The following is a 72,089-nucleotide window of genomic DNA, read 5'->3' as shown; positions in this document are numbered from 1 at the left end:
TGAGAATAATGCGCAGGCACAAGGCACTTCCGTGACGGACGCGGACAACCTGTCTGCATGCAGAGCGGGAAAGGACGCCCGGGAACTGCACGGGGACTCGTGGCACACACGCACGCGCCGGTGGCTGCAGGACAACGGGACTTGGCGGGCCACTTTCACCGGCCTCGGCAGCAGTGAAAGCGCACGCTGATCGCAGAGAAGCCGCTCGGCGGGCACGGCCATCAGCCTCTCGGGAAGACGAAGAGAGCGCGCGCCGTTTCTTTCCACGGCGGCGGAGAGCTGCGCAACCGGCCGACGTAGCCGCGTGGCCCACTTTTTTTCGGCGGACAGCTTTCGAAGGCGGGCCCTGCTAGCACGCATATTCTTTTTTTTTTTTTCTGCGGGTGGTGCGGGAGGGGGTAAACCTTCTCGGGCTGTACCTGGCGCCGCAACAAGCCTTCCTCGAAGACGACTCCAGCTACACGAGAACCGTAGCAGCACGCACACTTTCGTGCGCGCGGGCTTTGTCGTTGTTCCCCCTCCGGGCCGTCATCTCCACTATCAAGCATTGCCGCGCTCCGCCCTCTTCTCCCAGAAAAGAGTTTCACCCTTCGGTGCGCAGCCACGACTTCCACTGCCTGCCGTTCATTGCTGCGGGCCATCGGTGTTGACCTTCCTCCGAACGGGTTGCATCGCCAGACGCGCCAGGCTAGTGCGGCCTTTCCTCGGAACTTTGATAGCCACGACTACTCGAACCTGACATCGCGGCATCTCGACGACGCTGTGCCTTTTTCGGAATAGTGGCGGAGGTGGTGCTGCGTGTGACGTCACGGTGCTTCGACTTCATTGGCTACCGTGAACATTGTCAACTCTCTCTCCTAATAGCGACTTTGGGCGCAGGACGAACAAAGAGACTTGACTCCCGGCATCAAAAGCCCTCAGCTCCGGGAACGAAGTTGTCTTTCAGATGTCGAGCTTCCACAAGTTGTAGAGAAGCCCATCACCTGAAACGCACGATTTCTGCCTCTCATCCAGGACGGTGCTTCTATCTTTCTGCTTCAACAGTATTCCAAGATCCGTTAAGGCTTGGAGCCATTGCCTTGGAAGGCACAGGGTCTGGTTCACCGGTGAACGGCTGAGATCCTCGTACGATTTGAGGCAGGTTCTTGTGTGTGTGACCTCACGCCCTTGTTGGCCGCGTGTGCAGCCATGGCTTCCGGAAAGTGCCGGCTACTGTCTCCCACGCTGCGCCAAGCCATCGCGATGACCGGCGGGCCGCCCAGTGATCCGCCGCGTAGATCCGTGTGGACGTCGCCTTCAAGCCCGAGGTCGGCAGTGCCCAGCGCCCTGAGGCTGAACCATGCCATTCAGAGAGCCGAGAAGCTCACCGGACACAACACAAGCCGCATCTCGGAGAAGCTGATGAACATGGGGGAACTGCACACATTCCTGGGCACTGTTGCCAAGATGATGGGCAGCCAGCATCCCATCGTGGATACTGTCAGGTGGGTCACCTTTTGTGTGCTGTGCGTGCATGTTTTGCATGTCTGCCGTAGTTGAGGTCAGCAGTTTTGCGTTGTAGAAGGGCATTTTGATTGGGGTACGGCAAGAATTTCGGCTTGCCCAAATCATATTGAGAGCCCGTCACGGATGGCAACATACTGCGCAACTTGCTTAAACCAGATTGCTTTCGACACCAAAATCGGTATGTATTTTCCAGCAAGGCCCATTGTTTCGTGCACCGTATTGAACCGGAAGTTTTCAATCCAAGCAACCGTTCATCTGCTGCATTCGTAGCAGTACGCTTGCCCGTATTTTTAAATACGAGCGGTCATCCCGAAGAATGGGTAGGTCCACATTTTCGTTCGCTTGCAATCAACATGTATTGCTATCGATGAAATAGATAGCTAGCGCAACAACTTTCTTTCGCATTTCCCTGCCGCTACAAAACGCACTTAAACATGTCTAGAAAAGAATATGAAAACTGACTGAAACACAGGAAAGTGTCTCACACGTGCAAGATTACGATAATCGGAGATTACGATAATAACTCGCCCGGTCGAGGTCGCTTCCACCACGTGGTGCCACTAATGAGTATCTTGGAGCAACATTTCGTACTTGCCGCTAGCTATCAGTTCGCTCGAGACATTTTTGCCGGTGCGACCGCACGTGTGCGCAAACCGCGGTGGTCGCGTTCGTGTCAGCGTCCCGGAGGGAAGTCGAGGCAGGGGAAATGGCGCACTGCCGCTTCGAGTTTCCCGCGCTGCTGCTCTGGTGCACACCGAGGGACAGGCGCATGTGGGTCAGCCGGCCGAAGGGGAGGGGACAGCGCACGTCAAGGAAGAGCGACTCCCAGACGCGGGCTTCCGCGTGGTTCGCGTGCCTCGTCGTTCTTCGCAAGCGGTGCCGGAAAGCACGAGCTCCTCCGCGCGACGAAGTAGCTACGCAGATGGACGCCGGAGGGCAGGGCCTTGCTTCCGACCTTTAATGACGAGACACTTGGGGCATGATATAGAGACAGATAAACCGGGTAAAAAAAGACGCGAGACAAAACTCAGAATCAGGGAGTGATTGTTGGGGTTAGTTGTTATTGTCTAAGTTTAGAATGCGCCAGCATGCGATATGGGACAACCACTCTCGACGAAGCGCTACAAGCAGCTATTTCTTTCTCGGAAGAAATGTGGATATAGAAGCAAGCCATGACGTCCTATCATCCGCAACGAAAGGTCCGGCAGATTTGATCCATACGTACATGATCATGTAGAAGGGTGCAGGATAACGTAGACTTGAACCGCGCCTGAATGAGAATGAGTGAAGTATGCTACACACTTTGTTAAGCATTATTGGTTATATGACTTCGTGACCGTTCCTTCCGAAAAATAAGCAGTTGTTAGTAGTGCTTTGTCGTGCATGTTCTCCTTCATTGCGAGCCAGCGCTTTCTAAACCTTAAATATAAGTAAAAACCTCTAATGTCAGTCGGAGATGCTAGTTCAAAGCTTTCGTTCAGGTTTTTCTTTTTTCCATTGCTTAGTTAGAACCGGCTGGACAATAGGAACCGCTGGATCAGCCAGCAGTCTGTGTACCTTTTTTCGCGTTCGTATCCTTGCGCTGTTCCGATGGCCATCTTGTTCGCTAGGTATTATTGAAATGACTGGATGTGTATATTTATCTAGCCCAAATACAACCTGTCACGGCTTGACCAAACAACGATTACACCGCACAGACTCCATTGCAAGTACATGGTTACATTGTGCGTTGTTCCCCGAAGGCGTAGCCCGTGTTCATTTTCCTACATTGTTGTCGCCGAGGCTTATTTTTTCGTGCTGCTCGTCACGTGTTATCAAAGAGAGGAATACAGACCTTTCCATTTGTTAGGGTCTCATGCGGTAGATTTATTCTAGAACCGCAAACTTGCGTACTTTCACTGGCTTAGGCAAAGCGCATATTCAAGTGCAATTCCGATTGGCTCTTTGTTGCAAACACTGATATGGCATCGTCTCGTTAACGGCTTTGAGATTCCATTGAAACTAAGCACCCAAACTTCAATAATTAAAAGCTAATTAATGGGTTTTAGTTAATTAAATTAAAGTTACGGATGTTTTGCAGCATATTGTGTCTGCCGCGGCAGAGAGTTTGTTCCTGCAGATGGTTTTTTTTTTATTTCTTCTTAACTGAAACACCCCGCATACAAATCCGAGCTTTAACTAAGCCTACGAATGTGCCTCAGCGGCCTAGAGTCAGCGTTTTTGGCTCGGGTCACGGCAGGGTTCAATTGTCACCTCCCCTTCCATGTGAAAGGCGCTATTTGAGTTGGCATCTTCTGCTAACGTGGTCATGCTATTTATTCTGACGACGTCACACAGCCCGTTGACAAATCAGAATCAGGCGGAGAAGGGTTTTTTATCGCTATGGCGTCAAAATATTCCTTTGCGTGAGCACCTCACACATTTTCATTGACAACTTCAGCTGACCTACTCTGCATGGCGCGGTCATGTACAAAGAGCGACCGTTCGCGCCTGTTGTCACTTATATTTGACGGTCACGAATGGAAATGCGGGCAGAGATGCCTACGACAATGTGTTTTGCGGCCGTCCGGCTATCAAAGAAACAATGACAAAAATCCTACCACGTGTGTTGTGGACAGAGGCAGATGTAAAAGTTCACCGCTATCGGCCCGATTTTAGCCCTCTTTTGAGTTCCTTCCAAAGCGCGAATACATTTACAACCAAAATCCCCTGACCGCCGTTTCCATTCGGAGAGGGCAGCCTTCTTGTGCATATCACGTTCAACGTTGACGGGCCCGCATAGCGCGCTTATGAGGGTCATATTTTCCAGACGCCGCACAAGGTGCTGCCGAGCGAAGGTGCGAGCGGCCTGAGGAGGTGCGTTATAGGCCGCACGCGTTATGCGCTTGTGACACACAACCGCTTCGAGCCGGCCTCTACTCGGCACACAGATCCTGTTTCGCCTCGCGCACGATCTTTGACACTACGTGGCAACCGACCGGCATCGGCCCAGGCGCACGCATATGCGTCGCTATTTCTGGAAAAAGAATGGAGCCGGACAGAAAGGGATCGCTGGATTCGCCTCCGCAACAGCGCGTGCGTTTTCGGCTAATCTCCGCGGAGGACGCGAGCTACGCATAGAGGATGATGTGTTCCTGGGCGGGAAGAGCAGAAGAAAGGACGATCATTTCCTTTTCTTCCGAGCCGACTGTAGATCGACGGCGGCGGCGCCTTCAGGGTCGGCCGGGTTCAATGACCGGCAGGCCGCGGCGTCCGCTCGAGAGTAAAAGTGGGCCACAGTGGTAGCGTTCTCGGCTGGCCGCCGCTGTCCAGGCAGTCCCGATTCGCATCTCAGACGCGGCGGGGAAGTGCGGGCCAGCCCTCGCTCCAATGCGGAAATGGGCATCGCGTGATAGCGGTTCCTGCGCGTCGGGTTGTGGCAGGCCTGTTTTGGGCTCTCATTCACGCAGGCGCCGGCTGAGCGAGAGCGTCGCGGAAACCGCGATGCATATCTTTTTTTTTTTTTTTTTTTTTTTTTCTCACATATCTACTACGCGGGCCCCTGTCCGCGAAGCCCCGGTAACAAACTGTCCTGCGTAAAGCCCCTTATCCCTCCTGCGTCAACCGTGGGGGTACCTGCCAAGTTTTTTAGTGGAAGTTCGTCAGCGAAAGCTGTCAAACGCTTATGGCGCCTCCGTTTCATTAAGAGCATCGTGCCCAAAATAAAAGAATCGAATTAACCGCTCGCGAATCAACGGTCGTAAGAAGGAAAGTAGACTTGCTTCGTACATGTTCTTTTGGCAAAAAAACAACGCAGCGGTAAAGAACGGAGCGAGTAGGCAGTACCGGCACAACTAGCTCTACTAGCTCCGTCATTTGACGCTGCCCGCATTCTTCACGAAAAAAAAAAAAAAGGAACCTCTACTGAAGTAATCGCCTTCTGATTGGCGGGTGTAGGCCAGCGCCACGCTCTCATGGCATTGCCTCATGTGTAGCTAGTCGGCCCAGAAGTGGGGCTCACTTCGGAGCCTCTGCTGTTGCTTCCCCGACCCAGAGAAGGCTAAACGAATTCCTGTGGTTTTTGTTCAATGTGCTCATTAGAGAACCTCGTACTCTTTATGCCGGAAGGCTCCGACGTAGCTGCATTACCATTTGGATTTCGACATCAAGTTCACTCTTCCTCGGCCAATAGAAATGAAAGAAAATTCCACCAGCGTTCACCTTCAGCAACAATTAGTGGACTTATTCTCCCTCACGCTTGAAGGCCCATTGTCGGCTGCGTAGCAAATTATGCGTCATAAGGCTTTGGGCTGATGTGTATATTTAATAAATGAGCGTGTAACTGTCGCTGTCGGCCTTCAACAAGGGGCTAAATGAGGAAACTGGTGGAATCCATTCCCGTTTACGCACTTGACATTTCGCAGCATTGGTCAGCATATTTGATTAATCGGGCCGAGGTACTTCAAGAAGTGGCTAGTTTCCGCACCGCAGGCTTCGTGTGCTATAATTTATGGGCTTATGACTCATCCGTCGGCTCCAGCCGCCTAGCCAGTGCGATGTTGCATACAACTCGGCACATTATTTCAAGTCGGTCTTGCCGCGAATCCAGCAAGGAAGGCGCATGTATAACCGCATGCAGATGACTTCAGTTACTTGTTTGGTTTGTGAGGTTTAGCGTCTCAAAGCGACTGAGCCTTTGGGAGACGCCGTAGTAGAAGTCTCCGGAAATTTCCAGCCCCTGACGTCGCACAACACTCGGGCGCCTTTCTTTTCGCTTCCATCAAAAAGCGGCCGCCGCGGCCGGGATTCGATCCCGTATCCTTGGTCGCAGCAGTCGAACGCCCTAATCACTGCACCACAACGGCGGGGCTACAGTTACTTGGATCTTGAAATATAGTAGAAATCATCTACTGCGTGAAAACAGCATTTCTAGTCGCGTAAAATGACCAAGAAACAGTTTTGTGGCTTTGCTTCCCACGAGCTTCGCTTCCTATGGTAAGTGAAATTTGACTTCGTTCCGCAATTTCAGGCCGCTTTTGTCGAAAGTGAGGATCAATTTATTCATGCTGATCGTATGTCTCGAAGGAACAGTTTAACCCGTTGAAGTTAAGATATATGACGAAACCGGCAAAGCCGAAACAAAGAAAGCACTGAAGTTGGCGCAGTATCCCAACTACGAATTCACTTTAAATAGCTCAGTTCAGCCTCCTCTTGTGATTCATCTCCTCCCTTACAAACCACAAACCGAAGTCTTGATCGGCCCTGTGGTGGCGAGGGCGTTGGCGGCCGTACCATTAAACCCCGCAACATATTCTCTCGAAATGCGTAAAACAAGATTACTGTTTAACTGCATTAAAACTAGTAGTATATTTTATTTCCATGCATGAACGCCGCCCCGGCTTGCTGTTCGCTCTATTTTGTTTTTTTTTTTCCAAACATGGCTGCCTCTAAGGACCATCGCGTTATCTGTACGATGCCCACAACAATTCTGGCAGCAAAGGCGTACATATATAGGCACGCAGTCCCGTTCTGCATCCTGCATCTTTTACGCGTGGCCTGTGCGCCGAATGAAGCAGAACCAGTCCGTGGCAGCCTCAATCCGATCCTGCACCCTCGCCCTCTAGCGTGCTCCGTCTCCGGACTCCGCCGCAAGGTTGCGGCTTCTGAGGTCAAGTGCACGTACAGGTCAGCCGTGAGGGCGTTGCGCTACTCATCCCCAGCGTGGCCGGTTTCGATACCTTTGGGCCTCGCGTATCGCACCCGGATGCGATACGAAAGGCAGTACCCGGCATCTGGAATACGAGGGGCGAACGGAACTCGAATCTGAAACACGCCAGGTAATTTGAATATAAAAGCGCGCCGGGGACAGCGGGTGAAAGCCGATAATAAATTACATGCAAGTTCGTCTGAGGGTGAACAGACCTCGTTGTAGCCGTGCTGCATCTTTATTTCTTTTTCTTTTTTGCACTTTTTGATCAAATTAACTCTCCCGGTTCTCACGGGCCTGACATAGTTTGCTTGATGATCCTTCCACGCTATTATTTTGTGTGAGTGTCTCAAGTCCTTGCTGTTTGCCCTTCAAACCGCAAGACTACAAAGCTGCAGCAGTTCTATTACCAATTCGTGACGAAGCCGAGTTGACGTCACGTTTAAAATGAAAATGGGCTATTTTATGGCGGTTATGCTCATTTTTAGTAGCGCTCTATATTTCCTTCTCCTTTAACTTTGGCAGTAACCAGCGTTTCCGGGAGTCTAGATGCCAGCTGGAAATGCATAGTTCAGCTTTGATGGAATGGCATTAGACTTACCATAGCATCATCCACGGGTGTAAAATTCAATAGCATCCCACTTGCTCTACCCGAGAAAAAAAAATGAGGGGGGGGGGGGGGGGGAATCTTCCCGTCGCTGTGAGATACGAAATTGTGTTTGAGGGATTAATGACGTCATAAAGCTAGCGTGATCACGAACAACTAATCGCAGGGCCCCACATATATGAGTCAAATATAAAAGCGGTCTTCAGGTATTAGATAACACATATCGGGGCTGGTGAGTATCTTTTTCATGCCTTTTTTTTATATTTATTTAATAAATAACCATTTACTACTCCTTCGGACATCGAACACTTTTGGGCCCTCAATAACCTTGTATACATGAACTCGACAGAACGCGGGTCGAGTTGATTACTCGAAACAAAGATCTAGTTTTTAGAAGGAGACGCGGGACTGCTCCTCTGCTCTCTTTCTCTACGTTTCCCCCGTTTCCCTCTCAAAGGGGACCCGACTCGACTTTTGTAGAGCTCATGTAAATCTCCAGAATGACCAATAGGCGTCGAGTGATGTTGTGACGAATGCACTGGCGAAACATACAATGACAATGCAGTGACGATGATGCATAGCATTTCTCCGTCATCATCATCATCAACCTGACTATACCCACTGCAGGGCGAAGGCCTCTCCCATATTTCTCCAATTAACCCGGTTCTGTGCTGCATGCACTTGACACCTGCGAACTTCTTAATCTCATCCGCCCACCTAACTTTCTGCCGCCCCCTGCTACGCTTTCCTTCCCTTGGAATCCAGTTTGTTACCCTAAGCGACCATCGGTTATCCTCTCTTCGCACTACATGTCCTGCCCATGCCTATTTCTTCTTCTTAATTTCCATTAGAATGTCGGTAACTTGAGTTATTTCTCCGGCCCACTCTACACGCTTCCTATCTCGTAATGTTACCCCTACCATTTTTCGTTCCATAGCCCTCTGGGCTGTCCTCAACTTAAGTAGAGCTCTCTTGGTTAGCCTCCACGTTTCAGCCCCATAGGTGAGTACAAGTAAGATGCAACTGTTATGTACTTTCCTCTTGAGCGATACCGGTAAGCTGCTAGTCATAATCTGCGAGTGCTTGCCAAATGCGCTCCATCCCAATCTTATTCTTCTTGTTATTACCTTTTCATGGTCCGGATCTGCGGTTACTACCTGTCCTAAGTAGACATATTCGCCTACTACTTCCAGTGTTTTGCTACCTAACGTAAACTGCTGTTCCTTCTCGTAAAGCATTTCTCCGTAAATAGTCTTACTAATGTTTTCACTCGCGAACGTTTATAAAAGGCTATATTGGATGTATTGCACAAATTGCCTGGTTCAGGAAACGTGGAAAAACTCGAGAGAAAGATCGAGTTTTTAAAAGGAGACGTGTGACTGGTCTTCTACACTCTTCCTCCACGTTTTCACTGTTTCCCTCTGAAAGTCGTCTGTGCAAAACTTTTCCTTGAAATATTGAGATGGCGACCATTGTTCTCTTTTTCACTATCACTAAAAACTGAAATGATCTCACTTTCTGCAAAATCTCGCTGTATGCGTGGTAAACGTTTTGACGCGGATAAAGGCACTAAGATGCTGGGGCGCGCTGGTGAGAAGGAGGGGGAGGGGGTCACGTGCCTTACATGGATTAATCACGACCACGACTTGTGTGATTTATTCTGTATACATGAACTTCGCAAAATGCAGGTGAGGTTGATTATTCGAGAGAACGAGAAGCTTTGAAATGGAAATGTGTGACAACTCAAATCTCTACCTCGATGTTTTCACACTCTCCCTCAGCGCTCAAAATGAGAGGCGCAGAGAGCACGCTTGTCTGGCGTTTACTTTACGAGCATTTCAGCATTACCTGTTATATTTGGTGTGCTCCAAAGCAAAGTTCTTTGACACATCTAATTTCTTATCTACATCAGCTATTTAGTTGTCACCCCCGCTGGGGTGGCGCAGTGGTTGCGGCTGTCGACTACTGTTCCCAAGGATGCGGGATCAAATCCCTGCCTCGGCGGCCGCTTTTCGTTGGAGGCGAAAAGCGAGACGCCCGTGTGCTGTGCGATGCCGGTGCGCGTTAAAGAATCCTAGGTGGCCGAATTTTCCGGAGTCCTCCACTACGGCGTCCTTCACAGCCTGAGTCGCTTTGGGACGTTAAACCCCTTAAATCAAACCAAAAGCAGTTATACAGGCGCTTCCGAAAAATCTCAATGTCGGCATTGTTTCTGGTTGAACTGTTCACGTCGACTGCAAGTAAACAATTGTTAGCGAATCGGTAAGCCTACTTCTCCTAAGGAGGGATTGCGCAGTCGATGAAGCCAAAGTCAAGCTCAGCGGCCACTATTCCTGTCATTCAAATAAAAACGGAAAACCTTTTTCTGCGCAGTTCCACTGGCATTGCATGCGTCGCGGTTCTCAATTCTACTCGTGTCGTAGAATCCTTGTCACAGTTAAACCTCTGAACCTTCGAGCTCTATAATGTCGCGCAGAAATGGCATTTGGTTGTCAGTATGTTTTACAACAAACCAAATTTGTTTGGAGTACTTGCCTGACTCGATCATTAGTCGAATGTTTGCGCCGTCTGCCGCGATAGCGAAGCATAACAAGCTTCTGTCCCAGCGAGCGCCCCCTCGTTGCGTTCCGTGCTCGAGATGATTGTTACGATACACAAACAAATCTCTTCAGATTTAGTGCAGGCTGCGGCTATTCATAAAGCAGTTGATAAAGCCCTTCAAACCTTCCACAGCGCCTGCCTTCATTCACCGAATCTTTACGTGGCACTATGCTGAAAACAAAACGAGATGGCGACCAGTGTCATTACTTGCACACTAGTTGTTTTGCTTCACAGCCACCGCATACGATGCGATTATTCGACTCTTTCTAATAGAATATTAGGCCTAAAAATTCGGTATAAAAAATATTGCCAGCCAAATTTCATTTCTGTGCGAAAATAGAGCTGCAAAGGTTCAGCGGTTTAGTTGGAAGAAGCATTCTACAGCGCGCATGTAATTGCGCAACACGCGTGAGGGAAACAGCAGCTTTCAACAAAATACCACCCCGAAACTTTGCCACAAATTTGTGACAAGAAAATTGCCTGAATCGTTGTGTCCGTGCTTCGATATACAGAGCGCTGAAGCTAATAATCATCCGATGAGACGCAACGTAACGTCTTGTATATGTAACTACCCTTGTTAGAGAAGAAAGAATAATTGTGTAATAGTTGAAAAAACACTTGCCTTGAAAGCCACATCAAATCACTGCAGTGGCGGTGCCAGTAAAATGGCTTAGTTTTAGCCCTGCTAGACCTAGTTAGGTGAATCGAAAGCCTGGTTTTGCTTGGTTTTACTTAGGCTTAAGTTTAGGCTTATGCAGACGTGATTTTGCAACGATTAAATTAGTCGAGGATACCGTCAACTAAAACAAAGAACAAGTGGCGTTGCATCTGCCATCGAACGTTGCTAGCAGCGGTGGCGAGACGCTCGACTACTCAATCGGAGTAGCCGGGTTCGAACCCGACCGTCGATGGCTGCGTTTCGATGGAGGCGAAACGTGTGCTGTGCGATGTCAGTGCACGTTAAAGATCCTTAGGTGGTCGAAATTACTCCGGAGCTCTCCGCTACGGCACCTATTTCTTTCTTTCCGCTTTCACTACCACCTTCCTCCCTTCCCTTGCGGCGCAGTTTAGCTGTCCACGGGTAAAGAGTGACATACACTTCTGTGTTTATCCTTTCCTATAAACCAACTTACAATTTATTACTAAGGTCAAAGATGAAGTGGTGGCACACCATAGGAGGCACCGTGTTTAAGCTATGCGGCCACACTGTTACCTTTGGCTCGTTCAAGGTCAAGCGGCCAAACAAGCTCACCTTGGCTGATACGTTGAGCTTACGCTTCAAAAAATTGGGGAAAACGCCAGGATACTGCAACCCCGTTGGCGGGAGCAGAAAATAAATATTATTTTTACCTTGCGGGTAAATTCCTGTAACGTTACATGTCACAACGCTAAGCTTTTTTAACATCAAACTTGCAAATATTGTTACGTGTTCTATCACAAAAATTGCAAGCGCCAACAGATGACACCCACATATACATGCGTTTGTGAGGAGCATCGGAAAACGCCTCTGTGGTTACCCGCCGAAGCTGACGCTTTCCGAGAAACCAAAGGCACAATAGCAACGTGACTTGGCGTGCCGGAGCTTCTTTTGGACATTGACGAAGTCGGCTGCCCCGGAGACCCGACGAAGGGAATTCAGGCGACGATGTACAGCCCGCTCAACAGTCTCAACTTCAAGTGCTGGCCAGTAGCGCTTATAGTTTCAGGAACTGGAACTTATCTAGTCCTCGCAATCTGTTTATGAAGTCTGCTGTGAAATCTTCCGTGTTAAAGCATACTACGCTATAAGCAGGTCTCTAATGTCATGTCAAGTTCTGCGGAACTAACATGGTGTCCTTACTGCGCATGATTTGCTGTTGCGTAGAGGAACGTGGCCTGCGCCTACAACCAGGCAGAAAACTGCAGTCTAGTCGCATCGTTGTATCGGCGTACGTTGGCCATGAAACAAAGCCATATCAAGACGTGAGCATAATCGTCAATTATATATTTCATATATCATCACATTTCTTGTTCAAAAACTACATGTTGACTAGCTCGACTTTCAACGGTAGTATCAAAATCTCCAATAGCCTTTTCGAGGCAATATAGCAAAATGAAGACGAAACATGAACGCCAGAGATCTGGGCAAACGGCTATTTGAGATCCCCCCCATTCAATTCATCGACGCACATGTATGAACTGAAACATTTTCACAGGAAGACTACGATGGCAAGCACAACCTGCGATTTTTCTCGGTATGAATACATCCACGCTTTTTCTAATATGTACAGTACTCACGGATTGAAATAGGACACTCGGAGCGCGTGGCCGTCGCTGCATGCAAGGCAGTGTGGTAAACAACAGGCCGGCTTATTGGCGAACGGAAGGATCAGTTCTGCTTTTTAGATGTTCTCCCCCTCGCGCTATACCACAATGCAGCACCTTGGTTCCATGAGCATCCACGGGCGGCGCTGGATGCAGCGACGGTCACGCGCTCCGAGTGTCCTATTTCAATCCGTGAGTACTGTACATCGTGTACTCCTGCCATATTAAAAATATTTCGTAGAGATAGGGCAATCTGGGAGTGCGTGTGCAATAGAATGAATTCATTCTTCAATCTCGCTTCAAATCTACAAGAGATAAAGTACAGAGATGCTCCTAAACTAAGTGTTTTAAACATTGCAACCAGCACACAAAACCACCGTCAACCGAAACATGAGGTCCCTCTTCTACATTATTTCGCTGGTATATTCCCGTGACAAAGTACACCGCCATTTCTTGCACTTATTGCCGCCTCGTTTTCGTTCCTTCAACGTTTTTTCTTACTTTTCATTGTTTACGCACTAAGGAAAAAAGGTTAAGGTATATTTAAAGAGACTATGAGCTGGCATTGTAGATGGCGTAATGAGTTCAATGCGCAGAACGAATAATAATAATAATAATAATAATAATTATTATTATTATTATTATTATTATTATTATTATTATTATTATTATTATTATTATTATTATTATTATTATTATTATCTTTAACGTGCACTGACCTCGCACATCACCCGGACGCCTCCTCGTTTCACCCCCATCGAAACGCAGCCGCCGGCGGCCGGGATCGAACCCGGGTACTCTGGCACGCACAGTAGTCGGGCATCTTAACCACTGCACCACCGCGGCGGGGACCGCCCTGCGTCAAAATGCGGAAATCACTGTCGGGATGCGACCCGCAACCTTCCCAGTATGACGTTTATACTTGGACTTAGTAGAGAATCCCAAGTGCAAGCTGGCGGACTAATATGAAGTGCGAACGGTGTCGCAGCTCAAGTCTTAGCTCTCTTCAATTAGTTTGCCGTCAGTCGCTAAGCTCACAAGTGCTCCGAATACACGCAGTTTGCTTTTCTTTAACACACGGGCTGAACAGTACGATGCCGCAGTTTCACGCGTGCTGTTTAGTTGACAACGCTCAACGTACTGCCCGAGAATACGGGGGAGTAACAGCATCCTAGCTTTTGTAGTTAACAAATCGTGTCGAAAGAAATAGGGCCGCCGCGAGTGTTTGCAAGCGCCCGTTAGGTAAGTAGGCTCAGCAGAGTTCTGTCGAGGCAGTAAAGTGATTTAGGTAGGTTAGGTGAAAAACGTGTAAGAAGTGCAGATTAGATCAGAGAATAATCTAAACGCACTAAGTGCATTGTTAATAACACTATAGTGTAGGACTGCTGGAACTATTTGACCTGCGGAGCATACCTACTCCACAAGCAGTTTGCTGCGCTGTTATATTCGTGTCACAAGGGGTACGATGCAAGCAAGAAAGGAGAAGGCACGTGGCGAAGCAGTAACATGAAACTGCAACGGCGCGAACAAGATGTGATTACACATCGGGAACGCCCCTGACCTGTAATCACGATATGTAATCACATCTAGTGGCAGTTTCATGTTACAGCTTCGGCGTCGCGTGCCTTTTTGGGACTACATATTTCTGTTCTGTCATTTTCATGCCATGTCGATATCGCCAAAAAACGGCGCTCTTAGCAGCGTCATATATATATATATATATATATATATATATATAATCAACGCATTTTTCTGATTCATAGTGCATGTACAAATCCCATTACTAACTTTCTAGAATTCTCAGTCCTGCTTTTACATAATAGACTTTGAAACGTGGTATCAAGAGGAGCTGTCCTCATTAATAATTTTGATGCATTTTGTGCTGTTACATCTTCTGTATAGACCTGCCATTTTATCGTCTACGATCCCTGTAAGTGTAGTCATGCTACTCCCCCCTCCTTTTATATGACAGTTTCGTAGTTCTTATAAGAAATTTCCATCTCCCAGTTTCCCCATCCCATCCCCCAAGCTCACCCGATGTCGTACCAGATCGCTTCCTCTTCCCTCTCAGGAACAGCACACAGCGCGGGAAAGATTTGCGGCAAGGCGAAGAATTATTTTCTTATATGCAGATCATTCTGAACAATCACAAGTATATGCAAGTCTACGTCAACGGTCTGCACCAGCTCGTCCACTGGCGGCGAGTGTGCATGCGCTTGGGAGGAGAATGTGCACATGAAATGTAAACTCGCACTCAAGTCTCATTTCTTTATCTGTGTTCACTCATGGCAATAACGCGAACCTTATGAACGTCCCTCGTAAATGACGTCGGGGCGCAAGATTTTTTTTTTCTTTAAGATCACATACAGTTCGAATTAGGTGTCGTGCTCATAGCAAACCAACACATCATCAGCGGACGTGTCGTTTCTCTCGAGCATCCCGAGCATCTAACGCGCTTAGTTACCGCTTTTGTGGCGCAAAAAAAAAAAAAAAAAAAAGCGCCATATTTTACTTTGCTGCAGGGATTTAGAATAAGTTTTTCTTCGCTTCAAAACTGACTTTGCATCGCCTTCTCCCTGTCTTCGAACTGCTCATTGGTACTAAACGCCCAACTGAGATAAGTATACGGTTAACTGACTTTCAGTTAACTGCTTATGTAATTAGACGATCTTGTGTAGTTAATCGTGCCAGAGAGGGAGAGAGAGAACTTTTATTTGTCCAACAGAGTGACTATCCCGCTCTTCGGGGGTTAGGCCCGGAAGGTGGGACAGTCGCCTTAGTTTGAGGCCGGTCAGGAACGAATCATCACTACTGAATCACGCCTGTAGTGACTGAGTTCGTTCCTGATTTTTTTTTTTTCGATTCCGAACTGTCTAATCAGCATTTTTGAAACCGTTCATTGAAACAGGCTGCATATAGCAAGTGCGCGATCACAGGCATGTGCACATTGAGTTAAAGTGAGAGAGAGATAAGTCGTTCGTTGTTTTTTTTTTTATTTTTTTTTATTTTTTTTTTGCGTGCGTACAGATAACTGCAAGGAATGTGCTCAGAGGGTGCAGTGCTTATAATTTACGCAGCTTAGAAATGAATTAATTGCACGGGCATCACATGATCAACCGAGAACAAAAAAAGGCCTCAGCTGAGCGACTGGCTTCTCATTATATTCGGCCAATCAGTAGGCAACAAGTCAATTAATTTCGTGCTTCAACCCAACAATCAGCAGCGAACATACACGCTTGATGTCGCACAGCATACTCGTATATTTGCCACCCACCAATTCACTGCGAGAGGTGTAACAGCGCCTGACCTGACGGCGTCAGCGTTCCGGCAACCACAAAAAGTGACTCAATATGGCGTAGCCCATATTTTAGATTCCTAAAGTGCGAGAAGTCCACAAGAATGATAGTGTTCGGGTGGCAACTCAGCAACATTCGCTGCCCGGCTTTCGCCGCCATGAGCCGACAACCGAGGAAACAAGCAAGTGCGGGGGTGCGGGCAGCGCTCAGAAACACGAGCAGAGCACGTCGGCAATCCACAGCGACCCGGATGAAATTTCGTCCGGTCGGAAGGCAGCGACAGATGTTCGCCAGCGGGCGTGGCGGCTGCTCGCGGACCGTATCGCGGCCACACCTCCGTCACTGCCGGGAGCGTATAATGCGGACGCTATGTTATGTAGACATCAGTTCAGCGCCTCAAAAGGCGATAAACGTCCAGGGCATATGCACAAGCGCGCGCTTAATTCTACGCTCCGTTGCTGACGCAGTGCAAACGTTTTTTGTTCCCTCGTCAGGTTTGCGGCACGTTGGCTTATACTACTCAGTGTTTCTGAGTTAGCATATATATAGAGTTGCAACTGGGCGTACGTCTTAAGCATTCCAGAATCCACACTAGATGCAGAAAATCGGCAGCCCAGTCACTGACTTGCGAAGTTCCCATAGAGGTTCAGCCTTGAATTGCGTCAGTGAAATAGCCAGCTACCATTTTCCTCACCATGGATAACGCAGAGATTTTTGTGTGCTTAGCGAAGGCTGAAGCAGCGACAAATGGCGCGCACAAAGAGCGGGTGCGTGTTCTTTTCTGTGCCCCCTTCTTATGTATGCCGCTTCTTGCTGCGCGTCTTCCGTAGGCGTAAATTACAACGGTGGGTTCGAAAGCAAATCCAACCTAGGCCAAAATAAACAGCCTGAAAACGAAGCATTTACTGTTGGTAGTGAGATTCTCAAATTAATAAGGGCTGAATGCTTAGTATGTATCGAGATTATAAGCATAAAGGTGGTTGATAAGTGTCCCGGGTTAATGTGCCCACAGTTGGGATCAGAAGCTTGCAAATGTTTCCCGAACAAATGTGCACCCTTTCTCAAAAGTTCACAGCTAAAGGTTTTGACTTAATCTGTGTAGCAGGCATCCCTTAGTATTTCTGAAAGTCCCCGATATCATATGTGGGAATTTCATAATACCATATCATATTTGGGACCATATGATATGATAAAGAGTGGGACCGAAATCTTAAGAACATTTACAGCACCGTGGGTGCAGTATACTATCCACACAGTGTGGCCCAGAAGAAAACCGTATTGGGCTGCAAACTTCACAAATTGTGCATGTTACTGGCGCCCTAAACACAAGCCGCTACACACACTATACTGAAAGATGAAACAAGCGGCAGGGCAAGGCGCTGAATTATGCATTGGAGACCCACCACAACAAATTGCAGATATGCCGAATGAACAGTAGATAAAAAACACAATGAGACAAAATGTCTGTGGAAAGGCTGGTTTATTCATGAAACTGATATAAAAACAATGTCTGCCATTGGCAACAGCCGTATATAGGCGGTAAGCTCAGACACTGCGCATCTGATCTGGCAATTTATGTAGCCTATCGATTTCTGCTTCTCAAATTGCACGATTAGCAACAACAATGCAAATACCGTTAGCAACAACAACGTTCTGGGATAACTGGGAGGTGATACCAAAGACTGTTTTGTTCAATTTCTTTTCGTACTTACATTGTTGCAGTCTGCATACATGGCAAAATTATTTTTGAAAAGGAATGAAATTGCATTCCTAATTACTGTTTCCAAAAAATAATGACATTAAATTGGCTTCTTCTGCAGAGTAATTCAGTTACTCTTAAACTACTTTCTAGTATCTATGCATACAAAAACTAAGTAAACCTAGTAAACAAAACAGCAACAATGACCTCTCTCCAGAATTCCATCCCAGATCATTTATTTTTCCGCTTTTTCCAACAATACGTGATGTTTCGAAGATAAGACAACAGAAACAAAATAACAAAAACAGAAGCATGCTCGAACTCCCATCACTTTCGTTACGCTCACAACAGAAACGAGACGCGAACCCGGTCGCCTGGCTAGCTCGAGTCTCCATCGTCTGAAGCCCAAAAAGCAGGTTATTTATTGCTTCCGTGGCCCCAGGAATCGAACACCGCGCCTTACGCTCAGTAATGCTTACGGCATGGACATTTCCGGCTGCCTCAATTTCGCCCCGAGTCGGTGTGTGTAACCAGACATATACTATGCCCAGGCCGACGCATTAGAGAATGTCACTGCGCTCTTTCAGCTAGTTTTGAAATCTCCCGCCTTGCACCATCTGTCCCTTCTGCTTGGGAATTAGTTGCGGCTACGCAGAGGCCTCACACGTACAGTTCTACTCTTTTTGCCGATCCATACGCTGGCTCAAGTTTTCTAGGCGTCCTTCGAGGCACCGTATGAAGTGCACTAGTGCCCCCAAAATAAAACGGAGCACACGAACAAAGAAAAATTTGTTTCGCGGCGCGTCCTGCGAGCGGATGCGCACGTGTATAACTTGGGTGCGTATGGGACATCCGGACGTTTTGGTGTTCGCCTCATCAGCAGCCCAAACGGAGGAGAAAACTTCTAGCACAGGTCCCTGCTCCATTTTATTTTGAGGGCACCAGTACGTATATTGTCTATCAAAAGAGCAGGGCTGCAATTTAGTCAGAGCAATTTCAAAAAGAAATGATTAATTTTGCGCCGAAATTGCTGCCCTGATATAATTAATTACATTTCTATACTACCGGATCAGAAAACTAATTCATTAATTTACAGTTTGCTGCAAAAGTAATTAAAAATTAGTTGTGGCTTAGCTCTGGTTCACCCTAGTTGAATCGCGAAAGCAACGGCGGAAGCTTCCTTTGCCTGACACATTATTCCCCTATCATGCCCTATCAGTGTAAAGTGCTACACTATTGGGGGTATGACGCGAGAGCGTAAGCTACCAGCCCACATATAAAGTCACGGTTCAAACAAGCCGTATGGACGTGCCTCTTGCGTGTCGTAGGGCATAGAGTTTCCTTACACTACCTAGAGGGAAAGCTGAGGGCGCTGCCCTTCAGCCACCATGGGCGCGCTAAGAATTGTGGGCCGGTGTGCTACTTGTTGCGGGGCAGTCGGTTTTTCTCGGGTACGTGGAGTGGCGTTCCTGCGATGTTTCTTTTTCGTCATCATCATCATTTGAAGGCGCGTACATAGACTACGAAAGCCATAGTAGCGAAGGCGCAAAAGCAGACGTCGCCAATAAATGGTTTCTGTTTCCCGAAGTGCCACTAAAAACTTCCTTAAGTGATTGCACAACCATAAATATTTTCATAACGTTTTTTTTATTTCAAACTTTGCTTATTAAGTGCGAAGTATTGGTATTTGTGCTGCTCAAAACTAAGCCAACAGGAGAAAGAGCCCTCGCTTATATTGGATAAATATCACACTGGCATGCTGTTTCTCTCTCTTTTTGCAATTTATAGTCACAATATTCAATCTTAGGACATTATTTACGGTAGAACAACGTTTATCTTTGCATCAGTTTTGGCCAAAAGTTGTAGTTCTGCACTCGGTAGCTCACCGGCCCATGATGCTTTGAGCGCCCATGGTGGCTGAACTGGCCGTCTGGTAACTCCATGTAAACTCCCATAGACGGCAGCACAGCTTTCCCTCTAGGTAAGAGTAACAAACTCTATGTCGTAGGGGTAACGAGAATGCAAACGGTTCTGGCAGGCTGATTCTGATATCACCCTCCCGTAGGAAAGGAGCGACCCGAGTTGACAGCTCCTGCCCGTGGGTAGTGGTAACGTGAATTCAAATGTCATGGCAGGCTGATTTTTTTTATGAGGAGACCGTAGATACGCCTTTTCACGTCTCTTCACGGCGTAGCTGCGACCACCCGGGGTCTCGCTTTGGCTGTCATAGTATTGCTTCCGCAATAAAACAGTAATTTCATTACAGTAACTTAATTACTGCCACATCTGCAAGTTTCAGTCGTTCCGCAGATTCCCAAAACACACCTTTGCAATTCATGTAAACTTTGCTCTCAAGAACTTTTTTTTTTCTTTTTCGGAAGCACCATTCGAATTCATTTTAAAAAATGCCGCATCCAACTCTTAAGAATTTTCGTATATCATTTGTTCTGGCTTTGATGAATACGAGTTTCCTTGTGTTCTTTCAGATGACAATAATGCTTTCAACTGCGTCTGGCGCGATCTGTACTAAAGAGCAACTCCGGAGGTTTTTCGACATTGGCGTATTCTCGTGAAATTTTGACTGCAGATTTTCCTCTCCACCGTGACGCATTCTACCACATTTGGGTGCCGTTCGATGATTCATTCACGCGCAACTCGATTTCAAAATCTGTGGTTCTCGTGGCCTCAGTTCAGAGGATTACTGCTGGCAGCACTGTGTTTGTGACGTCACAAACAGTACCCTGGCGCCAAGGAAAACATAAATAGTAGAGAAGCCTGGGAACTGCTACTGCGGAGCGAGTCCCCCGCCAACCAGCAGCAAGCTATCCGCCTGGCGGCTGAAGCCGCGAAGAAACACTGTCGCTTCGCCTGTCTTTAGTCGCGGAGGCCCCGGCCTCCGTCTCATAGGCCTGCGTGCCGGGGGCGGGGAGTAGGGGGCCTCCTAAATCGGTGGAAAAATAGTTAATAACAACAACAACAACAACAACAACCTATGTTACTGCCCGCTCCCCGGGTGATCATGAAATGTTTAGGCATATATTATGACATCATAGGGATTTTATGTACTGCTCCATGATTTCCTGACTTCCTTTTCGCCATTCAATGTGCGTGTGTGTTTTTTTCCAATACTGTATTTGACATCACCGCTTGTCACGAAATCGGCGCACATTTTTATCAAGCAGGCACGGCGCGAGGCCCGCGCCGTGCCAGCTTGATAAAAATGTGCGCCGATTTCGTGACACCGCTTCATCAAGAAAAACGTCGTTTCTGGCCTTGAAGCCAGTTTCGGTTTCGATTTGCGGTTGTTACACTTTTAAAATATTTCTACTTGGAATTTCGAAAAAAAGATGCGGCCGATTTCCATAGTTAATCAAACGCGAAGTAGGTGCGCAGCACTCCTTTTCCCTGCTACACCTATCCATGCTTGCAGGAATAAGCATGGAAAGGTACCTTTCCATGCTTGCTGCCCGTGTGCTGTGCGATGTCAGTGCACGTTAAAGAACCCCAGGTGGTCGAAATTTCCGGAGTCCTCCACTACGGCGTCTCTCATAGCCTGAGTCGCTTTGAGACGTTAAACCCCACAAACCAAACCAAACCTTTCCATGCTTGCAGTCGCGCAACCCATTATCCTGGAGTTTCTACCAAACGTTTGTTCCTGTTCGCTTCGGTATCCGTTTCACGACGATTCTCAGTGTCTTGAGCAGTTTCCTGAGCACGCTCGGTACGTTTCCTGTGTATTTGTGCTAGATTCTTGCGCCATTTAGGGGCAATATCAGAATAAGCAGACTGACAATCCCGCTGCCTTCGTAACCGTATCCTTCGTAGCCTTCGTTCCAGCTTGTTGAGGAAGGTTAAATCTGGAAGTTTTATGAGGCCGCTGGCTGATTATAGAACAAGCTGAAAAGTGAATCAGTTTTTTAATCATTGTTAGCTCCCAAATAGACATACCCCGTCATCGCAGCGCAGGCATACGGGGTCGTATTCTCCTTTAGTTATCAGATACAGTCGAGAAGGACTGAGAATGGGACGGTATCCCATCCCGCTCTGCGAAGGTCGGGAGCCGGGTATACGCGCCTCAGCTCGCGGTAAACGTTTGTGATTCAACATACTAGGCGGGCGATTCCGCGGTTGCTTAAGCCTCGGGTTATTGTTCGAAGTCCTCGTTTCCGGAGTGTCGTGCGTGGCCTGGATCCTCGCAATGCTGGCGGCATGTTCGAGAGTGCGATCTCGCAGTATGCGTGCGGCAGCTGGGCGCCCAGAATTTTTTTCGGAAAATTTGGACGGAGTTATTCGTCTCTTAGGGCTGTTTTAGTACGAGGGTCCATGGTGGCTACTACAATGACCAGCACTTTGGCCTTGGTTGAGGTGTTTGTACGGACGGTTGCCGGTTTATGAGGTTTGATGCTGGTTTAACCATGTGTTGTGAGTGCGTTTTATAGCGCCCACGTACACTGCGTATGCGTCAGCCGAGGGTTACGGCAATTAGTCACTGACAGAGTCGTGTCCGCCGGGAAGCATATGTTCTTGGCAAACAGTTTTACAACTGGTTGGCTAGTAACACCGGCCGGGTCAGCGGTCGTTGTACGGTTTGTTTAGCAACGTTTGTTCCTGGTCTAGTTGGTTAATGTTTTCAAGGCTGAATCTCTTTTAGCGCAGCACGTAAGGGACCAAAAGCCGCTAACTCACAACTGTTTATTCAGAAAGAACGTGCGCACATATATACATTTCAGAAATCTTTCGGTCATACACACATCTCGTCATATCACAAGTCATCATCTCACACACGTGTGGCCAAGGAAAGTTCTTTTTGCTTCAGGCACTTAGTAGCGTCACTGATACACATATCAGCTTTTTTTTTTCTGATGTAAAAGATTTCCAGCAGTTCGCGTACCCGAGTGTAGCGATGTCTGCCTAATACCGTTGACCGGTTGACATTTGCAAGTTTTACAGTGTTGTGGCAGATGTAGACCGGGATTGTTTGTTTATTGATGCTGCCGTTACACATTTGCTCGTTTGCCAAATGTGCACTTTGCCACATGAAAGAGGCAGTTCGTATACGCAACCCCGCTGGCATACTTCACATACGGGTTGGCATGGCGCTTCCTGCATCCAAAATTTGTTTCTTTTGCATTCAATAAGCACAGTTTAGCAAGTTTCAGGTGTGGCTGAGAAAACAACCGGAACTTTATGCTTGTTCGCCCCTTTATTCGGGATGTCTGACATTCGTTGTCACTTCATTTATCTTTTGATGTGTTCTCTTCCGCCTTTTTACTTTCTGCAGAAAGGTCTCACTATACGCTATAACTTGCTCCAGATATATCTCAATCTGCTTAGAGAAGCTATCTTCCATCTTGTGGTTCCAGGACTTGTTTAGGACCTAAAAGGACACAGGTTTCCTATTGCCCTCTTGATGGTTTGGAGTGGGATAAGTCGTACTGCAGCAGTTCTTTTTTGGACCGCGGGTTGTACATCCAGCAGGTGCATTTTTTTTTAAATATTAGTATAACGTCTAAAAACTGTATACTATTGTCAAACGGGAGCTCATGAGTAAAACCCAGGCTTTTCCTATGCTGTCAGAAGATGTTTAAAGCAAAGTTCCACCTTGTTGAGGAAGGTCAAACCTGGTTGTTCTTTAGTAGCACCAGGTAATCGTCTGCATACCTAAAATTCTCAGATGCCAGTAACGATGAGTGTCATCTCCTACAATTACATGGCAAGACCTTTTTCACACGCAAATAATCAGATCTATTGGCTTGACCATTAAACAAAACAGAACGAAAGGGCTAGAAGAATGGTACTAAAAGAAAAGAAAATGTTGCGACGAAGGCAAGGAATTCTTAATAACAATACCGCGTGAACAGGTTACACGGCGCCGGGCTGCAGAACTTCCTTGATCATGAAGCAAAACAGTATGTGCAGTGAGCGGTTGTTACTCGAATAGGCTGAGTGGTCGCCGAGATGTCCATGCGGCCAATTTCCTGCGCGTTTATAACACTGATGAATAATATCGCGGGATGGGGCAAGACGCGGACGTCATTTTGTACTCTTGCATATCCTAAAATGCGTTTCAGCATGGTCGATCTTTTCATGTCTGGTAGACATGATGAAATAGATCGGTAATATATGCTTCTTGATATATTTCGATACTACAAAGTGAGCGATAATTTGCACATGTTGTGTCGCGTTTAGCCTCATAACTCTTGCTCCACAAAGCAAAAACCCCGTGTGGAACTGTGTTCCGGTATAATAGGCATTCGAAGCGCGAATAGCAAATTCAAAGAACAAATGCACTCGGAACAAAGATTACAGCCTTACACCACCATGCCAAGGCATGGAACTAAAGTCACTGGAACTCTTATGGAACCGATGAGCAGCGCCCTCTACAGACCCTAGCGCCACCTTCTGGGCGGTGCATGCACTCACAAAAAGCATCGAGATCACCTACTTAAAAGGGGAATTTGTACAATTGCGCAACGCGGTATAAGTATGCGTGCTATATATGCGAGGCACTCCGACAAACAAGCTTTGCGCCAGTGAACACGCGCAGGAGCGGGAAGGAGCGGCTATGACCTTTTGCGAGCGTCATCATGCAGTGGCGCGACCAAGGAGGTTTAAAACCTCCTTGGGCGCGACAAACGGTTGCAAGGGACTGACAAATGTTCCCATTGTGGTGCTTCAAAGGAAGTTTGTGATGTGAAACATTTGTTTCGGACTTGTCCAGCTACCCCTTCTGTGATACAGCGTGATTCCTAAGCAAGAAGGCATGCAGTGGGACCATGAATGCGTCTATTGCATGTGAACTGGGAACATTTGTCGGCAACTTTTGCGAATTCTTAAGCGTTGCCAGTCTACACTTCTTCTTCCAACCTTCTCACACATCTCCCCTCCTTTTCTCCCTATACCCAGTGGCAAACATGTGGAATAAAAAAAAAACAGTATGAAAATGATGGCGACACAGCGGTGCAACAACCGCATTCTAAACTTATGTTTTGAAAGCACGTATGGAAAACGAAGCACCCTAAAGCGCCTTTCATAAACCTAAGCTCATTTCGGGCGATCTTTGATGTTTTCCTTTATTCCTCGTCTTGGCGCAGGCAGCTGCTGTTCCAGCAGAGCGCCAACATCCAGACGCGTGGCCTGCTGGTGTCGCTGTTCATCAAGGCGTGCGGCATGGCCGAGCGCAACGCCGACCCGCTGGACGTGGTGCTGCGTCGGCAGCAGCTGGTGGTGAACGCCACCGAGGAGTTCCACGCGGCGCAGACCATCCACGCGTCGGCGCGCAACGTGACCGTCACCGAAAGGGACCGCCTGGACCCGCTCGTGCTGGACGACGTCCAGACCGGAAACAAGATGACCGTGCTCGCCGGCGACTTCTTCTTCGCCAAGGCGTTCCAGACCACCACGGACATTGGCATTCCCGTGGTGCGCAGACCGTGTGCGGAATCCACATAGTTGCTGTTTGCATATTTCCTGCCTCTTTGTCACAGCTTTAACGCAGTGTCGACGCGGCTTCTCAGCGCCACCTTTGAGTGCCCACTAAATTATGTAGGGGCTCTGTACAAGATCTCCTTATGAGTGAAGTCTGTTGACTGAGTGCGGCCTGAGTTCTCAGTTACTTGGTTTTCGGGCACGTTTTTTTTTTTTTTTCTCATTATTTTTCCAGCAAATATTTGCCACCAATGCTGGTGAAATGCACTTATGAGGTGAATTTGCCTTTTAGGGTGACTGAAAGCCGAAACCAACAGTCAACCTATAGTCAACACTGCGGCAGAGCTGTTTATTAGTGCTGGTGTCACGAAGGGAGCTTGTATTTCAATTTCGAGCGCTACTTTATTATTCAGTGTTGCAATGGGGCGAAGTGCTTGCAAATGAGCTATTTTCCTCACCAGAATGCGCTGGAATTAAGGCTTTCACCTGTCCCTGTGTAATCAGCGAGGGCCGAGCTGCGCGTTTTCTTCCTTTATCCTGGAAATATTTTCGAAAGGCACTTTCCTAATGCGATATGCTACACATAATCAGAATAACGTGGTTGCTGCAAGAATTTGAAACATTTTTTTCTGGTTTTTTTGCAGGCGCAGGTAGCATTTCAGCATTACCAGGGCAATAAGTGTAGTGCTTCTTTCAAGGATGAATGCATACGAGCCGAAAAAACTAGGCGATAAACCTTGAGATCGAAGAAGCCTAGGGAACCTGGTTTGGTTTGTGGGGTTTAATGTCCCAAAGCGACTCAGGCTATCAGAGACGCCGTAATGGAGGACTCCGAAAATTTCGACCACCTGGGGTTCTTTAACGTGCATTGACATCCCACAGCACACGGGCGCCTAGCTTTTCGCCTCCATCTAAAAGTGGCCGCCTAGGCCGGGATTCGATCCCGCGTCATTGGGAACAGTAGTCGAGCGCCGTAATCCCTGCGCCACCCCGGCGGGGATCCTAGGGAACTTGAGCTGCGATTGCCGCAGGTATTCAACACGGATGAAGAAAAGCAATGCAGATGTTTTAGCGTTGCTGAAAATAATATATCGCGAGAAAGCACTATACAGTAACGATTAATACTTTCGTGAGGGCCAGTCGGTGAGGCGTCATGCAGAGGAGCAGCGCAAGAAACGAGGATACAAGAACGCAGTGAAAAACAGGGCTAGCGCTAGTCCTGTTTTTCAGTGTGTTCTTGTGACCTTGTTTCTTGCGCTGCTCCTCTGCATGATTATTATACAGTAGTGGCACAGTTTATTGTGGTAGATGGTGGGCGAAGATGACGTGTTCGCTGTTGTTTCGCCATCCAGAGGCACTGTCATGAGCAGGACTATGGTGTATATTGGTTTGGATTGGTTTGGTTTGGTTTTGGGGGTTTAACGTCCTAAAAGTGACTCAGACTATGAGAGACGCCGTAGTGGAGGACTCCGGAAATTTCGACCACCTGGGGTTATTTAATGTGCACTGACGTCGCACAGCACACGGGGCCCTTTTTTTCGCCTCTATCGAAAAGAAGCCGGGATATTACGAAAGTTGAAAAAAAAAAAGCATTCACGGCTTTAATGACGTTGTGAATGAGCCTGTATGGTCTATTGACGGCGTTTCTAAATGGGGGTCCAAGGCACCTAGAAAGTTGGATTCCGATCATCCCTTCTTAATGATGAAGCCCCAATAGTTAGCGGTACCCGTGAAATTACGCTTTCGAACTAAAAACCGCAAGACTTTTCCCAGTCGAATTTTTATGAATCACATTATCCGTCGCAGACATTCAACAGCGATAAAAACAACTGCGACATGCCCAGAGCCCTGCGGAGCGTGACTAAAATGCATCCTTATCTCTTTCTCCTTTTTACCAGATGAAATCTCCTGATCAGTGATGCTTGCCAACTTGTTCTCGAGCATTACTTATTTCTTCATTACCTTCTCACTTCACTGAGCTCTCATCCACCTTGAGCAGGTAGTGACTACGCATCCGCACAGCGAGGGTTGAATAGGTGTGAAATCCATGTAGGTAAGGGAACAAAACCGATCGAGTTAAGCGAGTTAATGGTGTCCTAGCTGAAAGCAAGAAGAAAATTGTATAGAGAGTATGAACGGCATACTTTGCGAATCACCTAACGGATGCTTTCTTTTTTTTTTTTTTTTTTTTTAGTCTATGCTGAGATGTCAAGGGACGGAAAGCGTAGGAGATATTGTAGCTACCACATAGAAGAGATGGTGGTGAAAGATTTTGGTATGAGATTGGAAGCTTCAGAGATAACGTGGCCGGTGCTGGAAAAGGAAACGGGGGTGATCGACGGCGGTTGTGCATGTCCTGCAGTGGGTATAGTGGGGCTTCTGATGAACCAGTAGTGTCCCTTCAACCAACGTAACCCTTCAACCAATGGTGTCGACCTATTCACATGACGTTTAAGGCGCTCGACTACTGTTTCCAAGGACGCGGGATCAAATCCCGGCCTCGGCGGCTGCTTTTCAATGGAGGCGAAAAGCGAGGCGCCCGTGTGCTGTGCGATGTCAGTGCACGTTAAAGAACCCCAGGTGACTACGGCGTCTCTCATAGCCTGAGTCGCTTTGGGACGTTAAACCCCCCAAACCAAACCAAACCAAACCAAACTAATTTATCTTATTATGCCTTGCACGTGCCACGCTCGTGCGAAGTCATGACATCATGAAGTTGTGACCACGAAGTCATGACAACGGGTCGACACCATTAGATGAAGAGCAAAGCTACTACATCACCAAAGTCGCTCTCATTCTATATTTTATACTCTATAGTTTTATAGTTTAATTTTTGTTATTTCTCTGTCGTGCTTCCTGACTTTAGGAGCTTTTTTTGGCGTCTAAATTTTGTCCCCTAACCTTAAAATGCATCTCGCATGCTTTCCAGCATATGACCAATTCTACTGAGGATTTCGCTTTCATGATTAAGAGGGAACGGTTTCAGTATTTATACATGCACTTGTATCGATGTGGCTCTTTTGGCTTTGAAAACAAAAAGAGTAGTCGCAGAAGCTCGCCAACAGCAAGAAGAAGCAGGTTAGGTTAGTGCAGTCTAGGGCAGTGAGAACAGTACAACCTACATCATATTCTGAGCTCGGTTTAGTTGATGCACTTTTTTAGCGTGCTATTTCTTTGCGATGACTCGCATCACATACGCCATCTCGCGCAACCATGTTGGCTGCGATGATAAGGAGACACACCAGCTTAGAAAATAATTGGGCCCCATAGCAGAAAAACATGTGCTTTACTCGCAAATACGCAATAGCATTAAAGGACCCATTCAACAGAACCTCAGTGTACTTCTGTCTTTTTCTAGTCATTGTACAAACTCCGCCAAGAACTTATGTTGCCAAGCGTGCGACGTTCCGGGTCAGAAGAGAGGAAATGACGTGACGCTTGTATATTGCAGATGCTGGACGTGTTCGGTAAGGCCGTCGAGGACTACGTGCGGTCGTACTTTGAGAGTGACTTGAGCGATGTTTCCCTTGTGGACGCCATGTGGTGGGAGGCCAAGACTCACCTGAAGACGTGCAGCCTGCTGGCCTCTGCGTACAGGGCGGCGGCCATGGTCGCTGGACACCAGAAGGATCTCCAGGACCAGGTCTACCAGCTGGGCAAACACGTCGCCCTCGCCTTTCAGGTGAGGATATAGCCCCACACGTGCGTGCACTGTTGCTGTTGCCAGCTTTGGTAGCAAATAACTGGAAGCATTACGAGAGGAATCTTCGAAATGCACGCAGCAAATGTCAGTGAGTACACTCAGGTATTTTGGACAATTTTTAATTATTAATCTTTGTTATAAGATTTCGCAAACCTGGCAGATGGATTCTAACGTAATTGCGTTAAAGCTTCTGTCATTCAGGAAATCCGCCGATAGCCTCGGCGTTATGAGTGACAAATCACGGACATGGGGCTGTCAGCTGGGATGGCGGCTGGCATGGTCAGGCATTGATTATTGAACGGTTTGTGTGACTTAATGATACCACTTGATATCAGAAAGTTTGGAGGAGCTGCCTACTCGGGGTTGCTATTTGGAATAGAAAGAAGAATTAACTTCCCAGTGCTCTTGCGGGCAGGCGCCTTACGTCCTGGCTGCACAGGCACATTTATGCGGCTTGGTTAAAGCGGTGCTTTATATGTCGGCTGGTTGCTTACGCTATCGCGTCATGCCCTAAAAAGCGAAGCTTAAGTGTCCCCGTGATTCTTTCTTTAATACCTCCTATAGTTCTAATCTAAAAAAGCAAAATTAGGTATTTTCACACTCCGCTCTGCACAGACTAGTCCAAGGTCTTGTATATCGTCACGCAATGGTGACAATGTCATTGTCAACAGATGAGGAGGCTTGATATTCAGTGGAATCAACTCTTTATTGGGCTGGACTGCGCCCACAAAAGACCTAAGCAATCGGTGGCGGTGATAGCGACAGTCGTGCTCGCTGGTCGTCGAATTACGAATGCCCGTCGCACGCACCAACGCTCAATTAAAAGGCGGCGAAGAAACATCTAGATAAAACCGCAAACGGTGGCTAGCACAACCTCGAATAATGCAGAAACACACGAGAGTGGCCGGAATCTTCGAGGCATACCTCGGCGCATCTTTCGCGACAAAGGAACTGATAAAGATGCGTCTCGCGACAACGAGCATGAGCAAACAAAGAATACAGAATGTATTCGCGTGCCAGAATCAGAGTGATAAGGCTGTATGCCGGCTGCTGTCGAAAAAAGAACGAATGAAGATTTGAATGGTTTGCGGCAGTATGAAAATGATCGACGTATGTAGTACGGATTTTTAAAAAATTTGCATGAGCTTCAAAGAGAACAGAAAGGCAAGGCCATTTATTGGCGGTTAAATGTGACATTCTTATTTTAATGTTCTGTACTGGTAGTGTATACAGTACACGAACATGAATATTCATTAAAAACATTCTACATAAGGACACTAGTGTTTATGCGCATTTTTATGCACATGCCTCTCCTGCAGGATTATTTAAGAACAACTTGAAACATGTTAACATGGAAGCAGATGCCTGAATAATTTAGACGGCATTTCTGAGGAATGCGAAGTGCCTCCATAGAGTGTTGACGATACTAAATTGTTTCTTTCGTTAAAAAATATTGTAAACTTGGAGAACAGGAAGCTTCGGACGCCTCTATTTCAGAAAGAAAAAAAAAGAGTATAAATGGTAGCTAGTTTTCTCTGCGTTCAATGCAGTTTATTCTGCTGAAATATACTAAATCCAATGAATACATTTTACGGGTAAAGAACTATATACAAAATTGTTGTCTGTTACGATGTTCGTCAATGTAGAATTGAGCGCCACCATTGAGGCATGGGAACAATAGACAATCGCATACGGACCAAGTGCCTGCTGACGGCAGGTTTTACCTCGGCTTCCTTTCGATGCGGCCTTCGCTGCGAAGCCGCTACTTTCGCCTCGAGAAGCTGAAACTTATCCAATGACTACTCTCGCCCTATTTACCATCATCCTTCCCACATTTTTTAACTTGCCTCTTTCCGCTCTCGCCTAGCTTCGCCGTAGCATCCTCTACCGCTCTCGCCTAACTTCGCCGTATCGTCCTCTACCACTCTCCTCATCGCGGTTTTGTTGCAACCCTCTTTCTTGAGTCACTAGTGGGTCTATGTATTCCTCTTCCTTGTCGTACTTGTGCTCTATCCGCTACGGGCCCTTTCGTAAGTGTTAAGTCGCCTTCACCTCTATGTTGCATTCCCCACTAATGGCGGGGCAGCAATTTTTTGAAGCTTTTCTTTATGGCCATAACTCGTTTGATTTGTGTCGCAGGAGATGCTCGCACAGTCCCCTCATCAGCACTAAATGCATCTGTGAAGAAGTAACATGCGATTTAAGCAGTTTATCCCTGATTTCTTGGCTGCAGGTGACGTCATGTTTGAGGCACTGCGCAAAGGGGAAAGCCAACTTAACGAATTATTATGAAAGGGGTACCCATTGTACTTTCATCCTCCGCTGCGCTCCGCGTCCGCTCTCTTTCATCATCTGCTATGCTCCCCGTTCGTTCCGCCGGTTGAGCCACCGCCGAGACCGACGCAGCTCAATCCACGAACGGGCGCCTTAGAGATTAGCTCTAAAACACCCGCTGCTCATAGCAGTAAAATATTCCGGTCTGTATGTACGTGAACATACGTTTTAACGCGATAGCGATTGGAAACCCTCCTCGAAAAAAACTGGCATCGGCGCTGTGAGCGAAAAATCACTAGCATGGCTCTGACAGGTGGTAACTGGCAGCTGACATGGCTTGGCTATAGTCGTAGGTTTGTAGGACGTCACGCGACCACGTGACATGAGTCACATGACCGAGGTGTCTCGCGCTACTAACGCGAGCTTCACCTTGATATGGGAGGGTGAGATCGGAATTCAGCCTTCCGTGCTAAGACACGCTGTGCCTACAGGGCACGGAAACACTTTAGTTCGTTTTAATTAAGCGAGGTTTGATGTTATGCCAGGTGTTCTCTCATATAGTGTGATAGCTTACAACTGTACACTTAAGGATATGTGTAAGATACTATCAGTTCAGTTCAGTCGTTCAGTCGTGTCCGACTCTTCGTGACCCTATGGACCATATCACGCCACGCTTTCCGGTCTGTCACTATCTTCCTAACATCACATAACTTCATCTGCAGCGCCTCGAGGATGCCATATAACCATCGTGTTCGCGGCCTACCCCTTCTCCGGTAACCCTCAACCTTTCCCAACATCAAAGCTTTCTCCAGCGACTCCTCTCTTCTCATCAGATGACCAAAGTAGCTAAGCTTTAACTTTAGAATTTGACCCTCCAATGAGCAGTCAGGGTTTATGATCGACTATATCGACTGATTTAATCTTCTGGCAGTCCAAGGCACTCTCAAGAGTCTCCGCCAACACCGCAATTCAACCGCGTCAATTTCTCGGCGGTGAGCCTTCTTCACAGTCCAACTCTCGCATCCATACATCACAACTGGAAAGACCATAGCACGAGCTATAGGTATCTTGGTTGGCAGTCTGAGGTCTCTGCTCTTTACTGGTGGTCAAGGCTAGCCATGGCTCTCTTTTCCAAAAGCAGGCGTCTCCTAATTTCATGGCTGCAGTCACCTTCCGGGGTAATCTTGGAGCCCAAGAAGAGAAAATCTGTCACGGCTTCCACTACTGGTCCCTTGATGCTCCAGTACTTGATAGGGCAAGACGCCATGATCTTTGTCTTTTTAGTGTTCAGTTTAAGCCCAAACTTCTCACTCTCTTCTTGTAGGCGCATCTAAAGTCCCTTTAGTTCCACTTCACTTTCTGCCATTAAAGTTTTATCATCCGCATATCTAATGTTGTTGATACGTTTTCTAGCAATCTTCACTCCAGCTGAAGAGTCGTCCAGACCGGCCTTCCTCATGGTGCGCTAAGCATATAGGTTAAATAGGCAGGGCGACAGTATGCAGCCTTGTCTCACTCCTTTCTCAATCGGAAACCAATCAGTAAGACCATGCCCAGTTCTGACTGTGGCCTCTTGCCCTTCATACATGTTCCTGAGGAGACAGATGAGGTGAATTGGAACTCCCATCTCTTGGAGAGCTTGCCACAATCTGCTGTGATCTACGCAGTCAAACGCTTTTGCATAATCAATACAGCAGAAGTACATGGGTTTCTGGAACTCTCTTGCTTTTTCCATGATCCAGCGAAGGTTGGCAATCTGGTCTCTAGTTCCTCTGCCCTTGCGAAACCCAGCTTGCACATCCGGAAGCTCCGGATCCACATACTGCTGCAGCCTACCTTGAAGGATTTTCAACATCACCTTGCTAGTATGCGAAATAAGCGCAATCGTGCGGTAGTTGGAACAATCTTTGGCACTGCCTTTCTTTGGGATGGGGATGTAAAATGACCTCCTCCTATCCTGTGGCCACTGCAGGGTTGTCCAAATTTGCTGACATAATGTATACATAACGTTAACAGCGTCGTCATGGTTGAGGTTTTGAAGCAACTGAGCTGGAATGCCATCAGTTCCGTTAGCTTTGTTCTTAGCAAGGCTGGCTAAGGCCCATTCAACTTCACTTTTCAGGACGCCCGGCTCCAGATCAGTAATCACAACCATCTTATGTTGGGTTTGCACATCCGGGTCCTTCTTGTACAGTTCTTCTGTGTATTCCTGCCACCTCTTCTTTATATCTGAGGCTTCAGTGAGATCCCTGCCTCGTTGGTCCTTTATTACGCCCATCTTAGCACATAAGCTTCCTTTGATATCTTTCATTGTCTTATACAGAGCTCTTGTGTTCCTCAATTGGCTGTTGTCCTCAACAGTTTGGCCCTGTATGTTCAGGAAGGCATTCTTATTTCTTCTTGCTATGTTCTGAAAATCCGCATTGAGAACCTTGTATCTTTCTCTTTACCACATAACTTTTGCCATCCTCCTTTCCTCAGCTATTTGCAAAGCCTCTTCAGATAACCAGTTTGCTTTCTTGCATTTATTTTGCTTTGGAACTACCTTAGTAGCAACTTCTTGTATTATATCACGAACATCAACATCTCTTCAGGCTCTCTGTCTTCTAGATCTAATTCTTGGAATAGATTCCTCACCTCCACAGCATATTCTGATGGAATTTGATCCAGATAATACCTGAAAGGCCTCCTAGTTTTCTGCGTTTTCCTCAATCGAAGCTTAAATTTGGCAACAAGAACCTGATGATCGGTGCCACAATCGGCCCCAGGCCTTGTTTTTACTGATTGTATAGCGCTTCTTCATCTCTGCCAGCAAAGGATATAATCAATATGATTCCTGTACAGACCGTTCGGTGTAATCCATGTGTACAGGCGCCTCTTGTGCTGTTGAAAATGAGTATTCGCTATGGCCAGGTTGTTTTCTTGACAAAACTCTACTAGCCTCTGCCCAGCTTCATTTGACTCGCCAGGACCGAACTTGCCTCTAATTCCGGATTTTACTTCACTGCCTACCTTAGCATTCCAGTCTCCTATGAGAAAAAGGACGCCTGATGATGAAGTGCGGTCTAAAAGGCATTGCAGGTCAGCATAAAATCTCTCAACATCAGATTCTTCAGCAGTAGTGGTTGGTGCATAGACTTGGATAACTGTAATGTTGAAAGGGTGACCTTGGATCCGAAGTGAAATCATTCGGTCGTTTTTGGGGTTGTACCCTAGCACTGTTTTGCCCATTCTTCTGTTTACTATGAGAGCGACCCCATTCCTTCTCCTGGATTCGTGCCCACAATAAAAGACATAATGGTTGCCGGAATTGAATTCTCCCATTCCAGTCCACTTGAGTTCGCTGATACCCAAGATATCAATGTTCAATCTGTCCATTTCTCGCTTGACGACATCCAGTTTACCTTGCGTCGTAGATCTTGCATTCCATGTTGCTATATGATATATCTCCTTGCAACATCGGACTTTCCGGTCGCTTCCCGACACATCCACAACTGAGCGTCCTTTTGGCTTTAGCCCAGCCGCTTCATTCGTCCTGGAGCTACTAGGAATCGCCCTTTGTTCATCCCCAGTAACATGTAGGACGCCTTCCAACCTGGGGGGCTCATCTTCCGGCGCCATATCATTAATGCTATTGTGACTGGCCATAGGGTTTTCTTGGCAGAAAATACTGGAGTGGGTTGCCATTACCTTCTCCAGTGGATCACATTTTGTCAGAACTCTCTGCCGTGACCTGTCGGTCTTGGGTAGCCCTACACAGCAGAGCTCACGACTTCATCGCGTTTCGCAATCCCCTCCGTCACGACAAGGCAGTGATCCATGAAGGGGATACTGTAAGATACTATAGAGGACCAAATTAAGGTATTAGCAATAAAGTCAGTTGCTAACTGGAGTTACGCGTTTCGTCATCCTCAAGGTCTAATCCTGGCCGCGGCGGCCGCTTTTCGAAGGAGGCGATAAGCAAGGCGCCCTTGTGCTGTGCGATGTCATTGCGGGTTGAGGACCCCTGGTTGGCGAAATTTTTGTAGTCCTCCACTACGGCGTCGTTCATATCCTGAGTCGCTTTGGGACGTTGAACCCCATAAATCAAACCATTCTTTGCACTAACATTTGTATAATGCTGGATTCTTGTCGTTTTAGGGCAATTGAGTATATCGGGGACAGCACTGTCCACAGGTCTTTTATGTTATCCAAAACCAAAGCGTATCTCGAACAATGTTCCAAAATAATTTGTCGCGCTTTGTTTGGCACATGTCGACACATGTTTTAAATCTTATGAATATGTATGTAATGAAGAATACTCGGACATAATCCAAAGAACCTACAAAATGTTTTAATTACCGTGTACGACCACTGTGCTGTGCTTTCTTGAATACTGATTAATTAAACTTCCTTATCGGTCAAAGGAATAGTCTCAAGGAATTTCATATACCTTGGCAGATATGAATGCTAAGCATGTAGGGTAAGTGGTTATAGTTGCGTGTTCTTTCTTCTCTAAAGTAAAGGAAATACGCGCGCCAAGATTTGCTAAATTAAATAAGGCTAGAAACGAAAGAATACCACAAAAGCGCCATCCCCGCTTTTTTTCGTTCATATATGAATCTACGTGTTTTCTCGTCGCAATTTACGCTTGCCTTCTTGTGCTGCATGCGCAGACCTACCACGAAACAAGGCAGTTCCTGGATACGCCTTACTCCTCTGGATTCAACTACGACGTCACTAGTCTTCCAGTAGTTTTGCATATGGAGACGCACCCGCAACTGCTTGCCCGCCTGAAGGAGCCTGGAATGAAGAACCTTCAATTTTCAAAGGTTGGTGCGCGGAAAGAGTTGAACCTCCATCAGCATTGTTTCATAGTCATCAACTTTCACGAACAGCGCAACCGGATACAAGCTTCGTCGTAAACAAGCTTATACTCACGAACGTAGACAACTTAAGAGGTCCTAAGGCTCATTTATCTACCATGCAGGGCCGGACTACAGCCCGGAAATTTCTCTGTTCTCGTATTTACTGATGGCGACGTAGTAACAGTACACCATTCTGAGCGCAATCAATCCTATCTCACACGGAATAAAGAAATAGAAAAAATATGCATTTTCATGAAAGACCGTAGCAGCGATCGCTGCCGGCCTATATATTCCGTACCTCCTAGTTTTCTTCAGCCAACTTGTGAATAGGCATGGAGTGTGCTCCGTTGGCTTTTGGCCGCAATGGTGCTCCTTGAGACAGGCGCTCCATGATGGTACGCTGTGGGTTCGGAGCAGAGAGCTGGTCCTCGACTTGTTCAGAGACACGAGCTCGCCTTCCTCCTCGTCACTAGTCCTCGGGCGTCAACACTCCCTGTCAGCGGTCACGTGGTAACTGCCCAAGACTCAATAAGCTTTAAATGTTTTTCAGAATTATACCGTAGACACGCATGCTATTATCTGTAAGAAAAAAAAAGGTAAAAAAATGCCAGTGGCTCAATTTTCCGAAAATCCTCGGTGAGTACCATTCTTAGTTTCTTGAGCACCTAACCAGGTTAAGTTTTATTTATTTATTTATTTATTTATTTATTTATTTATTTATTTATTTATTTATTTATTTATTTATTTATTTATTTATTTATTTATTTATTTATTTATTTCACATGCTTTCCAGACCCGAAGGTATTACAAAAATTAGTGGCAATTGCTTGATGCAAAACAATACAGGAATAAGTAATACATTCACAGGACGGCAGAAGATACGGTTTGCTTGAACATTTCAATGTCTACGATGGCGAGAGGAAGGGTGCTCCAGTCGGTGCTAATTTTAGAAATGAAAGATTCATTGTACATTTTAGTTCTGGAGAATTGCGCACTAACTTTAAAGTTATGATCGCAACGAGATTAAATATATGATGGGCGAGAAAAAATAGGGTTTTTAGTAAAGCATTATGGATAAATTTTATAGAAAAGACACAAACAAAAACATTTGTGGCGAAAAGAAAATTCTGGTTAGATAAGAGTGTTTTTCATAGAAGTTACACTGGCGTGACGGGAATAGTTATATAAGATAAAACGCGCTGCTCGATTTACACTGCTAGCAACACTTCTTTTAATACTGCTAGCAATGCTGCAGAGGAAAAAGGCCGCACCGATATAGTACCTCGTTACACTGGTACAGCAGGAAGAATCTTATCGTACGGTGCCCACTACAGGATCGGCGGACATGAACAGCGCAGGCGAGTGCTTGGCTGTCAGTCACCGACACATGCGCTCCGCTGCATATTCAGCAATATAAACCGGCGAGGTAAATCCGCACTACGGCTGTAGTCACAGTTATGGGCCGCATACCACCAGCTACGTGACTCTGCATTGTCAAATCACGCGGCTCGCTCGCACGAACCAGTAGAGGGCACAGTACATATGCAGCCTAAGGCACCGCGTGGTTTGTCCACGTGTCGTCTTTCTTAAACCGGAATGCGCGTATCTTGGAAAGACTAGTTCAGGCTGATCTCGTTTCAAACAGATTGTATCATCGTAAATATTCCTTATTCTCGCGGTCGCCATCACTAATTGACTGTGTTCGATTGTGTTTAGCGCAAAAGCGTGATATTCTTGTTGTAATGCTATTCGATGCTTGCAGAAATATGCCCACCTGCTTGGTTTCATTGAGACTGCAATATGTAGAAAATAAATTAAACAATTGTATAGGTTTGACAAACGGTATGTCCCTTGTTAAACACTCGGCGTCAAAATAGGAGCCGCACATTTTCTCGATGATGCCTGTTAGTTATTTTGTATCCTCACTCGGAGCTGTCAGTGCTCATTAGTTTTCATCGTAGCTAAAATAAAGATATATAGTGGTTCGCACGTGCCAATAAGAGGTCGTAAGTCGGCCCCTACCTGTAAATTGTAGTTTTCTCCTTTCTTTGGGATAAATTAAAATTACGTGACATCTAAATCAATAATAAACCTAAACTTTCATTTCCTTGCACAATTAAAAAAAATATATCATAGTTCCTACTGGTGCTTTGCCGTACCTTTGCCTCAGACCAAGACCGATAAAGGCTTTGCCGTATAGCCTTGTTTAGCTTCATTCCTAAGCTCTCGGTGACGTAAAGGATCAGTCAAGGGGAGAAAAAAAGCTGAACTTATTCCTTTATTCCCGTGGAGGCGTCCTTTCGTACGTTATCATACCAATCAGCAATCTCCCCCCCCCCCCCCCCTCCCCGTTACTCCATCTTTTCGCCACGTAAATGTCCAGCTGAAACTACAACAACAACAAAACTTTAACCATCTTTCTCTCTTTCTTTCTTTTTCATCCTTCCCGGACGTGGCGCAATCATCGCTCTCAGCTCCAGTCCGAAGTGCTGTCCGGCGACGCACTAGAACGGGCGCAAGTCATGCTGGGATACTACATCCAGGAGGCCCGGCTGCTGGCGCGGAGCCTAGGGCCCTCGGACGCCGCCAAGTCGCTCGTCGCTATCGTCAGCAGCCTCAAGGAACTGTGACACCGCCACTTTCGTGCCCCGATTCTCTAGACAGAGCCACCCTGTCGCGAGCCACAGCGACTCTTCTGAGCTCCGTTTGTTTCTCGGCATCAGCTCATGTTGGGCCGATTGTAAAGCACGCAAGGTTGTCGACCAGGCTTCCGAAATGCTTGCCCGAGGACAAACGTATTTTCTGGTAACGGTCATCGATGGGATGCATTCAACACAGTTTGTATTGCCGCAGTTGAAGACACGTAGTACCTATTACCAGTTGGGAGACCTAACTGCTCATTTACCCCGTCAGACGCTGCAGTCAGGTGTGATGTGCGACCCTCTCTTGTCTACAAACGAGACACAACACACGTCACCTCTATGCAGTCGGGAGGATGAGCGAAGATATGATGCCATCAATGGGACATCCGTTCAATCACAACTCGCTTTTTTTTTTTTTTGTCAGATCAAGGTGTTATGAAAGAAGACTGGGCTCAGTGCGCGTACTATTACTTGTGACCGACCCATGATTTGAACATTATACTGCGGAGCGGCTCCATCCACTGAACGTGGCACTCATTACGTCCTGGTTTTATATACTTGCACTGTGGTAAATGGGCCGGAAACGTGTCAAGCTTCCCACGCCGACTTTTAACCATTGCAGTGCTCTTTTACAACTCTTATAAAAGTGATCACGCAATCATGTATTTAAGAAATTTCTATCTCTTTTTATCGTATCCACACACAAAGCTAAGGCAGGACGCAAGTAACGATCGCGTTTCTGATCGTATGATTTTATAGAACAATAAATACATTTCGTAATCTTGCAACTGCGGCTTTTGTTTGTCCCTGCAAACACAAGGATCATTGCATTATCTGCTGCATTTCCTTTGCCGGCATCACCGAAAAGTATCAGAAACACGAGTTAATGTCTAAAAGTCGTTGCAGTCTGAATTATCGTTTCGTGCCTGTAGATGTTCAAAAATGCCGTCATTTTAGTGCCGCACACGTTCGAAGTGTCGAATCGTTCCACGCAAGAAAGCTCTTTTTCCAACCATGGAGTCACGGTTCGGTTGGGTCATATTGACCTCGAGATCGAAAAGAGTCGCCACCTAGCGGCATAGCAGCGAAGACTACCCAGTGTGCACGCGTGTTCGCGTCAAAGCACGGCCGCTCAATTACGCTCAATGGAGGCGCAAGTGCACCTCCATTGAGCGGCCGTGGTCAAGGTCGCGTGCAAGCCCGCAGTGACCTGCGGCGTGTACAAGAGTGCTTTTTGTTTATTTCGCGGTTTCTGTGCGCTTTCGCTTGCCTATCTGCCTCTTGCAAAAGAAATATGAACAAGCTATTACCCCACGCTCCGTTATTATATATATATATATATATATATATATATATATATATATATATATATATTGTTACGGAGCACAGTATATCGAGACGACGACGACGTGCTGATGTGAAGTAGTGAAGAAGACGACGCTCAAGCCTAGCTAACTTTGTTCTGTGGTGTGCGGTGTGTGGTGTGCGTCTAAGAGTGAACTAGCGTTTACCGCTGTGTTCTTTCCTTAACAATATCATCATGTTCTCTTAGAGCACTAACTCTGGTGCGAGAAGTGTTAACCTCGCATACACTATTACATGATATATTGTTAAGAAAAGAACACAGTGGTAAACGCTAGTTCACTCTTAGACGCACAGCACACACCGCACACCACAGAACGAAGTTAGCTAGGCTTGAGCGTCGTCTTCTTCACTACTTCACATCAGCACGTCGTCGTCGTCTCGATATACTGTGCTCCGTAACAATATATATACTTGTCCACATCGAGTATGTCACGCTGGAAAGGATATCGTAAATCGCGGTTTTCGGCGCTTGAGATTCTTTGACAAGCGATGTCTCAAACGAAGCGCTGCTGTCGTTAGGCGCAGTGTCAAAGGAAAACAGGTTGCTGCTGTCAATACAACCTAATGGCAACGCTCAAAAATCGTATATCCTGTTTCTTTTTGGAATACCGCAACTACTGAACATGCGACCGCAGACTGCTGCATAGCAAAATCCAATTTCAACACGTGACTCTGTACCTTCTGTATCCACGATAGAGTTGTCTAAGTTTTTTTTTTTTTTTTAAACCTTTGTCGCGGTGTCTCAGTGGTAGGACGCCCGACTGCTGATTTCGAGAATGGGGGGTTCGATCCCGGCCGTTTCGAAAGGCGCTTCTCGGCTGTGGGATTCGACTTCACATTAAACAATCTCACGTGGTCGACGACACCGAGGGCCACCTCCACATTATCCGTCATATAGCCGATGTCGCATGGCCCGTAAACCCACATATGCATTTCATTTCTTCTTTTTTTTTTTTTTCTGTTGAACGATTCTGGGCATCCGTAACAGTGGTAATGAACACATTTCGCTTTAGAGAAATGCACGAACGCTTGAGAAACAAATCTTCGCAGCACCAGTTACTCTAAATATTGCATAATACACTTAGATCAATGTACACTGGTAGCCCATTAGAATCATTAGAACCCTTTTTCGTATGTGCTGTCTTTCGACAAAGTGGTTGTATCTGACAAGGGGAGTAAAATAGCTTCATACAACCTAATGGCCTGCTGTCAATACAACCTAATGGCAACGCTCAAAAATCGTATATCCTGTTTCTTTTTGGAATACCGCAACTACTGAACATGCGACCGCAGACTGCTGCTTAGCAAAATCCAATTTCAACACGTGACTCTGTACCTTCTGTATCCACGATAGAGTTGTCTAAGTTTTTTTTTTTTTTTTAAACCTTTGTCGCGGTGTCTCAGTGGTAGGACGCCCGACTGCTGATTTCGAGAATGGGGGGTTCGATCCCGGCCGTTTCGAAAGGCGCTTCTCGGCTGTGGGATTCGACTTCACATTAAACAATCTCACGTGGTCGACGACACCGAGGGCCACCTCCACATTATCCGTCATATAGCCGATGTCGCATGGCCCGTAAACCCACATATGCATTTCATTTCTTCTTTTTTTTTTTTTTTTCTGTTGAACGATTCTGGGCATCCGTAACAGTGGTAATGAACACATTTCGCTTTAGAGAAATGCACGAACGCTTGAGAAACAAATCTTCGCAGCACCAGTTACTCTAAATATTGCATAATACACTTAGATCAATGTACACTGGTAGCCCATTAGAATCATTAGAACCCTTTTTCGTATGTGCTGTCTTTCGACAAAGTGGTTGTATCTGACAAGGGGAGTAAAATAGCTTCATACGGGCTTAACCATCGGTGTTTAGTTCGGAAATAAATACATCTTAATAGTCACATGATAAGAGAACTCCATCTCTTCCAGGATAGTTTTATATCCAGCACCTGTTTTTTGGAAGTAAACGACAGAACTGCCCCAAGTAACTGCTCAACATTAATTAAAATGATTAAGAAATCTTCAGCCTTCAAAATTCCTTGCCAGAACATGACAGCGACCAAAAGAAGTTTTTACGATGTCTTCGCAGCTATTGATTCGTAGCTTGTGCTTTAACGTTACTGAAAATTGATCGCTGATAGTCCTAAATTTTGTCAAGCGTGTAAAAGTTCTCACACATGGTGAAATTCATTGACATTGGAAAAACAATTACACTACTAATTTACCATTTATAAGCATTACACTCATCAGAAATTCCTTATACTTCCCTCGGTTTCAGGAAATCATTTAGAGTCATTTCGCAGTTCAACACTAGATTATCTGCGGTAAGAAGCATCCGCCTTGTGAGCTCGGCAAACTCACTCCACTTACCGCTCTACTCGTGAGCAGTCAGCTTTCAGTCAGCTTTCGTGTGTGGCGAGGTTTCCCGTACAGTGTCGGCGTAATCTCATTTTTGAGGAATACTTGTGCCTGGTTGTCTAGCCAGAGTTGATGCCCACTCAGTCTACGGCAACCCGCCGGGCAGTACGCTGGTGCTACATTTAACCTTCTTAATATTCGAGTCAAATTCGATATAATGAACCACGCTGCCTCGATTCATTGTAAAATGTTGCAGGTCAGAGCACGAACCTTGTATCTCCGTGGGCTTGATACTCAATTTGTCCGTCTCACTCGTATAAGAGATGCGCACGCTGTTGAAAAGGCGATATGTCATGTTCAGGTCCAAGTATTAGGCCTGTGAGCGCCGTACAACGCAAAAAGTCTGCAAAGCGAAGCCAGTAAATCTAAAAGACGTGTGGTTGCGTGCCTTTCCGAGCTTTCCGAGCTTTTCTGCTGCCCATAATCATGTCAGCACTGCTTGTAGCCATGGGGGAGAGGAGAAGACTGTGTTGGAGGAGAAGCCATGGCGTGGACAAAACAAACTCCGCGTGCAACGAGTGTTCCCTCTTACAAGGAAAAAAAAAGAAAAGAAAAGAAAAGACTCCGCGCGATACGCGTACGTGACGTGTAGGCTACGTCACCCATATATCACGTGATTGCGCATCGACGATCTGCAAAACATTCTCCCGGGAAGCGCGGGCGCTCGTCACACTAGCCAGTATATTCACTAAAGGACTATAGTACCACCGTCTAAGCTGGATTAATGAATGCTTAGTTTGTGGGTAAGTAACATCTTCTTCACTGAAGCGAAATGATGAAGGAGGTCAGTTGTTCCGACAAGTAAATACTAGTGCTGCATAGCCGCTACTGATTCATTCATAGCGGATGAAGTCATGAGCGATGCATGAAGCGATGCATGCTGGGTAATCTGCCATGATGTTGTCGCTTGCATCAGACGACACAGCACGGCACTGTCATACAGCCTCGTCTGCATGGCCGCGTAGTGCATGCAGACAATGCTGACGCGATCGGACAGGCCGACTGCAGGTTCTTCACAATTCCAAAAATACGTCTGCACGAGGTCGAGAAGGCAAGGGATTTCTCTTGCAACGCCGATACGAATGGCTCGCAGGTGCCAACATACGCAAGATCGAATCCAATCCGGGGAAATATCAAACTACTTGCCAGAACTAGAAATCATGAATGTCGGCGATGTCGATGGGCGGCATGTCCAGACAAATAATGCAGTTAGTCGTTCTCGCGTAGCTTGAATAGGTCCGCATCGCACGCTTTGCATTTCTTCATAGCGCGCCCGATTTTTCGGGCACGGCGTCGACGCGTATATATTCCTCAGGAATCTGCCGGCAATTGCACCCACGTTAAGGCAGCGCACAAAAAGCCGCGTATTTGCTTGGTGGACCGTCGAAACGACAAGGCACTAGCTCAAATCAGCTTGGCTGCGCTGCCTGCCGTCTGCTGCCAGCGAAAACATCATGGCGGATTACCCAGCATGCCTCGCTTCATGCAAGCTCCCTATACGTGCTAACGTGCCGGTCTATACATCGGGGGCCCTATTTTCGACAATTCGCTATTTTGTTCAAATTGTGACGTACGCGTGACGTGCGCAGTAGGACGGTGCCATGTTACGTAAGCACACAATCGGATTAAGTATTCTGAAGAAAAAGAGAAAAGAAAGTGATAGAAAAAAGCGCGATCGTCTGCTACTATATTGTCACGGACAACAGGGCTAGACGTGACGATGTGACTAACACGACGGGACGAAGCTGAACCAGCAGGCAAAGTTCCGCGCACAGCACGCGAGGCAACTTCGGCGTCCTTTTCTTCCAGGCGCCACATAAGAACATCAGGGATACCAGGTGGCATTACTCCCCCTCCTAAAAAAAAACGAAAGCACAGACTGGGTGCGAGCGATGGGCGATGCAAGTCAGAATAGAAAACGAATATAAAACGGAGGCGGTGCCCTACACAACTAAACGAGTGCATAGTACACTGCACACTACCGCGGGAAATACGGTCTCATGCGGACAACGTGCACCACCTCGGAGCGTGGTTGTCGACGTGAGTGCTGCACAGTACCCACTGGAAGAACTTCGTATGTTACTTCCGTGACTCGGCGCAGATCCTTGTAAGGTCCAAAGTAACGCGGCATCAGTTTTTCAGACAAGCCGGGCCGGCGCACCTGTGTCCACACCAAATTTGGTGTGTGACGTGTCGATGACGGAGGTTGTAGCGACGCGTATCCTTTCCCTGCTGTTGCTGAATGTGGATGCGGGCAAGTTGACGGGCTTCCCCGGCGCGCTGAGCAAACTGTTCAGCGTCTGGGATGAGAGGATTATCCGTGCAGCACGGAAGCATGGCATCTAACATCGTCTGAACGTCGCGTCCAAAGAGCAGGCGAAATGGCGTAAAACGCGTAGTCTCTTGGATGGCAGTGTTGTAGGCATATGTGACGTACGGGAGAATCTCGTCCCAGGTCTTGTGCTGGGAGTCTATGTACATTGCAATCATGTCGGCGATCGTTTTATTGAGTCTCTCCGTGAGGCCATTCGTCTATGGGTGATAAGCAGTGGTTTTGCGATGGCTCGTGTGACTCAGCTCAAATACGTCGTGCATAAGTTGTGCCGTAAATGCCGTGCCTCGATCGGTGATTGCTTGGGACGGTGCGCCATAGCGCAACACGATTTGCTGCATAAAAAACTGGGCGATCTCAGATGACGTGCCACGCTTCACCGCCTTGGTTTCAGCACACCGTGTGAGATAGTCGGTCGTGACTATAATCCATTTGTTACCGACCGATGTCAGCGGAAATGGGCCCAGAAGGTCATGCCGATTTGGTCAAACGGTGTTCGGGGAGGCGCAGTAAGTTGGAGCAAACCCATTGGCTTGAGAGGTGGCGCCGTTCGACGTTGGCACTCACGACAGCCTCTGACGTAGCGATGAACGGCGTCAGCAAGTTTAAACCAATAATAGGCTTGACGAACTCGGGCGAGTGTGCGTGCAAAGCCCAAGTGGCCAGAGGTGGGCTCATCATGGCAAGCAAAAAGGATATCGGCACGGAGGTCGGCTGGCACTACGAGGAGGAACGCTCGGTCAACAGTGCTAGAGTTCTGTTTGTATAGAACGCCTTTCCGGACACAGAAAGCAGACAGGTTCCGAGCAAATTGCCGAGGGATATCAGCAGCGCGATCCTGCAGGTGGTCAATGACAGGCCGAAGGTCCGGGCCAGCTCGCTGTCGGGTCATTATGTCTGAAGCACTCACCAGTCCAAGAAAACCCGCTCTCATCGTCCATGCTCTCATCGACTAAACCGACGGGCGCGCGCGACAGCAAGTCAGCATCTTCGTGCTTGTGGCCAGATTTATACACAATGGTGTACTCAAATTCTTGGAGGCGAAGACTCCATCGTGCTAGGCGCCCCGATGGGTCGCGGAGGTTAGCCAGCCAGCACAAGGAATGATGATCGGTGACAACTTTAAACTGGCGGCCATAGAGGTTAAGGCCTAAATTTCATGGTTGCCCACACAACCGCAAAGCATTCCTTTTCCGTAGTGGAGTAGTTTGTCTCGGCGCGGGAGAGCGTGCGGCTGGCATACGCTATTACCTTTTCGACGCCAGCTTGGTGTTGAACGAGTACAGCGCCAAGGCCGATATTGCTGGCGTCGGTGTGGACTTCGGTGTCAGCGCCTTCATGAAAGTGCGCAAGAACAGGGCTTGTTTGCAGTCGGCTGCTCAGCTCCGCAAAAGCCTCTTGTTGCTCGGCGCCCCACACGAACTGTGTATCATTGCGCGTGAGGCGAGTCAGGGGGGCGGCAACTTTCGAAAAACGACGATGAAGCGGCGGTAGTACGTGCAGAGACCCAGGAAGCGTTTCAAACTTCTCTTGTTTGCAGAAACGGGAAATTTGGCGACAGCAGAAGTCTTGTCGGGGTCTGGCCTAACGCCTGCGGCACTCACAAGGAGACCAAGAAACTTCAACTCTCTGTAGCCAAAGTGGCACTTCTCGGGCTTGAGCGTCAAGTCAGCTGACCGGAGGGCATCTAATACTGCGCGCAGACGTTCGAGGTGTTCTTCAAAGGTTTCAGAGAATACGACAACGTCGCCGAGATAGACTAAGCAGATTTGCCATTTGAGGCCGGCAAGGACGGTGTCCATCATGCGCTGAAAAGTAGCCGGCCAAAAGGCAGCACTCGTACAGTCCATCTGGGGTGACAAAAGCTGTTTTTTTTTCGCGGTCCCGCTCATCGACCTCAATCTGCCAGTACCCGCTCTTCAAGTCAATGGAGGAGAAGTACTGGGCGCGACGAAGCTTGCCGAGCGAATCGTCGATACGGGGCAGCGGGTAGACGTCTTTTTTAGTGATGGCATTCAACTTTCGATAATCGACACAGAAGCGAAGGGTCCCATCTTTTTTCTTTACCAGCACGACAGGGGATGACCACGGGATGTTGGATGGTTGTATGACACCATCATAAAGCATCTCCTGAACTTGTGTCGGAATCGCTTCGCGTTCCATCGTTGAGATGTACGGTACGGCTGCTGGCGAATAGGGCGGGCGTCGTCAGGAGTAATGATGCGGTGCTTCACGAGAGGCGTTTGCCGTACTTTCGATGAGGACGGAAAACAAATGCTGAACTCTGGTAGGAGGGCACGAACCTCACGATTCTATGTGTCCGAGAGATCCGGACTAATATCAAGACGGTCAAGTGGGGGCTGCACAGTGCTAACAGCCCCAAAAACATTCGGAGACATCCGCTAAGGAGTCAGCAAACGCGATGGCAGTAGCACGAATAAGATTCCGGGGTTCGTTGGTGAAGTTAGTCACCAGGAGCTCAGACCGGCCGTCGCAGAGGTGGATGAGGCTGCGCGCTGTACAGATGCCGTGGGTGAGCAAAAGTGACTGGTTGCCTTCCGCGACCGCATGCCCGTCACGCAGTTCGTCGCAAGTGACAGTCACAAAAAACACTAGCGCGTGGCGGAATCGAAACGCTCTCGGCGGAAATTCGAAGGGCGGCGCGGCTTTGGCGATTTTTGGTGTCAGTATCAGCAGCTTACTCGGTTGAAAATGTCACTGTGCGCTTCCTGAGATCGATAATAGCTCCATACTCCCGGAGAAAATCAACCCCAAGGGTAAAGTCACGGGAGCTGTCAGGTATAACGAGGCAGCTTACAATAAACGTGCAGCTGCGAATTTGAACTCGTACCATGCACAGGCCACTAGAAGTTACGAGATGCCCGCCAGCGGTGCGAATCTGCGTGCCCGACCATGGTGTCATTACTTTTTTAAGAAGCGCTGCTAGCTTCCCGCTTATAATCGAAAAATCCGCGCAGTGTCCACCAATGTGCTAGGTAACCTTATGACCGTCGAGAAGCACGGGTATGTCCAGCGACAGTCGATGTTCATGCGTAGGAACTGTCGTCGGTGCCGATCCCCGATCCCGATCCCCGATCGGGATCCCGATCGCTCACAGGTCTCGTTGTCAGTGAGTCTTCGTCACGTCGATTACAAGCGGCCTCACCCCCGGAGGTCGCTGTCTTTAGTTTTCCCGGTGGGGACTTGGCGAGCGTCGCTGTGCCGTCCAGGATGACCTGGGCTGCGGCGATGGTCGGCGTGGGGACGTGGATCGTGACTGCCGCTGAGAAGTTGGCGCCATGCGCTGCTGCGCTAAGTAGTCTTCAATCTCTCGGAGTCGTTGGCCTATTGGAGGGCGACGCATGTCGATGGGAAATCGGTGAAGTCCCAGGTGTCGATAGGGGCATTGGCGATAGATATGACCTGGCTCCCCGCAATGGAAGCACAGGCACTGGCGATTTGGGGCGCGCCACAGGTCCGCCTTCCGCTGGGGTGGTCGTCGGTTGTCGACAAACGGCTCAGTGTGTGCGGAATACAGTGAGCCTTGATCGGGTGACGGTAATGGCGCCGAAGCAGGGGCAGGGCATCGCGCCGTATCTGCATAAGTTGGACGCAGGTACTCCGTGGGGAAAGGTTGTGGATCAGCGGACGCTACCGAAGGCTTCAACGCTTGAAGCTCTTCGCGGACAATGCTAGCTGCAGAGCCGACCATCGGCTGTGGAGCACCGAAAAGCGTCTGGAACTCTTCGCGTACAACTGAGCGGATGATGTCGCGTAGGTTCGGGGTAGCCCCGAAAGCCGAAAACGGCTCCACAACCGAAGCGGCGACCACCGGCCTGTCGTAAGTGGTAGACCGCTGCTGGAGCATCCTCTCTATTGTGACAGCTTCCGAAAGAAACTCGGCAACCGTTCTTGGTGGATTACGCACGAGGCCAGCGAACAGTTGCTCTTTAATACCGTGCATAAGGTGGCGCACCTTTTTGTTCTCAATGTAAGTAAAATCCACTAGTAAGTAGTAACAAGGACGGAGAAATAAAGAGCATTAAGCAACAGGTGAAAAACACAGAAGATAAAAATTGGATAAATTCGATGGAAAAAAAAACAGAGTGTGGAATTATACCGAAAGTGGAAAATGCAGATCAGGAAGGAAGATTTCCTTGATAACTCAAGAGGCAGTGTCCTACTTTTTGAAGCTAGATCAGGGTGCCTTGGATAACGCAGCTACAAAAAGAAGTTTAACAATGGAGATGACGCATGTGCTGTATGTGGAAACTCCAGTGAAACAATTGACCATATTATACTCGAATGCAATGGTATCCATCCGGAAGTTGATGCAGGTGCAATCACTGTTCCTGAAGCTCTGGGGTTTAGAGATAACAGTGGCCGGTTGAATAAACCGGCGGTGGAAACTAGCAAAAAACGGCTGGAAGATTGGTGGCTTAAAAGCAGAGAAGTGACATAATGTTAGTATTGTAGGAGCAAAAATTTAATAAATAGAATGGTGGTTTAGTTAACCATTCGAAATCAATAATTATGATATAGGGAGAAAAATGAGCATGATAGCTACTGCTACCATCCCGTTTCAAAGGGGACGCTCCTATATTCCATCCATCCCACCCATCCATCCATCCATCCAATATATTGGCGCAATATATTGGCGCCAAGTATGAAAAACGACGATGCTCCAGGAACCGAGCCGCTGCGGTGCATTCCGCGATTCGGACGCCTCGTGTTGCAGGGAGGGCGAGTAAAATATTGTGTGCCGTTGCGGTCTCAGTGTCTCATGACATACTTGCGGTCGGACATTCAGCAGCAGCTACGTACGGAGAGGCTGCGCCAGTTTCAGCTGTAAAGCAATAACGGCAACGGAATGGTGCAAAATGGGAGCGGAAAGTAGCACTGCTCCTCATAAACGCCCATGACATCTTACGTTCGCTTATCAGAGGCTTTTAAAATGCAGGAACTAAAATGTTTAACTACTTTTTGTAAACAGAAACAGAATGAATCGACAGATTTCCGAAGTAGCTCCAGCACTAAGGAAGAGAGGCCCGCGCAGCCGGCATGGTCCATGTCCAAGGACAACGCTACTGGCTATGCTGCCCACCTTTTCCGAACAGCCGCGTTATGATCAGCTACCGTCAAGTCAGCAAGTCTGCTTAAGTTTCTAACTTGCGTCAGCTTGAATTGTGTAGAGCGCGGAAATCAGCGCAGAGAAAGGGGGAGAGAGAGAATGCCACACACACACACACACACACACACACACACACACACACACACACACACACACACACACACACACACACACACACACACACACACACACACACACACACACACACACACACACACACACACACACACACACACACACACACACACACACACACACACACACACACACACACACGCACACGCGCACACGCACACGCACACGCACCCGACGAAGTGTAAGGCACACACTGGGCCTTACTCCTAGTTGGTTAAATTTTCATTTACTGGCGTGCAAAAGGCTCCTGCGAAACGCGAAACATATCTGAGAAAGAAAGACAGAGGAACAGAAGCACGGAATAGCAAGAAAGTTACCTAGACGATATCCAGGTTACCGTACACGTGCTGGTGGAGATAAGAGGGGATAAGGAAAGAAAACGAAAGATGACTGAAGAAATTGTGGTATAAAGCTAGAGCGGCCCCGCGCCCGCGTATTCCTTACTGTCGAAACGGTTAGATGTAAATCAATAAAGGAAGATAATTTTCTGGTTGTATAAAAAGCAAGCAACGCAAAATGTCAGTTAGCAACATCAAATGATTACAGCGTATCGTCATAACTTCCTCCGGAGTACTTAATGTTTTTCTAAAATATAGGCAAATGGTGAGCCTGCGTGCATATCAAAACGACACTTTACGACCCCCATGCAGCATTCGACAAACCGCTTAGCAAGTTTTTTCTCACAACCGCTCGGTTTTCCAACACGCGAAATGCGTGAGCAAAGCTCCGCCATCTTCTTCGGAGCGGAGAACACCACCGGCACGCCATGTCTGTACGCCACTTTCTTCACGTGGTGCGCAACCTTATGGTGAGAAATACGGCTAAACCTGTTGTGGTACCGTATATGCATAAGGTTGCGCACCACGTGAAGAAAGTGGAGATGGCGGAGCTTTGCTCACGCATTTCGCGTGTTGGAAAACCGAGCGGTTGTGAGAAAAAACATGCTAAGCGGTTTGTCGAATGCTGCATGGGGGTCGTATATGAGATCCCGCTGACCTGTGGGAAGGCCTACATTGGCCAGACCGGGCGCTGTGTTAATGATCGAGCAGGGGATCATTTGCGGGCTTTAAGGAGTGGATGGACAAATTTGGCAGCGCATTGCGCGAACTGCACTGCGTGCGAGCCGCGACTGGCTGACATTAAGATTCTGGACAGAGGCCGTCATAAGACAGCGCGTGAGCTTTTGGAGGCATTCCATATCGGAAAAAGGGGAGATAGGTGTGTCAGCGATATGTCGGTGCGGCTCTGGAAGGCAGAGATCAGTTTTCTTGATCGAGTTTTGTGATTTTCCTTGATCATGTTTTGTAATATTCCTTATATTTTTTCTCTGTCTTTATGTGATTGTTATGTGCTGCGCATGACCCCTTTTCAGCATATATTTGCTGTTATTGCTGCAAATAAACCAGATGTGAGTTAGCGCGTGTCCTGTGTCTTCTTCTCTTGTGTGTGTCTTCCCGTGCGCTTTATCGTCAGTCAAGTTACAATGCACCATCTAGCCCAACTTCAAATTTTGTTAAACTACCTTTCAAGCAATGAGGGATATTTTATATGTGGTTCTTCTAATTCTCCGTCACAAGTCAACATGTGTGTTTCCTTCATTGCCGTCTTAACCTGCCGTGCAAGATTCATTGGTTTCTGCCTTCGGAAGGGTCTGTTGCCGATGGACGTGAGTGCCTTTCTGGGTTTTCTGAGACCGCCTGGATACTTTTTGAAGAGTTTTTTTAAATTGTTGAGGTCCGAGCTGTGGCGACAAGTGCGAAGATGTCAAGACCATTTGCGGGCCCTGTGTTATGCGTTAGACCCTGGTTGGTTAGCCGAGATCAAGCTACGTGCCATTAGACGCCATGCGGCTAATCTGACGGAATTCCTCTGGGCCCAGACCTTGAACCAAGCCTTGCATTCGACTGAGGGCAGGCAGAGCTGTGATCGTCGGGCTACTGATGTGGCAGTGGCTGGTGTTGCGGTGTTGCCGGGGACATTTCCAATATTTTAAGCAAGGGTCCCAAATTCTGTCAGGAACCAAGTGTACCGGGCCATGAATTGCTAGCGCTTAATCGGCAAATAGCTGGGAAGGCTGCAGGAGAAGACCAAGAAAGATGCCTACTTGATGGTGTGGACGCGCTGATGAAAACAGCCAGGACCTCCGCCGGCCGTTCCAAGGATGGGTGGGGGAAGGTTGTATCCTTCTTCCAGCACAATAAGTTACGACTGCTTCAGTCGGACAAGGAAGGAGGCTTCGTGGTGTTGACTGAAGAGGAATACCACAAGAGAGCGCAAGATGCGATCGCCAAGAATTTCGAGGAAGTAAAGTCCAGCGCCACCATAGAGTGAAGGGTAAAGCGGCTGCCTTGTGCAAAGACTTGGTTCTCGACAGGTTAGCGAATGATATTGTTAGTACTAGGTGCAATGCCCTCTCAGTGTTTTTTACGGCTAAAACACATAAGCTGAATGTGCCTTTTAGGTCTGTTGTTAGTGAAAATGGTACTTGGCAGCATGTATTAAGCAAATACCTTCAGAAGCATTTAAATTCACTGCAGTTTCAAGACCCCTTTTTAACGAAGAATTCGAATGAAATGGTGAGCTTTCTCGAGGATAATACGTCGATTGGCTATGTATTCTCTGTAGACGTGGAAGATTTATATTATTCGGTGCCTCATGCTGCCCTGCTCGTTGCTGTGAGAGATGCTATTGAAGAAAGTGGGGTTGTGCAATTTCAGAACTCTAGTGGTCTAACAGTGGATAATTTTATACGTGTGCTTGAGTTTTATATTGGTGTTACGTTTATCTCTTTTGAGAACAGATTTTATCTCCAGAAACAAGGGATATGCATTGGTTCTTGTGTTGCCCCGGTTCTTTGTAATGTGTTTTTAGGTCTTGTTGATCGCGCCCTTGAGCAGAGCTTTAATGGGAAAGGTGTGCTAAAGGTATTTCGGTACGTGGATGATTTTCTGATTGTTCTTAACAAGCTACCAAACTCGACGTATACTGACGCGGTGGGTGGGATGTTGGACAACTTTCGGCAGAATGGGAGAGGTCTGGTTTTCACTCATGAACTTCCTTCACAGGGTTCATTGCAGTTTTTAGATATTAACATTACTTTAGGGAATGGTCATGTTTGTTGATTGTACGCTCCGCGGGCACAGAAACAACTTTTGCCCTACTCTTCGGCACATTCTAAAACTGTTAAAAGAGCTATCGCTAGCCAATGCTTAGGGTCTGCTCTCACGAAGTCGTGCCCGCATGCTGTGCAGTCGAGCTTTAATAGGCAAATACAGCGGTTGCTGTCTGCTGGTTACCCCTGCGCGGTCATTATGTCGGTGACGGAAGCCCTGCTCCGGAAAACCAAGCGAGCCATGTTTGGGAAGAAAACTGCTCCGGTGAGAAATACGGCTAAACCTGTTGTGGTACCGTATATGCATAAGGTTGCGCACCACATGAAGACAGTGGCAAACAGACATGGCGTGCCGGTGGTGTTCTCCGCTCCGAAGAAGATGGCGGAGCTTTGCTCACGCATTTCGCGTGTTGGAAAACCGAGCGGTTGTGAGAAAAAACATGCTAAGCGGTTTGTCGACTGCTGCATGGGGGTCGTATATGAGATCCCGCTGACCTGTGGGAAGGCCTACATTGGCCAGACCGGGCGCTGTATTAATGATCCAGCAGGGGATCATTTGCGGGCTTTAAGGAGTGGAGGGACAAATTCGGCAGCGCATTGCGCGAACTGCACTGCGTGCAAGCCGCGACTGGCTGACATTAAGATTCTGGGCAGAGGCCGTGATAAGACAGCGCGTGAGCTTTTGGAGGCATTCCATATTGGGAAAAGGAGAGATAGGTGTATCAGCGATACGTCGGTGCGGCTCTGGAAGGCAGAGATCAGTTTTCTTGATCGGGTTTTGTGATTTTCCTTGATTATGTTTTGTAATATTCCTTATATTTTTTCTCTGTATTTATGTGATTGTTATGTACTGCGTATGACCCCTTTTCAGCATATATTTGCTGTTATTGCTGCAAATAAACCAGATGTGAGTTAGCGCGTGTCTTGTGTCTTCTTCTCTTGTGTGTGTCTTCCCCTGCGCTTTACCTTCAGTCAAGTTACAACAAGATGTCTCAACTTACTTCACCACCCACCAAACTGTCTATAAACTGCGGTGAGCTAAAAGCAGCCTATACTCCAAGTCGAATTCGTCATGTTTTTCAAGCCCAACTTTGGTCATTTAAAGCAACGGCAGCACAATGAAACGTCATTTTGACATCATCATATAATGTTTATGCATTGCGTATTTCCCGCCACACAACGTCAGCCAGCCAGATTTCAGGAGGCGGCTCCAAGGAGGTTATAAAAAAAGTGCTGGAGTAGAAGTCGCCTATACCGGCCAATGGGCTGGGGTGAAGCCTGCGGCGGCCATATTCAGGGGGGCAAGAAGCGGCCTGCCAAGCGCTTGGGAATGCTATTCGCCGGCGTTGCCAGTGTGTTTCAAGTGTTTAAAGTATTTTTAAGTTCTGGTGCAATGCTGGGGGTTATCAGGTGAGCCATACTGGACGTCTCTGATTTGTTCTGACCTATCTCGATTTTTTAATGATTTCGACGATATCCGAGTAAGCGGGCATTTTTAGTTCTACTCAGAGCAAAACCCACAGCTCAACCTGAATGCCAATTAAACCTGTGAGACAAGTGGTAGCAACGCTAGTATTGCGTACTTGCGTAGATTATGTGAAGTATAATAGTATTGAATTAAATGCGGGTCATAATTAAATATAGTGAATTAATTACTGCTATTCTCTTCGGGCTTTATGCGACAACAAGTCATATGCCATCAAATAGCTTATGTCGAGTACATTTGCTATAGGCTAATTTAATGTCTTAATTAATTGCTGCTTATGAGCTAATTGTGAATAAAACTAAAATTTATGCTGTCAATGGATAGCTTATGCCGAGTATAATTGTAATGGGTTAACTGCACCTCGTATTTAATTAGCGCTAATTAGGTAATTGTGATTGCAAATTGAAATGCATGCCGTACTTTCAAGTCATATATCGTAGCGAAGCTTATATCGAGTATGGTTGCACTAAACTGATGTCATTGCACTGCTCATAGCAAAGTAAATAAATAATAAAAAATTAAGAATTACTGCTTTTCTGAACTGTAAACACGGCATCGTTTCCTCTTCTAGTACATTATTCACCAATCTTTCTATGGTTTAGAGGAAGCCGTACATTGCAATGCGACATCATCGTTACAGACATCCCTTTTTAATTACGAACAGTGATTCTATAGTCGCTGGTAACACCATGATCCTGATGCTGCGTAATGATCTTTCATTGGTTATTAAATAAAGTAAGCCTTGAACGAACGGAGTTTGCAGAGCGCAATAACTTACGAATCATGAATACCTTCTTCAGCAAATGGAAGAACCGGAAATGGACATGAAAAAGTCCTAACGGGGAGATTAAATATGAAATCGACTTCATAATGTGTTCAACCCCCGCCATTATACAAGATGTAGAGGTAATCGGGAAAGTGCGATGCAGTGACCACAGGATGGTGAGGTCCGGAATTAGCCTAAATCTGAAGAAGGAACGCAACAGATTAGTAAGAAGAAACCCATCAACGAATTAGCGGTGAGGGGGAGGGCAGAAGAGTTCAGGATCTCGCTACAGAATAGGTATTCAGCTCTAACTGAGGATGGCGACACTACCCTAGAAGCAAGGAACAATAATTTCAGAGATATCATTACTGAGTGCGCGGTAGAAGTAGGCGGTAGGATAGTTAGAGAGGATACCGGTAAGCTGTCTAAGGAGACGAAAGATTTGATTAAGAAATGCCAGAGTATGAAAGCTTCTAATCCAACAGACCGGATCGAATTGGCCGAGATATCAAAGCTGATCAATAAACGCAAGGTGGCCGATATAAGGAAGTATAACATGGAGAAAATTGAGCATGCTGTAAAGAACGGGGGAGGCCTTAAAGCGGTAAAGAAGAAATTGGGCACAGGCAAAAACCAGGTGTATGCGATAAGGGACAAGGCGGGCAACGTCATCACGAATATGGACAAGATAGTCAAAGTAGCCGAGGAGTTAATTCTATACAGATCTCTACAGTCAGACGTTCCACCAGTGACGAAGGACGAGGTCAAGAAAGCACTAGAAACTATGAAAAGGGGGACATCAGCTGGAGAGGATCAGATAACTACAGATTTGCTGAAGGACGGGGGGGATATCGTGCTAGAAAAACTGGCCACCCTGTATACGCAGTGCCTGGTGTCATCGACGGTACCGTAACCATGGAAGAATGCAAACATTATTCTCATTAATAAGAAAGGGGACTCTAAGGGCCTTAAAAATTACAGACCAATCAGCTTACTCTCTGTTACGTATAAGGTATTTACTAAGGTAATCGCTAATAGAATCAGGACAACCTTAGACTGCAATCAAGCAAAGGATCAAGCAGGTTTTCGGAAACGGTACTCTACTATCGATCATATCCACACCATAAATCAGGTTATAGAAAAATGCTCGGAATATAACCAGCCCTTATACATAGCATTAATTGATGACGAAAAAGCATTTGACTCAGTTGAAACATCGGCGGTGATGCAGACATTGCGAAATCAGGTGGTAGACGAGCCGTACGTGAAAGTGCTGGAAGATATATATAGTGGCTGCACAGCAACCATAGTTCTGCATAAAGAAAGTAAAAAAATTCCCATAAAGAAAGGTGTTAGGCAAGGAGACACAATCTCCCCAGTACTATTCACAGCTTGCTTAGAGGAAGTATTTAGAGACTTGGAATGGGAGCAGTTAGGGATAAGGGTAGATGGAGAATACCTCAGTAATCTGCGATTTGCTGATGACATTGCCTTGCTAAGCAACTCGGGGGATGAACTGCAAATAATGATTGATGACCTAGACAGGAAAAGTAGAAAGGTAGGCTTAAAAATCAATATGCAGAAGACTAAGGTAATGTTCAACAGCCTCGGGAAGGAACAGCAGTTTACATTAGGTAGCGAAGTACTGGAAGTTGTAGGCGAATATGTCTACTTAGGACAGGTAGTAACCGCAGATTGGAAAGCAAACTAGCGCACTTCAAAACACAGACACAGGAAGGGAACGACAACACAGCGCTGACTTCAACTGGTTTTTTATTAGAGAGTGACACAATATATATGTACGAAAAGTGGGCGGGAAAGAATTGATAACAACTGCTGAGTTTGCACGTGGCGTAAAACACCGAACGCAAAAGTTAAAAGGCGCACGATAACAATATAGGTCAAAGCAAGGCAGAACGGCAGGGCTATGAAAAATAAAGGACCGAAAAGGGGGAGGCCAATAGGTAAAAACAGTTAAAGATGGCACGATCCGAAGATACGTAAACTAAAATCGAAAAAAAAAAGCCAGAAGAGGCATTAAGAGCGATAAAAGTCAAAGGGGGCATTAAGAGCGATAAAAAACACAAAAGGGGCATTAAGAGCGAAAAAACACAAAAGGGGCATTAAGAGCGATAAAAGAACCAAAAGGACAATTAAGAGCAGTACAAGACCAAAAGGGCATTAAAAACAGAATACCTAAAACAACCAAGGCCAGTCCGCTAGAGGCTGAGGAGTGTACCCGGAATCTAAACTTTAAAACTACTGTGCGTCTGGTTCAAATATTTTAACTCGCGTTTAGTCAGGGCTATTGAGGGTGTGCTAACACAATTTTGACCTAGCTTTAGAATGCGAGCGGCTTCTATGATTTCGCGTGTGAACTGATGTGCATTTCTCGCAATGACAGTGCATTTATGAAAAGATGGCTCACAGGGCTGAGAGGGACATTTTAGGCAGTGAACACCTAGGTTTCTTTTTGTAGTATTGTAAACACTGTTTGAGTGTTCCATAAGTCGTTCGTTTAGGCAACGCCCGGTTTGCCCCACGTAGGCCCTGCCACAGCTCAGGGCAATCTTATAGACGACACCAACTTGGCAGGGAATGAAAGGTGCCTGGTGCCTAACAGGGCAGGCTGGCTTTCGCACAGCCGGGGCATTGACTCTGCGACAAAGCTTGGAAAGCTTGTCAGGCGCCGAGAACACAACAGGGACGCCTGCCTTTTGCCCAATTCGTTTGAGCCTGTGAGAAATACTATGAAGGTAAGGCACCACAGCAACCTTGTGTTGATGCTCAGGAGCAGCTCTCACTTGACCCCCTTTAAGCTTTGCAAGAGGGAGCCTGCTACTGAGGTCAGCAAATGCTCAGGGTAGCCAGCATTTATCAGCCGCTGAGTTTGCTTTTCGATGCTCCGGCCCATAGAGTGTACACAGGACTTCGTTAGGGCATTTGTGAAATAAAGGTTCACAATACCCCTCTTAACAATCCTAGAATGGGCTGAACTGTAGGGCAACAAGGACTTGTCCCCTCTCGGCTGGTACCACCAGCACAGGTGGTCATCTGCCCTGGATAGCCTTAAATCAAGAAAGCGTAAAGCTCCCTTATCCGGTACCTCATGGGTCAAAACAAGGGGAGAGAGGCACTGTTCAAAGCGAGAAAGCACTTCTGAAACTGAGCTTTGAAAAGTACATTCGTTACTAGCCAAAAGGATTAAGTAATAATCGACGAATCTGAAAATCTTCACAGCAGCTGACGAAGATAGCTGCTGTTCTAACAGTCTGTCATGATGGGCGAGATATATATCACTTAATATTGGAGCAATGCAGGAGCCAATGCACACTCCGCTCTTTTGGATAAAAATGCTTTCATCCCATGAAACGAAAGTTGAGCTAAGGTAAACTGTCAAAAGTTCCAAGAAAGTTGGCTTTTATCGCTCTTAATGCCCTTTCTGGCTTTTTTTCGATTTTAGTTTACGTATCTTCGGATCATGCCATATTAAGCTGTTTTTACCTACTGGCCTCCCCCTTTTTCGCTTCTTCTTTACTTTTCATAGCCCTGCCGTTCTGCCTTGTTTTGACCTATATTGTTATCGTGCGCCTTTTAACTTTGCGTTCGGTGTTTTACGCCACGTGCAAACTCAGCAGTTGTTATCAATTCTTTCGCACCCACTTCTCGTACATATATATTGTGTCACTCTCTAATAAAAAACCAGTTGAAGTCAGCGCTGTGTTGTCGTTCCCTTCCTGTGTCCGTGTTTTGAAGTGCGCTAGTTTGCTTTCCAAGATGATTTACCAACTAGTCCGTTCTTCCACCCTTGCTAGTAACCGCAGATCCGGACCACGAAAAGGAAATAAGAAGAATAAGATTGGGATGGAGCGCATTTGGCAAGCACTCGCAGATTATGACTAGCAGCTTACCGGTATCGCTCAAGAGGAAAGTATACAACAGTTGCATCTTGCCTGTACTCACCTATGGGGCTGAAACGTGGAGGCTAACCAAGAGAGTTCTACTTAAGTTGAGGACAACTCAGAGGGCTATGGAACGAAAAAAGCGTGCAGAGTGGGTCAGAGAAATAACTGAAGTTACCGACATTCTAGTGGAAATTAAGAAGAAATGGACATGGGCAGGACATGTAGTGCGAAGAGAGGATAACCGATGGTCGCTGAAGGTAACAAACTGGATTCCAAGGGAAGGAAAGCGTAGCAGGGGGCGGCAGAAAGTTAGGTGGGCGGATGAGATTAAGAAGTTCGCAGGGGTCAAGTGGATGCAGCTAGCACAGAACCGGGTTAAGTGGAGAAATATGGGAGAGGCCTTCGCCCTGCAGTGGGTATAGTCAGGCTGATGATGATGATGATGATGATGACGATGATGATGATGATGACGATGATGAACGGACGGGCCTAGGTTTGTTATTCGTACTAAACATGTTACACCCTTTGTTATGGGATTAATCCTGCTAAGCTCCGCTGCATCTTCGCAAAGCTTTTAGGTATGCTTGCCCAACGATCGTAGTTTGAGATGCTAATTGAGCTGAGAAAACATATTTCTCTCCGCCACATGCTCAGAGCTTGTTGCACTAGGTACCTTATTTTAAAAGGAATTGTCTGAATAATTTCAAGTTCTGCTTGCAACCTAAGTGGCCCCTTCTCTGTTCACTTAATTACCAATTGCTTAATTTTCCCATTAATGTAGATGGACACTACTTATGTGCCATGATTGCGAAATCTATTCTTCATTAATATAACTTATACTAACATATGCCAAATTATTCACCTTCATTCTAACCTAATCCACATCACTTCAGTGTGATTACCCTTAATCCAGCCTAGTCATTTTAATCAAAACTAATCATCTCTAATCAAGCATAATCCGTCATAATGTAAGTGAATCTAAAGCAATCATCCTTAATACCCCTTAAACTGCCATATTCCCGCTTAAACCGCCCTAATCTAACTTAATCCGCCCTAATCGTCCCTTATACTAACTCACCATTAGTATTACTTAATTAATCCAAGGCATACCCGCTCGAACTTCTAAGTGCTGTGCAAAGTACAGACAAGGACATTCAACTATTGGCTGTCCAGCAGGCCCGGGGTGCGCTCGAAAAGCACAAGCCTCACGGCCCACCACAAACGGGCCAAAATGAGGTAATGCAGAGTAGGGCATAACACCGGGTCGACGCTTGGTCAGCGTCACGGCGCATTAAACCGTCGGTTGCCTGCATCTCAATAAAGTTATACATACATACATACATACATACATACATACATACATACATACATACATACATACATACATACATACATACATACATACATACATACATACATACATACATACATACATACATACATACATACATACATACATACATACATACATACATACATACATACATACATACATACATACATACATACATACATACATACATACATACATACGCCCCGCCGGGGTGGCGCAGTGGTTACGGCGCTCGACTACTGTTCCCAAGGACGCGGGATCGAATCCCGGCCTCGGCGGCAGCTTTTCGATGGAGGCGAAAAGCAAAGCGCCCGTGTGCTGTGCGATGTCAGTGCACGTTAAAGAACCCCAGGTGGTCGAAATTACCGGAGTCCTCCACTACGGCGTCTCTCATAGCCTGAGTTGCTTTGGGACGTTAAACTCCACAAACTCCACAAACCAACCAAACCAACCAACATACATACATACATACATACATACATACATACATACATACATACATACATACATACATACATACATACATACAAAAATTAATTCAACCTTAATTAAACTTTCACCGCTAATCCTTCTTATTCAACCTATAATCCAACTTTGTCCTCACATTATCAGACTTAGCCCGTCACTCCTGTGCACGACATATGACTGCATTGCCTCACAAGTTGCGACGGTTGCTGTGTCAGGTGTTGTTGTGCCTAAATACGCACATATGAAAATTTCTCTAATTGGAAGAGTCTAAAACGTAATAAATGTTCGTCCGCGAGTAAATTTCAAACGAGCCACAAGCAATTAGTGGGAATTGATTGCGAAAAAATATTCAGTGCCCTTGACCTTCTCGCAGCCTTTTGAATCTTATAAGTGGCGAGAGAAGCGGGAGTGCGAGCGAAACAGTCACCACAGGTTGCCTCGAGGAGCATGTCTCGCCACGAAGAACTGCACGAGTTGTTCTGAAAAGCATAATTGAAGAGATGTGGTGGTGAGAGTGTTGGAAGGTCATGTAAGGCCTATAGCCAACGTGTTGAAATTCAGGAAGCTCCGGCGTCGCTCAAGCGGAAACATGTGAGCCAATGGCAGTGGTGTAAAGAATCGCTTTTAGGGGAGTCTACCTCTGAGTGCCATCTGTCGTCCCTGAAGGCGTTAAGTGCCCAGGAATTTATCAGCGCACAAATATGATCAAAAAGGATATGCGCGCGATACGGAGCTGAAACGTGCTGCTGATTGACGGGAACTTCAAACTATAGTTGTGGTACTTGAGCGCACCAAAGTGGTAGACTCCACTTTTGAACCTATAGTAAAAATATGTAACAGCTTTTAGTCAAACTTGCTGCTCAATTATAAATTATTGGAGCAAGCATTCCGCTTGTTGTTAATCTGTTCCGAATTATTTCTCAGGTCAGCAGTATTATTTTAAGCACCTGAGCATATTTGGGTGTTTGTCTTATCTTACCAGAGACGCATGTGTAGTCAGCAAAGCACTGAACACTGAATAAGCAGGAATCTAAATGGTTATTGTTGTACGTCGGGAATAGGCTCTCAGTGTTAAAAGCATTTGACCTTAAAAAAATGCTCCTAAACATAATTTGAATGCAACAAAATTAGTTTTATTTATTTATTTATTTATTTATTTATTTATTTATTTATTTATTTATTTATTTATTTATTTATTTATTTATTTATTTATTTATTTATTTATTTATTTGATCATACTGCAGACCAAGTGAAGGGTCCTGGCAGGAGGGGCAACAATTCCAAAAGAAAACAAAAAATCATAAAGTGTAAAAACATGAATATAAAATTTACACAAGTACAAGCACGATGTAGAAAAACAGCAAATCAATTCACGGCATGTTCTAAAGAATCGAAGTTCTGAAGTGATGATAATGGCAGGTTATTCCATTCGGTTATGGTGCGCGGGAAAAAAGAAAATTTTAAGATGTTAGTTCTGGCAAAGTAAGGTGTTCGTGATTCGGTTTGCGTATTTCTTGTTGCCCTAGACGATGGCAAGCATTAGGGTAGATGGTGAGTCAGTGCTGCGATATTTAGAAAATATAAACCGAACAGCCTTGCGTTCAATTCTTTCGAGAACATTAATGTTTGGTTTTGTGTGTGGATCGCAAACAGCGCACGTGTACTCAAGTTTAGGTCTGATCATGGTGTTATATGCTAGTTGTTTGACGTCGGAAGGAGCTTGTTTTAACTTATGTCTAAGAAAACAAAGGTTACGGAAGGAAGACGAGCATACAGTGTCAATATGTTTGTTTCAGCTAAGGTTATTCGTTAGTGTTACACCGAGGTATTTGTAATCTTCGACTTCTGAAAGGTTCCGGGTGGGAAGACTGTATGAAAAAGAATGGCGGTTCTTTTTGTTCGTAATCCGCATAAATACTGTCTTGTCAGCATTTAATTCCATTCCCCATTTATTACACCATTCGATAATACTATATAAGTTAGAATTAAGTAAAATCTCGTTGCCTGGAACATTACTTTCATTATACAGAACACAATCATCGGCAAGCAATCTAATTTGAACGGGGTGAGCAGTGACGTCGGTAATATCATTAATATAGATAAGAAAGAGTAGTGGTCCAAGGACACTGCCCTGCGGGACACCGGAGGTTACTGGAAGTTGGCTGGAACAGCGACCATCGATACTGACATATTGAAATCGGTCGGATAAATAAGCTGAAACCCAGTTAATAATAAATGAAGGGAGACCAATGGTTTCTAGTTTATGGATAAGTTTTCTATGCGGAACTAAATCAAAGGCTTTCTTAAAATCTAGAAATATGACATCTACTTGGTCGGAATGGTCAGGAACCTGAGCAAAATTGTAAACGATGGATGTGAGCTGGGTGACTGTGGAAAAGCCTTTCCGAAATCCATGCTGGAATGGCAATAATATGTTGTTGTCGTCAAGAAAGGTTTTCATGTAATTAACTATAATATGTTAAAGAAGTTTGCAGCATGATGAGGTCAACGATATGGGACGATAATTATTAAACAATGCTGCTCCAAAGCTGCTTCAAAATGGCCCATGAACTTCTTCCTGAGCTACTCCAAAATTCTCGAGCCTGCTTTCACCCCTGCTATAATTAATAAATAACTATGGTGAAGAGTGAGACGACAGAGGCACAAATTGAGGGATTCGTGAATAAACGATTTGCAAAAGATCCGTACATAAAATATGGTCGATGAATACGATACTCTATAATGAGAAATTTTAGCAGAACCCTCTAAATATTGAGGTTTCAGAATATGCCGAGGTAAATTTGAAGAACCTTTTTAATACTGGTTGTCCCATTTCACTTGAGCCCAGGTTTTCAATATGACAGGCATTTCGGGCGCCAGTGGAATCAGATGCCTATCGTTGGCGCTATAGTCTAGAGTTATTCAACTTATCTTTAACGACTAACGGAATAATTACATTTAATTAGTCAACTTTTGAATGAATGGCTGTAATGCCAAACCTCTCAATAAGTTACTTTCTACACGATATATCTCAGGTGGTCACTATTTCCTTGTTCCAAAGAAGGCCCGCGAAATTTGAATTAATGCCACGGGATGGAGCGCTTGCGCACTGCTCTTGTGCTGCTTTCAAACCTGCCATGAAAGAGCAAGGTCGGCTGTAGTGTGACTGTGGCCACGGAAAAGCAAGATGATTTTAATTCAAGTGCCTTGGCCGTTTCTTCGCAAATGAAGGCTGATGGACGAGAGTTCATTTCCTTCGAGCAGACTAAATAAGCTGTTGTCTTCCTTTCTGTCGCAGTCTTGGACGCTTTATTGCTTTCGTGACGCTCGGCCAGCCGCACGCATTTGTGTTGTCATGCGATATCAAGCGGAGACCCAAATCTCCACAACTGGCAGAATGGCCAATCCCTTCCTCGTGACCTGTCATATGTACTGCAGCCGATCTTGTTCGTCCCTTTCACATTTCAGAGTCGCATAATAGCGGTGCGCAACTATATTAGCGGGTGCATGTGCAATGTATTCGAGCGGTATATAACACCGCCTTGCTCTCTATAGCGCTTACATTGAGAATGTTTAGTGTAACGGCTGATGTTCTCACGAGGAAACGTTGCAAAATCAGCGACATCTTTTGAAAAATAACTCCTCTTAAAAATTAACAAAGTGTAAGAATATTAAGCAAGCCGCACTAGTTTATTGCAGTGAAAATAGGACAACAGAGAACAGAGAAAAGATGTTCGATGATCGTGAGATGACTTTTAATGAAATGTTGGCTGGTCTAGCGCGAGCGCTCACTCTTCTCCGTAACAATATTGGGGCACTAAAGTCCAAAGTAACGCCGTAGTAACCAATTACTGTTCTATAGTTGTTAAGTTACTTTTCTGGAGCTGTAATTGGCCACCCTAATTAGTTGATTTATATCTCAGTTAGAGTGACGGTAATTGTAATCAGCTATACTCATTTTATGTAAAGCGTACCTTATAGTCGCAAACGGAAAGTACTGTACACCGTTGCACACTTCCCTACCACGCAATCGGGAAAACGGAATTAGGCTGCAGGGAGTTCGCGCGATTCATGCTGTAATGCCGATGGTAATAACTATCGAAAGTGTTATCGATACTTTTAGCACGATAGCTTTAAATGTCGCTTTACTCAGAAAGCCAGCGTCGACGTTGTAAGTGAACAATCATGGGCATGGCGCTGGCAGACGCATTGCAGCTGGTCACTGGCATGACCGGAAAGTGACTTAGGTTGCTCAATCATTTGAGGTGGGAAGGCCGAATAAGAATCAACCTTCCATTGCTCTTCTTGGGTGCCGACACAGGCGCGCCACGCCTAGGTTTTAGTCATACGGCTTATGTCATACTGCTTGGTTAAAAGTGGGGCGGAGTGTCCCCCATAATTTTTCACGGCCTATATTATAGACAGTACTATCGATAGACTTGTATCCGTACGTCATAGTCCTGAATGATAAGTCTGGTACTATCATTTGTACTCAACAAGGGCGTTGCAGAGTTTCGTTGCTGGACAATCGTATAGGGCTTAACAGGTGGCGGTGGTAAAAAATTTGTATTGCAGTATCGGGAGCGTTAAAATGGGCACATTCTAATGGCCCTTCGGCCATCGGCTCTTGGCTACTTGTTGTGACCGGAATCTCGTGCTTCCTAGCGGCTCCGAAAGCCCGCCAGACGCCGCCACGTCGCGGTTACGGCGTAGACGGAAAAGTTACAGAAAAATAGGCGCAGAAATGCGAAGGCAATACGAGTTCCGGTCATAGTTCCTTTATGAGTTCTGTGTTTCGTTGCTTAGTTACTATTTTTATTAGGCGAAGGGACGGAATTTGGAAGTCACTATTGTACTTATCACACTCAAATTAGGTTTGGCACCAATTGGGGTCAAGTTCGGACATACTAAAACTGCGGGTGTCCAGGGGGTCAAATTTTCAGTGTGGCCTACCAACATTTTCAAGTCACATCTCAGTTAGCTATGTTCAAATTAGGTTTCACTCCAAATTTGGTCAAATTAATTTCGGGGGCCCAGGGAGACCAAATTTCGGTGAGAGCCCATCTAAGTTTGGAGGTCACCACTAAATTGGCCATACTCGAATTAGGCTTGACAACGATTTGCATCAAAATAGTAATAATTGTGATAAGAATACTTTATTCTGCATTCGTTGTTGGCAGGGTGTCGAACCGGGACCGATCCCGAATTTTCGTCCGGAAACGGAACAAACCGAACCTAATTATTATTATTATCATTATTTTTTTGCCATCTTGAAACTGAACCCGAACTGTAACAAAGCGGAGAAACCGTTCCGAACCGGTTCGCGGTGCGGTTGCAACCAATTTTTCTGGCAACCTAACTTATTATTTATTTTTTTATCGCTGCTTGTAAAGCGCTCTTCTTGCTTATTTCCAAAGCGCCACTGCACTCCACGAATACCACAACCATCCTGAAAAATTGTCCCTTGCAAAAACACGACAAGAACAATTAAAGACATAGCACCAACGTCTGGTGTCGGGCTGTCATGTCATGCCGAACACGGGTGGCGCTGCACTGCGCAGGGTCGCCGCTCGTGAAAAGTTGCCCCATTCGAGAGCCTATAAATCCTAGGCAGTGAAATAATAGCATAGAATTCGGAAGTTGAGTTACATATTTAAATAAATAAGTATGTAAAAAACAAAATAAAGAATCTGTTATAAAAATATCGCGCAAAATTGTATTCTCGTATCAGTAGGCGAGGTCGCAATGAGTCACATGGCACATGCATAGCAGCCGCGCATGCAATGCGACGCCAGCAGATTCAATTTGGTGGCCCGAGACTTCAGAATGATAAGCCGATGCTGATGGTGGGAAGGCCGCCTTGGGCAGCAAATCGATTTCCCCTTTCGTCTTCTCTTCTTTTGGTCCCTAGCGATGTATGTTTGTTTCATTTCTCTTGGCAAGTTAAACTATGCCAGGAGTGAAGCTCCGATTTTGAAATGTGAAGACTGGGTGGAGCAAAGGACTGAGGGGAATTACTGGTACGAGTGTTAATTCTCAAGCTCTGTTTGCGGGGTAGTTGAGTTTCCACTTCATGTGACCATGTGAGGAAAACACTTGTTGATGATATCGATGTTCTTGATATAATAATGGTTCAGAGTCGCAAACATTCACATTACTTGAGGTCAGGAAAGGAAGGTAAACTTCCTTTAAAGGTTCGAACCGGAACGGAATGTGTCTACTGAGCCGAAACCGAACCCGAAAGCAGTAAACCCGGACCCTAACGAACCCGAAAAGATTCCGGTTCGACACCCATGGTGGGTGACCCGGGCCTGGCATGAACGGGTAGCGAAAGACACTACTGCTAATACCAGAATGCCTTGCCGACCCTGACCTGGGACGAGATCACATTTTGAGGGTCTCTCATCCCAATTTGGAGGTCACTGCTTAATTACTTACATTCGAATTAGGATATAGTCAAATACAAACTAACGAATGCCCTCCACGTCGACTGATGGTTGAGCCGGCGGAAGGGCTTCCCTCTCGGTTGATGGTGACGGGTGCGAGAGGAGGGCCTCGTGCCGGACCCTGGGGACTTACTTTGCGATTGACGGCTGTAGAGTTGAGCGCATGTCGTCCATCAAATGAGTGACCTCCGTCCGATGCTTTTCCAATGTTCACTCAGCAATTATTAAATCAAAATAAAATAAGCAGAACAAACACACTTTACATTACATTCAGATTACACGGCGCCGAGCCTACTATCGACCACCGCCACGAATTTCCTCTCTACTAACCCCTTCTCTGACCTACGGCCCCAGGCCACCACCAGTCACACACGACTGGTCACCGTCGAGTGTATTGGATACCGGATTTGGTAGCATAGAAACGAATTTATTACTATCAGATCAATTATCAGGAAGGCAGTTTTGCCCTCCCGTCACGGCCAGGATTTCTGGGGTCCTGGCGGCTTCGAAGGCTTGTCTGATAGTGTGTGTGTGTGTGTGTGTGTGTGTGTGTGTGTGTGTGTGTGTGTGTGTGTGTGTGTGTGTGTGTGTGTGTGTGTGTGTGTGTGTGTGTGTGTGTGTGTGTGTGTGTGTGTGTGTGTGTGCGCGCGTGCGTGCGTGCGTGCGTGCGTGTGTGTGTGTGTGTGTGTGTGTGTGTGTGTGCGCGCGCGCGCGCGCGTGTGTGTGTGTGTGTGTGTGTGTGTGTGTGTGTGTGTGTGTGTGTGTGTGTGTGTGTGTGTGTGTGTGTGTGTGTGTGTGTGTGTGTGTGTGTGTGTGTGTGTGTGTGTGTGTGTGTGTGTGTGTGTGTGTGTGTGTGTGTGTGTGTGTGTGTGTGTGTGTGTGTGTGTGTGTGTGTGTGTGTGTGTGTGTGTGTGTGTGTGTGTGTGTGTGTGTGTGTGTGTGTGTGTGTGTGTGTGTGTGTGTGTGTGTGTGTGTGTGTGTGTGTGTGTGTGTGTGTGTGTGTGGTTATTCGTGCGGACACGCTCAGATGAGAGGCTCCCACAAATTGTGCCGACACGCGCTGCTAGCGCCACTCATCAGACAAAAAATCGTCTCACATTAAAGGTGAGAAAATTAGTGCACCTTTCCCTTCCGAATCTTTTTTTTACTCTGTACACATCTTGTTTTGTTTTTTATCTGAGCCTAATACAGTACAATTGACACAGAAGAATTTGTGCTGCCCCTTGTCAGTTTGAAACAAAAAATAATTAGATAGCGTCAATTACAGGATCAGGTTTACCACAGCAGTGCCCATTAATTTTATTTTTGTGCACGGATTGTGTGACCCACGGCACGGTGCAACCCTTGACCCAACGCTGTTTCGACCATTCGACGTCACCAACGCATTCATTCATTCATTCATAAATCTTTATTCATAAGTATGATCTGAGGCCTACAAACCTTGAGCTTGCAGTTTTTGTGTTTCATCATAGATGGCACGACTATCGGTCGACCGCGGAAGCAGTGCAAGCGATCAGAACACGGTGTTTTTACACCTTAGATCAGAACATCATTAACTGCATAAGGGAAGATGGGGGTCGCTGGGCTGTAGATAAAAAGGTGCTACTAATGGGCGATTTCAATATCCACATCCAGCCCCTGGACTGCTTCCAAGACCCCAACGGCAGCCTCTTACTACTGACAGCGCAGTATTTGCCGCTAGAAGTCATTAATCTCCACCCCGACTACGTGGGTGAATTTACGTGGTGTGCATGGAACAGGCGCAGCTGAATCGACTATGTGCATGCATCCCATAAGCTGGCGCAACATATCCAGAGTGTGCACATAGACGAGGAGGAGAGGTCATCTTTACTGCGTCGGTGAGGCAGAATTGTCACAGGGAGCAGCGTGAGCTATCGCGACGTTACCTCCTGGCCTCAGCGTACGAGGCCGTCGCGAAGGGCTTTGAAACTCGACTTCATATTGCTCCACCTGAGAACTATAAACAGTATGTTGGTGAACTCAGGCGCAGCATGAGAATCCATGAGGGTCGGTCCAACTCACGAGGCGGCTCTCGGCGCAAAGAGTGGTGGGATGGGAAGCGAAGGCTGGCCTTCACGCGCGTCTCAAAACTAACCGTCTGCACCGAGCAGCGGTGATGTTGGCACTGCCGAATGCCAACATCTCAGGGACCAATACATCGGCTTCAAACGAGCAATGCAGCAGTTGGTCCAACGCAAGATTGCAACATATGACCACAACCAGCTGAAAGCATTACCACAGGGAGCCAGGGAATCCGGAAGTTTTGGAGATACATGCCATCACTCGACAGGCAACCGGCCCAGCCTGTCCCGACACATGGCTCAGCTGTTCGGCTCCCCGCCGGCGGCAGTGCCATGCCAATACGTCGAGGCCTAAAGCAATGGTATCCGCTCTCCCCGTTGTTTTACACGTTATATGTCTCGGGGCTGCATACGAGCCTCATCGACTTAGGACTGGGCTTTCCGTTCAGGTTACTCAGCGAGGGCCTTCTCTACTCCAGGGTGCTACCTGGCCTTTGCCGACGACTTGGTGCTCCTGGCGGCAAAACCCAGTGACCTCCAGCAGCGCATCACCATGAGCGCCACCCATCCTTCGCACCTTGGCTTGTCATTCAGCCCCCCAAAAATCCGCAGTCCTGCAGTTTGTTGGCAAGTCGGAGATGAACTCAGTATTCCTGCCGGGAAACGAAGTTATTCCATTGGCCGCTCAGTACCGGTACCTTGGTGTCACCCTTTCATCCGGGCCAGATCTCACAGGGGCTCACAAGGACCACCTATACGACAAGCCTGCCGGAGAGCCAGTACCGTGCAGCGCCGGCGTTCGATGTGGGGTTGCAACAGGTACCTGCTTGTTCGCGAGTTGTGGAAAGCTGTGCACGTACCGGCACTGACGTTTGCTAATGCTGTCGTCTGTGTCTCGGCTTGTACCCGAGCGTGGCTGGAGCGAGGGCAACGCGAGGTGGGACGCGTGACACTGGGACGACATGGACGCGTGGCGGTTGAGGTCATCTAGGGCGACAGGGTGGTCATCGTTCGAGGTAGGTATGTGAAGCGAGCAGCAAGCTCTCCTTCGAGGGTCGGCTGCGCCGGATGGAGACCAGAGATGAGCGCGCCGGATTTTCCGCTACATGGGTTTCAAAAGTGCCCAGAACACGTACGTGGACCTCCCGAGTACGCATTCTAATCTGCAAGTTCGGCTTCATTGCCTAGGCGCTTCAGGTAACGGGCACCCGGAGGTTGAGCCAAGCAGCACGGCAGCACGTGCGCAGTGTGGAAACTGACAAATTGTACTCTGTCACGCTCAGCACGTCGACACTGGGACTCTACCGCTCCCACAGGTACACTCCGGCTCCCGAGGACTACTAAGACAACAACATGGGCAGTGCTTTGCTTTTTTGAGGCGGGCGCAAAGACGCTCCGAACCCTCCTGCGCTCCTCCTGTGTCACCAAAGCTTCGAATTATCATAGATAGATAGACAGATAATTATTAGCATCCTCTTTTTGACGGGGAGGTGAGAAGTGTCACCTAGCTTGTAATATGTTGAGGAGGAGGAGGAATAACTTTATTGGATGTCCGGCCGGGTTTAACGCGGCCGGGCCTAGGTCCCCCAGGTGGGAACGTCGAGATCTTGTCTCTTCGCCGCCATGAGGGCCTGCTGGACGGCCCAGAGTTGGTCATTAAGGTTGGAGCTGTGCAGAGAGGCTGGTCACCTAGACGAGAGGGTTTCGGGATTAAGGCCTTTCAATTTTGCTTTGCACTCCCAGAGAATGTGCTTAAGTGTTGCTATGTTTGTCTTGTAGACCTTACATGTTTTGGTGTCATATATTTCGGAGAAAATCCTGTTGTACTGCAGCGGGTTCGAATATATAATTGTTTGTAATTGCCTCCACGGGACTGCCTGAGCTCTGCATAGTTTGCTGCTATGCGGAGGGAAGACATGATGCACCACGCAGCAGAGTAGACAACGAAACACAGGAGAGGCACACAATATACACATAAACAAGGACAATGCTGCTTCTATGTATGTGGTGTGTGTGTGTATTGTGTGCCTCTCCTGTGTTTCGTCGCCTACTCTGCTGCGTGGTGCATCATGTCGTCTGACCGACTAGCTCGACTTTGAGCGGAGGGAAGGTCCGGCGGGCCAGGTGGAAGGCTTTGGTTAAGTCATTAAAGCTCGTCATCCTCTCTCTCTTTCCCTTCCTTCGCCATGACTCTCTCCGGCACAGTAAGAGAGACCTCGTACTACCTAGTGAGCGGCTTCGTTGAGGTTGGTGATATGTGTAGAGACGTTCCCCATATGTGCCGGGAACCAAACAAGCTCGACCTTGTGGTCCGGTGAGAGTTCCAAGTCCTAGATTATTCGGCAGGCTTCCACAGATATGGTGTCCTGGGCGTAATTCTTTATTGCCGTGCGCGAGTCCCTGACAACGATCCCGCAATCTGGGTCAGATATGGCAAGTGCGATGGCTAATTCTTCGACCACTTCAGTATGTCGGGACTTTATGCTGGAGGAGTGGACAAGCTTTCCAGCAGTGCCGACGACCGCGATAGCGTATCGTCGATTGTCTTGATACTCG

General features: G+C 46.8%; 1 protein-coding gene and 1 pseudogene across 2 annotated transcripts in view; both read left to right on the top strand.

Annotated features, from left to right (window-relative positions):
* The window catches only part of LOC146186970 (all trans-polyprenyl-diphosphate synthase PDSS2-like), a 50,703-nt gene extending 11,326 nt beyond the window's left edge, over positions 1-39,377 (top strand). The window contains exons 3-7 of one of the 2 annotated variants that reach the window (XM_084607527.1): positions 17-1,484; positions 24,794-25,121; positions 28,579-28,809; positions 35,760-35,915; positions 38,426-39,377. In XM_084607527.1, coding sequence (XP_084463653.1) covers positions 1,189-1,484; positions 24,794-25,121; positions 28,579-28,809; positions 35,760-35,915; positions 38,426-38,581 — 1,167 coding nt within the window. In that variant the 5' untranslated portion in view covers positions 17-1,188 and the 3' untranslated portion in view covers positions 38,582-39,377. Of the gene's footprint in view, positions 1,485-24,793; positions 25,122-28,578; positions 28,810-35,759; positions 35,916-38,425 lie in introns of both variants that reach the window. The other variant, XM_084607529.1, reaches the window with a different exon arrangement.
* A 4,160-nt stretch (positions 39,378-43,537) lies between these two features.
* LOC146186969 (uncharacterized) lies at positions 43,538-70,877 on the top strand (annotated as a pseudogene).
* Positions 70,878-72,089: the final 1,212 nt, after the last annotated feature.

This window comes from Amblyomma maculatum, chromosome 6 (genome assembly GCF_055883805.1).
Source record: "Amblyomma maculatum isolate TAMU_Amacu chromosome 6, ASM5588380v1, whole genome shotgun sequence".
Lineage (NCBI taxonomy): Eukaryota > Metazoa > Arthropoda > Arachnida > Ixodida > Ixodidae > Amblyomma > Amblyomma maculatum.
This window is presented reverse-complemented; position numbering and strand designations above follow the sequence as displayed.